The sequence below is a fragment of the Miscanthus floridulus genome, chromosome 16 (genome assembly GCF_019320115.1).
Source record: "Miscanthus floridulus cultivar M001 chromosome 16, ASM1932011v1, whole genome shotgun sequence".
NCBI classification, from domain to species: Eukaryota; Viridiplantae; Streptophyta; class Magnoliopsida; order Poales; family Poaceae; genus Miscanthus; species Miscanthus floridulus.
The window spans coordinates 27,538,909-27,609,430 of NC_089595.1; the positions used below are offsets into that span (position 1 = coordinate 27,538,909).

At 44.0% G+C, this 70,522-nt stretch overlaps 5 protein-coding genes and 1 non-coding gene across 7 annotated transcripts; 4 read left to right on the forward strand and 2 right to left on the reverse strand.

Moving 5' to 3' along the window:
• Positions 1–321: 321 nt before the first annotated feature.
• LOC136510466 (uncharacterized) lies at positions 322–1,687 on the reverse strand. The gene is made up of 2 exons (XM_066504898.1): positions 1,203–1,687; positions 322–823 (listed from the first exon to the last, which is right to left on the reverse strand). The coding sequence occupies exons 1-2, from the start codon at positions 1,685–1,687 to the stop codon at positions 322–324; spliced, it is 987 nt and encodes a 328-aa protein (XP_066360995.1).
• A 10,367-nt stretch (positions 1,688–12,054) lies between these two features.
• On the forward strand, positions 12,055–17,312 carry LOC136512126 (probable serine/threonine-protein phosphatase 2A regulatory subunit B'' subunit TON2). The gene is made up of 12 exons (XM_066506119.1): positions 12,055–12,362; positions 13,029–13,120; positions 13,331–13,393; positions 13,488–13,586; positions 13,807–13,965; positions 14,240–14,311; positions 14,431–14,563; positions 14,664–14,728; positions 14,876–14,951; positions 15,073–15,174; positions 15,306–15,498; positions 16,733–17,312. The coding sequence occupies exons 1-12, from the start codon at positions 12,185–12,187 to the stop codon at positions 16,971–16,973; spliced, it is 1,473 nt and encodes a 490-aa protein (XP_066362216.1). The 5' UTR covers positions 12,055–12,184; the 3' UTR covers positions 16,974–17,312.
• LOC136514662 (small nucleolar RNA snoR104) lies at positions 16,070–16,189 on the forward strand. Its single transcript, XR_010773804.1, has one exon. It is a non-coding gene; the product is annotated as a small nucleolar RNA snoR104 (small nucleolar RNA).
• A 386-nt stretch (positions 17,313–17,698) lies between the features above and the next one.
• On the forward strand, positions 17,699–36,563 carry LOC136512392 (anaphase-promoting complex subunit 7-like). Of its 2 annotated transcripts, XM_066506356.1 has the most exons (19): positions 17,699–17,854; positions 18,069–18,137; positions 18,420–18,470; positions 18,573–18,710; positions 18,818–18,880; positions 18,985–19,100; positions 19,271–19,355; positions 20,029–20,088; positions 20,732–20,777; positions 21,699–21,772; positions 31,803–31,853; positions 31,968–32,168; positions 32,243–32,287; positions 32,520–32,613; positions 32,687–32,832; positions 33,177–33,230; positions 34,887–35,116; positions 35,835–35,895; positions 36,186–36,563. In XM_066506356.1, exons 1-19 carry the CDS (start codon positions 17,786–17,788, stop codon positions 36,261–36,263), a joined length of 1,731 nt encoding a protein of 576 aa, XP_066362453.1. In that variant the 5' UTR covers positions 17,699–17,785; the 3' UTR covers positions 36,264–36,563. The 2 variants fall into 2 exon arrangements, with proteins under 2 accessions (XP_066362453.1, XP_066362454.1); XM_066506357.1 differs by lacking the exon at positions 33,177–33,230.
• Positions 27,105–28,663, forward strand: LOC136513501 (uncharacterized). The gene is made up of 3 exons (XM_066507493.1): positions 27,105–27,131; positions 27,219–28,075; positions 28,339–28,663. Exons 1-3 carry the CDS (start codon positions 27,105–27,107, stop codon positions 28,553–28,555), a joined length of 1,101 nt encoding a protein of 366 aa, XP_066363590.1. The 3' UTR covers positions 28,556–28,663.
• A 150-nt stretch (positions 36,564–36,713) lies between the features above and the next one.
• Positions 36,714–40,315, reverse strand: LOC136512393 (uncharacterized). The gene is made up of 7 exons (XM_066506358.1): positions 39,890–40,315; positions 38,695–38,761; positions 38,133–38,179; positions 37,619–37,706; positions 37,271–37,404; positions 37,079–37,177; positions 36,714–36,984 (listed from the first exon to the last, which is right to left on the reverse strand). Exons 1-7 carry the CDS (start codon positions 40,133–40,135, stop codon positions 36,913–36,915), a joined length of 753 nt encoding a protein of 250 aa, XP_066362455.1. The 5' UTR covers positions 40,136–40,315; the 3' UTR covers positions 36,714–36,912.
• Between the last annotated feature and the right edge of the window lie 30,207 nt (positions 40,316–70,522).

A 70,522-nucleotide genomic window follows, 5' to 3' on the forward strand; every position in this document is an offset into this window, starting at 1 on the left:
AACTCGTTGATGACCTGAACCATGTATGCTCCGGTGGCGCACCCAGGCATTACCCGGGAGTGCATCGCTGACAAGCGCCCTTCGTCGTCTTGCAGATACTGCTTGATAGAGCGCAGGTGCCAACGACTGAATGCTTGTGCCATCAATCCAGTTGTCCGTCCAGAAGAAAGTTGATTCTCCGGACCCAAGGATGGACATCGTTGCTGCCTTGAAAACTGCAGTAACCATCTTCTCTTTGTTCTTATGCAGGTAGGTCCACTTCTGGTTCTGATCAACCCGACATTTCCACTCCCAGCGAGCCCTCAGTGCGACCCCGGCGCGTCACAGATCAATCACGCCCTGCCCACCGAGTTCGCGTGGTTTATAGACTGTTTTCCAGGCCACCTTGCACTTTCCTGCAGTAACTGTCTGCTCACCACACCAAATGAAAGTGCGTCGCCGCTTATCAATTTGCTCGATCGCCCACTGCGAGAGACACAGCGCTATAAACATGTGTATTGGGATTGCCGAGAGCGTGGCCCTGGCCAATGCCGTCCTTCCAGCCATGTTTAGCAATCTTCCCTTCCACTGCGGTATCCTGGAAGCGACTGAGTCCACCAGTCTTTGTTCATCTCCCTTTCTCAGCTTGAAGATTGATAGAGGAATCTCCAGGTAGCGACATGGGAAGGTCTCGACCTTGCACGACAAAGTATCACGCACCAGTTCTAACTCCTGCTCAGAGCAACCGATTGGAGTAGCTACGCTCTTATCCAAGTTGGAGAACAGACCAGATGCTAGGCCAAAGAGCTCCACCGCCCCTTTCAGGACCAGCAGATCATCCAATCTGGGGTGACAACCATGACGACATCGTCAGCGCACAAGCTGACCCTGAACGGCAGCGCTGCGACACCCAAATGTGAAAGAAAACCCTGAGCATCTAACCAGCAGACAAGATGGTTGAGGACCTCCATGACAAGCACGAAAAGCATTGGCGATAACGGATCTCCCTGACGCAGCCCCCTAGCATGACAGATTCTTCTCCCCGACCTACCATTGGACAGTATGCTGGAGATCTAATCCCTCCAACGTTGGCCGAAACCCAAGTGCGCCAACACCTCGAGCAAGAAGCTCCATGCGACGGAGTCAAAAGCCTTGGCAATATCAATCTTGAGAAGGACACAAGGAACGCGCTTGTCATGGATCGCCTTGCAAGACAGGAGCACCGTTTGGAAGTTGTCGTGTATGCACTGTTTGGTTTGGCCGAACCAAGCTGTCCAGCACCATTCCCAGTCTTCTTGCTAGGCATTTTTATGATCAGCTTGCCAAAACTATGAATGAGACTAATGGGGCGATAGTCTCTGATCTCCTCGGGCTGCTCCTTCTTCCTCAGCAGGATCATGTAAGCATCGTTAAGCAAGTTGAGGCTTCTGGTGTCGCGAGCCCAAAATGCGTTGAAGGCATTCACGATGTCATCCTTGATTATGGGCCAGGCCTTCTTGTAGAAGCTGCCTGTGAATCCATTGGGCCCTGGCGCCTTGTCGTTCGACATTTCGGAGATCACCGCCCAAATCTCGGCCTTAGTAAAGCACACCTCCAGGTTGGAAAGGTCCACCGAGGGCAGCCCAATAAGACCAAGGTCGAATCTCCGAGAGCGAACAAAGATGGTGCCCAGGACTTGGTCATAGTATTGGTACAAAGTGCCAGCCATTGCCTCCTCACTAACAATCTCAGTGCCTTGGACGTGGAGAGACCGAATAAAGTTTCTGCGCTTTCTGTGGCAAGCCATGAGGTGGAAGAACTTGGTGTTTGTCCTCGGCTAGAAACAGCAATCTTGAGCGTTGCCTGGCCATCGTGTGCAACAAGGATGCCAAACCGAGCACACGGACTTTCAGCGACTTACGCAGTTGCGACTCAGGCACTTTAAGCGACTTGGATTCCTGAGCCACTTCCGGACGTAAGATTACCTCCCGGGGCAAGGCTAACTGCATCCGCACACTGCCGATCTTCTTATCGCTCCCGCTCTTCAACGCCCTTGCCACATTCCTGAGTTTGTAGTCCAGGACACGGAATTGTTTATGGTTGCAGTTCCTTTATTTGTGATGAGGGGTGATTAAATTAGTTGACTGTCGACATGGCATTAGTTGGTATTGTTAGACTTAATTCTGTATGGTACACAATAATCAATTTGTGCTGCTGAAACTCACCTTTTTAAAGAACTGATTTTCAAGCAATTCACAATGGGTGGACACCTAGGTGATACTAATTTCATATCTGCTAGAGTGATGTGTGTACACATGTTACATTGCTTGTTTCTGAATTACAAAGCATTACAGTAAATTCTTGGCCAAAAAAGGCATTACAGTAACATATATGATCCATTTTCCTACCTCTACATGGAAGAATACTTTTTGATAAACAGAAACTTAAAAAACATACCAACTGGATTTGTTCTCCCCTACCACAGTTGAGACGCATTGCATGATCACCGAACACCCCCATCCACTCTCTCTCTCTCAACATCTGCACATCTCCCTTTCCCATAGTGGCCACAGCTGAGATATGTTCTGCGTGATGGTTGAACCATCTCATGGTGGTCATATCATCTTTGTGCTTTTGTTTATCATCAAGATCTGGCTGAGAGAATTTCAAGAGTTTGAGGACAAGTCAGCTGCCATTAACCGCACCACTGGTGTTGGAAAACAACTGAGAGATATGCTGAAGGTCTGGTGCCGCTGTTTGAACAAGCTATTGGTCGGAAGCCTCGAATATAAAGAAATAATCGAAGCAGATAAGGAGCTGGTAATTAATCTGTGCAGGCTCCAGTAGTTTCAATTGCATTTGTACACATTGATAATATTCATCACCATTTTCACTGTGGTCTTTGGCTCTTTGCAGGGGATAACGTGCTTGTATGATGATCTTGTGATGGAGATGATGTGGGGAATGAAGAATCTCATGCGCAGTTTAGTGCCTCAAGAACAAAAGGTGCTGACCAAGGAGGAGCGCCTCCCAATGAGTAAAGGGCTGGAAATGATCCTGCGCCAGCATAACTTTCATGTCAAGCCAGAGACGGTGAGTTTTATCACAGCCTGTCTTTAGTTACCTTTTACCTGATGTGTCAACTACTGATCTTTTTCTGTTGTAATTAAACAGAAGACTCACAGTTCTTTATTTTTTTTTTAACAAAACGGCACGAGATTATACCCAATTTCATTGAAAAGAGGAGAAGAAACAAGCCCCTAGGGGTGGAAAGAAGACTCACAGTTCTTGTAGATATACATTTAGTTATTCATTTTATTGCCTATTCATTTTAGTTTTTGAGGATAGTTTTTATAAACAAGCAAAGAATTATGTCTTGTTTATGGCACTGGGATAAAATATTTGTCTTGTTATTTACAAACCTGTTATGTTATCTGAAAAAGGTTGGGTCATGCCTTTGATCAAAGCCCCTTTGTATTCATCCAGGTCAACGATGATATAGTGGAAACAGCTTGCTTCTTCTATGACTGTGACTTGGTTGTAAAGAAGCATTCCAGGAGCCTTCACATGTCAGATTCAGACCTTATGGAGATATCTGGGTTCAACAGCCAGGACTATGAAGATTGCAACTGCTATGAAGAAGATAGCTTACCCAGACGAAAAAGTTGAGCACCCTCCTGAGGTGAGCCATAATACTACTTTTGCAAGTGTGTTTTCATTCACCATGCAGTCGCTATGCGTATATATGTCATATATACGAATCTCATATACTTGCCAGGTCTGAGGTTTTGTGTATCTCTGTTTCTATCAGATGTTCTCAAAAGATGAGCTATCGAAGATACGGAAAGATGCAAGTAAATATAACGATAAGATCATCAAGCACAATGTCGCTAAAGTCTTCGAAGAATTGGTGCGTGCCAAAAGATGTAAGGAGATTAAGCTGACACTCATGCGGCACTTGGTTCGTGAAGCTACCTTGATGGTTGGGGAAACTGCAAACAAGAGGCTCAATCAAGCTGATGACTGAGGTCTGAGGGTTCTACAATCTACAAACAAGATGTGATGATGTAAGACTTTGTTTGGATGGAGATAATAATGGAGTAAAAACATGAATTAAGGTTTTAATTAAACGTATTATCTACGGACACAGAGTTATTAATTCTTTGTTATTTTGAGTACCATTGTTGATATTGTGATGGAAGCATGCAGGTCCCACATGAATTGGTGCATTTGAACCCTGCTCTCAGGATGCCTTTGGATTTCATTTTATATCCATGGTAGTCCTAATCATCTGTGCACACAAGACTTGTCGTCAGCTAAGCATCACGCCTCCTTCTCCCACACCCTTAGGGCAGCTCTGTGCGATAAGGAGGTGCGGATTGATTGAGGACACGCCTCACGGTGTATATAGAACAAAAAAAAAGTGCCCTATGCAAGAATATTAAAGACATCAGTTTTGATCCTTTTCCTACTACATCTTCATCTGAGTTAAAACTGATCAACTTGCCCTTAGACCTGACATTACACACGATAAATGTGTTGTGATGATTACCAGCTAGGCAAAGTTTTTTGAAAACCGTATGCATGGCAATCTTAGCAAAATTATGGATATCCTAATAAAAGGGAGAAAAGGAGATATGAAATTCCTATTTTTCCTAAGATGATTATGTTAGCTGATCGGCCCGGTTGCTAGCCAATTTTAATATGGGATGTTTAGGCCAATCATTCGGCTTTTTCAACAGACATATGATACGAGTAATGTATAGCTAACCAACACAAATTGGCCAATTCAGTGATTGAAACCAATATGACCAATTTAGGGAGGTTTGGTACTACTTTACTGATAGCTATCTTTGCGTATTCATTAGGTTCTGCTACACGAACCGATCCCAATTCAGTAGCACTGCATGTCTATTTTGCTCATGGTATTGTCAAATCCTCCTAAGACACATTTCCGAAGCCAACGAGCTAATTTATATTCAAATACTTCGCAAATCGACATGGCCCCGTGGATTAAGTTTTAAGCCAATTTAAGGAAGAACATTATAAATCTTTAGCGGAAAGTTTGGGGTACATTTTAAAGCAACCGAGAGTTATACTAAGACATATTCTTCATATTTTGATTACACGAAGGCTCCCGATAGTAGAAAAGTATGACTTTATAAATTCAATGGTGAAGGTAATAAAACCACAAGGGAGCACATTACCATGTTCCTTGATCAATTGGGTGAAGTTAGTACCATGGAACATATAAGAATTCATAATTTTCTGTTATCTCTTGCTGGTATTGCTTTTCCGTTACAACCTTGATCTTCTACTGGTTCTTTGAACACAATTAGATAAAAGCTTTTATGAGCATTTTCCAATGGAACCAGTGAGTTTAAATTGTCTACTTTGGTATCGGTTAAGCAAGGGTGTGACGGGCCTGTCGTTGATTTCATTAAAGGTTTAGAGATATTAAAAACTGATGTTTTAATTTGATAATTTATAAAATGATTTTGTTGATTTGTTTTTTGTTGGCTTACACACACATATTAAATAAAACGTTAGAGCACATTTGAGTTTCTCACTATTAATTAGTTGTTAAAAAAGCTTCAGCTATTGAAAATCGAAGTAACTTCGGAGAATATCTTAAATCCCACCAATCTAATATGGGCGTGGTTAGCGCCCGGACATCTGGACGCCCGAGCAGCTCGCCCCCATCCACCTTCGCCCCGACCCTGTCCGCCTTTGCCCCACCCCACGCGCGCACTTCGTCCCGTCTCTGCTCCCGCCGGTAGCCCCTGACCCCCTCCTCTCTCTCCGCGCGGGCAACACTCAGGAGGCGGGATGAGCAACTGAGGACGAGCACGCCTCAGCGCGCCCCCGCCGCAGCACCACCATCCGCCGGCCCCCCGACACGCTACGCGCCTAGTCCGCTCGCCCCGGCCGTACAACATAAAACACTTGCAACATGAAAACCATTTGAATGCAACATACATCCGAAAGTAGATGAAACATTTAGAACACGTACTCGAAACATGTGTGTGAAACACAAGAAACATCCAGATTTGCAACTTGCAACATGAAACCACTTGCTGCGATATAAGACTGAAACAACTGGGGAAGACCGGAGGCGCCACGACACGTGTGCCCCAGCGGCCATGGCGTGGCCAACGACACACCCAACGGCGATGGGCGACGGACGAACGGAGAGGGAGCGAGCGACGTAGGTGACTGCCACGCAAGTGAGCGCCGCAGGGAGCGAGGGTGCGTGGTGCGGCCGGAGATGGGGGAAGGGCACGGCGTGGCAGCCCGACGAGCATACACTGGGGAAGGGTGAACGGATGAGCAGCCAAGCCGAGCGATGCAGGTGGCTGCCACGCAGGTGAGCGGCGTAGGGAGTGAGGGCGCACGACGATGGGGAAAGGAAACGACACGGTAGCCTGACGACCACGCGCTGGAGAAGGGGGCGGACAGATGAGCAGCCACACTGCTTTGAGGCCAGATGGATAAGCACGAGGAGTGGGATGTGGGCTCAGGAGGGACAAGCGGATAAACACGACGGGATGTGGATTTGTTTTTCGTTTGGGCCGCTCCTGAGGAGCCGTGACCAGACACAGTCACGGACAGACACCTTGCAGGAAGTATTTCCGTTCTAATATACATGCTCTTGAGTATTGTTTGGATAACTCACACGATGAAACTTCAATTGTTTAACTGCTGAATTTATTTGGCTAGCACAAACTAAATAAGTTTCTTGTTTTTCCTCCAAGTCAATTCCATCTTTTGCCACCACTTGGTAAGTTGAAGCGTCATACATGTTATAAATGGTATCCTATACTTTTATAAAGCAAAACCTCACTGGCAATTTATCTTGACATATAAGGTGTCTACCTCAACAGTCCACTATCACTTGTAATTAAAGTTCACTGACACAAGCAATTATAATATCCACGTCAGCAAGACACATCATCCACTAACATACATTTAGTTGTCCACATCAGCGTGCCACGCTATTCACTAACATTGGTTTATAATAGTTAATATGTTCGTAAGAATTGTATGAATAGTTATATTTCATTCCAAATCAGTAGTTCTTAAATTTCATTCCAAATCGGTAGTTCCTGCAGCAACGCGTGGGATGTTCTTCTAGTATTTTTACTTCCCATGCAACTAATGATTATAATATCGTTCTGCAACAAGTCTAATCAATCTCTATTATAATAAATCAATCAAAACTATACTAGGTAACCCTAGAAAACGTCCTCTAAGAGCCTCCAACCACTGTGCATCCAGAGAAACGCACACGCAAAATCGTCTTCAAATTAAGGGCTAGAAAAATAACCAAACCAATCCGATGGCTGCCGATGAAAGTTTGATGCAAGGCTTCAACCTCAGACCCCGCGTGCCTTCCACCCTCGCAGCATCAAACGCGCCTGTCAATACTTCGAACACGGAATAAAAAAAACCACCGATCAGGAAGCTAGGGAGGACGCAAACAGTGATCCCGCCGCCGGCTATCTCCTCCTGTGGTCGGTCGCCTCTTCCAAGAGCAGGACGCAAACAGTGATCTCGCCGCCGGCCGTCTCCAGGATCAGGTCGAGGTATCCCACCGGCCTCCTCCAGGATCAGGACACGAGCTCTGAACAGGACCAGCGCGAGGTCATCCCGTCGCCGGCCGCCTCCTCCCAGAACAGGACGCGAGCGCCAGTCGCCTCCTCCCGACGGCAACGCTCCACGCTCGATCTCCACGCTCGCAGGATACTAGCGTGAGGAAACCCTACTGCCCGGCCAAGGAAACGTCCTGTCTTTCTGGTTTGGTCGGTGTCTAGTACTCCCTCTGTCCTTAAATGTGTGTCGTCACGATTTTACATGCCGATAATTTTGACTCGATTTATAGAAAATACGTGTAACATTTCTATCTTGAAATAAATTTATTAAAAAACTAGATTTAAATATTTATCCAATGATACTAATTATGTATTAGAAATATTAATATTTTTTAATACTCCCTCCGTTTCTTAATATAAACTATATAGATTTTAAAGAAAATTCCAAAATATAGGTACGGATCAGCTCCCACGCCGATTAGTTTGGAAACATTTCCACCGTACATAGCACATGCCCTAACCAATCTCTTAGATTTAGGAAGCAATATGATTGGGAGAGACAAGATGGCCTGATTTTTTTTTCCTCGGTCTCACATCCTTTCCCAAGCCGTGCGTTAATATTGGTACTAAAAACTCTATATCTAGGAACGGAGAGAATATATATTTAGTCAAAGTTGTTTCTCGGAAAACGAAAACGACATATATTTAGGGACGGGGGAGTAATAACCAACAAATCCATCTGAAAAGGAACGATTCGCCACTGAATCAGTTTACTTTGAGTAGTCATATCAGTGTTTACTTTATCTGATATCCTTGGTTGGTAGAAGACTATTCCGACTTGAACATATCACCTTCCTTTGTTAGGGCTAGCCAAATTATGTCTTAATAGTCAGCTGAAGTCAGAGCTTAAAGTATTTTTTCTACTTACTTCGTTTTGGTCAACCATTGGTGTCTCTGCGTGCTCTAAATTACTTTATGTGTATTTTTGCACAGGTCACGTACTGCTGATGCTCCTCTCGAACGATTGAAAATCTTGCTTCCGCTGAATTGCCTGTTCAGATGAATTTTCCTAGGATCTTTTTAATGTCTCAAATCAGCAGTGTATGGTTGACTGAGCACTGCTATATATAACAAGTTAGCAACCTGTTTTGATCAGCCTGGCCTACAGTTAACACACTACGTTACTGCTAAAAAAACTAGAAAACATGTGCTCTGTCTGAATTCAGTTTCAGTGACTGTTTCTAGCACGTCTTATAGCTTACACAAATAACATATGTTTCGTGCTTAATTTTGATGCAAGATACGCCAGCTTACACAAATAACATAATGTGAAGATCCTTGTTGGTACTTCACAATGTCTACGTCGAGAAATACACGTGATGCGTTAAGCGATATCACTAACATGGCAGGTATGCTTTTAATATGTATGTATACAACACTTTCGAGGTATCTTTCTGATTTCCTATATATGTCCAAACGCCCACTTTAGATGAGGCCTCACGGAGTAGGGAGGAAAGAAACATGCAGCAACGGATTCGTCGAGCTAAGATGTCCAGCGAACAAAGGAAAGAGATGAAGAGGAAACAACATGAGTACCAGCGTGAGTACCGAGCACGGAAGAAGGCTACATCCCAAAATAGTAGCACTTCCTGCGCTTTGATTGAAACAATGCTAATATCATCACCCACGGGTACTAAATCTCTTTGATACTTACATTTACACCAATAACCCTGATGATTTAATCCCATCCCATGCTCAACCATTAACGAAACATAGAAATGGCGCAAATGCAGACCGAGGTGAGGCCACAGACTTGCTACACAGTAATCATAGTCATGTTGGCATTGCTAACGCCACCATAACAGACATTGAACTATAGTAAAGATGAAAAGGTTCAAACATGGGTCAACAATTATTTAGACACTGATACGGTAAGCTTGACCACAAGATCTTATATATGCTATTTTTTTTGTTGATTGAAACATGTAGAAAAAAATTAGATAAAACTCTATTACTGCAGTGTTCCTTCCGATTAATATTGTGAAGTTTCACTGGTACCTAGCGGTTGTGAATGCTTCAGAAGGCGAGATACATGTTTTGGATTCTTTCGGAGAAAATATGTCAAACTAGCAAGATCTCAACTATAAGGTATGGTTTAATGTGTGTGTGTGTGTGTGTATATATATATATATATATATATATATATATATATATATATATATATATATATATATATATATATAGACACACACACTATTTCTAAAAAAATCGTTAATATCCCTTTCTAAATCTTGGTGTTTGGGTCATAGCAGTTAATAGGAATGGATAGACTAATAAAAAGTTCAGCAGAGCATACACATCTGAACCAAAAATATAGGTAAAGGGTATCGAAGTGGCATCTTGACCAAAAATATATAAGATCATAAAAAAAGTGCAAACATATGGGTAAAAGATCATCTAACTTGTCGTGTATATGCCATTGACGTACCAGTAACATCTATATCACTCATATTTTATTTTTTTCAATATTGCACAGTGTAAGTTGTGGTTTATAGATGATTAATTTTATGGAGTATTGGACTGGAACTACTTTTATCTGACCATGTAACTCAGGTAATTTCATAGGAATATTTCTAAATATAGTCATTTTTTGGACTGGTTAATATATCAGGACCTCTTCATATTTTCAAGACCCTATAAGTAACTTTAGGGTCAAGCTACCTGCGATCTTGCATAACTCCCCGTTAAACAGTAGAGAATATCTAATTTACCGTCGGGGTACAATAACATGGACAAACAAGAAAGACCTATTACCTACAATTTGCGCAAACATCCATTTGATGGCCGATGCTGAACCTTTGGAGTAAGTCATTCTAAAGAAAATTATTTTGTTCTAATTTAGATATTTCCATTATCCGTGCTAGAATAAGCAATTTGTTCCTTGTCCATGTTTTTTAGCAAAAAGTGGGTCTGAAGCACACAACCATACCCAATTTCTTTAAGTCTCAGAAAAAATTAGATATTTTAGATGAGAATAGAGAGATGGATCATGATTGCTTTAATATGGCTGTTCGGATGGCTGCGTGGAATGAACCCTTGTTGTTCAAGAAACAAAAATACCACTTCATGGACCTCCAGTTTGCTATAAGTTGATCTAATTCTTAATCGTATAATTCATCAAATAATTATAATATCTATAATTGTATAATTAATCAATTTATAAATTTTGCAAATCGAGATCCGCGATGTTGTGACAAGCTAGACCACAAGAAACTGGCAAAAGTGCTTGAGTGCTGGCATGACAAGGAGTACAAAATTAAAGATCGTAGCAATATAAGATATGTTCTCTGTACTCCTTTATATTTTATACTATATTTTATTTAGCACGTGTGTATGTTTTTAGATTCTACTGCCAGATTATTGAAATGGACTATATACTTTATTCATAATGGACATGCAAAATAAAATTGTGCACATTATGGACCCACTCCTAGATGATGTATGTTACAAGGGTTATGATTAAAGCATGCCATATATAGCTATATTTCACACTATGGCTAAAAGGTTCAGACTCGCCATGAAACTGATAAATTCTAAGTGGAACGACAATATTTATTACTAGAAGCGAGAATTCCCTACATGTGTTCCAAAAGTTCTAAAAAATAAAGACCGGTAATCACTTATAACATGTTTCATCTTTCTTATCACAAAATAGTTATTTGATTTATGTACAACAAATAAACAAATGCTTTTCTCCAGAAAATTTGGAGGGTTCCTGGTATACTATTTCATGAAGTCATGGGATGGTGTAAGATTGCCACAAATCAACACTGTAAGCATATATTTTCTAACTATATTCCGTACACTACATAGAAAATTAATAACTTCACTTATTATCTGCTATGCACAGCTATCAACTTCACTGAGGATGGAATTCTTGTCGGACGTTCTGAAGAGCTGTGCAAACGAATGTTTAGACAGCTTCCGTGAAGATCTCTAGGTCATAATTAAGGACTTAGGCAGAATGTAACTTAGATGGTTAATATGAGAAATAACTTTACTACGCCTTCTTATGCAAAAGTGTTTCTCGGATTGTATACATGCTCAAATGTAATTGTGTAAAAGTTGAACTATGAAAAAAAAACATTAGTTATTTCATGTGCATCTCTAAGATAAAACTATGACGTTAGCACGAGCATTATACTCGTCATTATAAAGGACAATTAAGTCTATCATGATACAAATTGATAAATTGTCTTTTTCTGTTAGTACCTTTTGTGTTCCTTTTCTTTTTCCGTTCTTCTCAAGGAAATGTTGACGCAAAAATTTCGTGCTGATCTTGTATAGTCGCCGATCAACATCTTGTCCCACAGCCAAATGCTGATGCAAAAATCGTCGCGTTTCAAATTTCAAATCTCGATCTTGTATAGTCGCCGATCAACATCTTTTTGTCCTTCTCATTTTCCGTTTTTCTCAGGGGGTCTCTGGCGCCGTCGGCCCACACGCGCCCACGGAGCAACCCGAGTGCTGCCAAACCGGACCGCGTCGGGCCACCCTGTTCCGGCCAGAGGCCCGTTTCACTCACTGCTCCACGCGCCCGCCCCGAGAGCACCCGATCCACCACCGCGGCCGGGATGAGCACCGCCTCCGGCGACGGCGCGGACGCCGGCGGCGACGGGGTCTCCTCTGCGGCGGCCGCTGCGTCGGCGCCCGCCGGGAGGCGGATCCCGCCCGCCTCGTCCATGCCGTGGGTCCGCAACCTCCGCCGCTTCGTCGGCACGGGCGCCGGCCTCGGATCCGAGGCCCTCATGGGTCAGTGCCTCTCGCCTCTGTTCCTCCCTTAGCCAGCCCCCCCCGGCCTCCGCGCTAGGCTAGGCTCGGTGGGAGCTCCGCGCTTTGGATTCGAGGTGGTGGTGGTTAGGTGCTAGGACTAGGGTTTACATCCGCCCCAGTTTGAAATGCGTGTGTGGTAGGAGGATGGGATCTGTGCACCATAGGATTTATGGTGATGTAATGCAGCCACACGGGTACCTGAAAAAGTTGGATGCTGATTTGCAGCTGTTGATTTTGGTGACGATTCATTGGGGGAAGAGAATGGTGCTCTCTGAAGAGGTAGTGACGTTTAGGGAGGCTATAGATTTTGGATGTGTGCTGTTTGAGTTTGCACCTATACTCAGTAATTCGATGATATGGGGATACCTGTAGTCAGGACAGTGGGCTGAGTGCTAGTACTCTGTCACTGCACCTGTATGAAGAACTAGCACCCTTTTTCTTTTGTAGTTTATCACAATTAGTGAATTAAAGTAGTTTGGTAGTTCCTTGCTCACGGGTGCAGGAAAGTGATACAAAAAAACTAGCATGTTCTCTTTGGAAACAAGCTTAAAATAAAATGGTACATTAGACTCTGGTGGTTCTTTTGTTATCAACATATACATTTCGCACTACACTCATGATTTGTTCTATACGCACAATTTGCAGAACTGGAGACTAAAAGGATATTGCTTGAGATTTTCAAGGAGCGCCAGCGGAAGAGTGCTGAAGCTGGATCCATCCCTAGTTTTTACAAGAAGGTGCATGATTCAGTTTGCTGACTGTTCTTGTCCTTTTATATTTGTACTCTTAAGATGAAACTTACAGCTTAACTAAAACACAACAGTTGGAGCTCTAGCTACCTCCGTAGAAATTTCTTTTGGGTTCCCTCAGTAATTACACTTGGTTCTATTTTGTAGAATCTAACACCTTAGTTGTGGATACTAAACTAGTCTCCATCTTGTGTCCAGAAACCTGAAGAAGGATCCATTAGCTCTAGAGTTCAGAGGTTGGCCAAGTACAGGTTTCTAAAGGTAACATCAGCTAGTGACATGCTAAGCTTTATTTCGTTGGTATTTTCCTTTTCATGATTTGTGCCTTATGGGAGCTTTTCAAAACCAATTACAGAAACAATCAGAGCTGCTGCTGAATGCTGATGATCTTGATGCCATGTGGGTTTGTCTCAGAGAAAATTGTGTTATTGATGACGCTACTGGTGCTGAAAAGGTATGATTCTTTTTTGATACAGGTATTTTGCACCGCATCCATTGTAAACCCTTAGCTCTTGTTGAATGTTTGAATATCGGCATACTAGTTTTGTTCTGGCCTCACCAGCTCACCGCTAACAGCTACATGTGTGATCTCCATTTATGTTTGTTTAGCTGTTTATGTAGCACTGTTTTTATTATTATATGTCCCTTTCTTACTTCTTTCTGGAATACTGCAGATGAATTATGAAGATTTCTGCCATATTGCCACAGTCTGCACGGAGCAGATTGGTCAGAAATGCAAACGTTTCTTCAGCCCTTCAAACTTCATGAAGTTTGAGAAGGATGATTCTGGGAGGATTGCTATCCTACCATTTTATCTTTATGTTATGCGAACAGTGAGTTATTTTTATTCAAGAAAGAGTAGTTAAAATTGCTAGCTAGTTTTGTCCCACATGCTTCATTTTTATCTAATAAATTGTGGGTTCGTTAAAACCCACATTGTCAGCGATTCCATTCTATATTCGGATCTGAAGAATTTTGTTCCATTACTTATTCTGTTTCATTATTTATACCAAGTTTGTCTAAATAACTGTCAGGCTAGACCTTAGAATCTAATTGCGCAAATTATGGTGCTATATACTGATCATTTGCTTACTGGTGCTTCTTCAGGTTTCTCTTACTCAAGCAAGAATTGATATGAGTGAGCTTGATGAGGATTCTGATGGTCTCCTTCAGCCTCATGTAAGGACAACCAGGACATGTCGATGATACTTTGCGCCTTAGAAGTGTTTTTTATGCCCTAATTGTTCTTGTAGGAAATGGATGCATGTATAAGAGGACTCACTCATTTATTTTCATAGGAAATGGAAGCATATATTAGAGGACTCATCCCCAATTTGGCACAATTGCGTGACATGCCCACTGCATTTGTTCAGATGTACTGCCGCATAGCTGCACGCAAGTTCTTTTTCTTCTGCGATCCACACAGACGGGGTATAAAAAAAAAACTAGACTTATACAGTGGATTTATATCCAAAACAACATTCTGAGATTAATTGCCTATGCTGCATTATACTGTTTATTATGCTTGCAGGGAAAGCATGCATAAAGAAAGTGTTGCTGAGTAATTGTCTTCAGGAGCTAATGGAACTGCATCAGGTACTTTTTGAATATATTTTTGCACTGTTCAATGTGATGAACTTGAGAATCTTGGTATTTCTATAGTGTAATGTTGCTGCATACTCGAATTGCACAAGGTTTTGGGGATTTGTCCATTTTGATGATTATAATCACTTAAATTTTCAGGAGAGCGAGGAAGAGGTAACCGATACTGAGCAGGCAGAAAATTGGTTTTCCTTAACTTCAGCTCAGCGCATATGTGGTATGTCGGCTGGAATTCTCGTAAATAGTTGTTTTGCCCTGTGGATTTGAAATGTATCATCTACCTACCATTCTAATGTGGTGTATAGTCTGTGTTTGATTTTTACCTCATGCCTGTACAGACATGTTTCTTGCACTGGATAAGGATACGAATGGTACACTGAGCAAACAAGAGCTCAAGGAATATGCAGATGGCACATTGACTGAGATTTTCATTGAAAGAGGTTAAACTCTACCACTGACATTTTTATACTTATGTTGCTGTCTCAAAACTAGTGTCTCTAGGCATAGCTTATGAACTGTCTTTGAGAGTTTGTTCATGAATACATAACAACAATGTGGTTGTGTTTTTCAGTTTTTGATGAGCATGTCCGCCGGAGCAAAGTTGGAGTTGTAAACAGTCGTGAGATGGACTTTGAAAGCTTTCTTGATTTTGTTTTGGCTCTAGAAAACAAAGATACCCCTGAAGGCTTGACATATTTATTTAGATGCCTTGATCTTAATGGAAGGGGATTCCTTACAACTGCAGATATCCATACTCTATTTAGGTATGTAATTATGTATGCACTAATTTACACTGTATTGTTAATTTGTTATTGGATTCTTATGGCTGTTTCTAGTCTGATGATAGATCTACTTGTTCATAGTCATGGACAAGCGGATGCAGGCCCCCCATCTTTTTTTTTTCTTCTGATGGCCTCTTTAAAGTGTTTTAGCATACCATTTCAAACTTAAATTTGAAAATTGATACCCTTGTGATCAATCTATTTGGCTTGAAAGCAGTACCGAATGAACTTTGGTTTGACTTGCTCCATTGCGATGCTCTACTTTGTTATTTGTATTTTTGTGGAAATCTACCTGCCTAATAGTAAAAGAGGGGAAAAAGGACTGACTCTTAAACTACATGAGGTTGGCTTGAAACTTACTTTCGTCGACTCAGTTGCATTACCTATTTCTGTTATTTCAAGCTGCCTAGAGGCAGCCTGTCATCATTATGGATTTACTTGTATAACAATAAAAAAAATATTGAAATTTGTGTTCAATAGTACTGTGAAGTACAAAGCTTTGGGTTCTGTTCAATTCTTATTTTGGGAAGCACCTGTACTCTGGAAGAAAAGAAAGGAGGCTGTTAGAGTTAACATTCCTACCTGATGCCATCTTCCTAGATTGAATCTGTCATTTTTTGTGCTTGCTGAACTTTTAGTCTGTTCTGCTGGCCTTAACAGGCAGTATATCAGTTGCTTCAATAGTTAATCTCTAGCCACCAGATACTGTTCTGTATTTCTGTTTTTCTCCTTTTGCACGCACAGCTACAAGGCATCCTCAATTTTATTTTCTTTTTAATTTAATTTTAGTCACCAGTTGCAAATTGCAATGTTGTTAGGCAACACGTGGGATGTGACTGACAAGTATTATCCCAGAAGGCTTGAACAGGGGCTGTTCGGTTGCTGTTTAGCTTTTATGCAATCTAACTAGCTAAATGTGTATTTACTAAATCCAGTAATATTTTACTGTGATTCGTTGATTAAAAATAGTTTCAACTAATAGCTGATACTAGAAAATGCTCAATACAACAAGTTAGTCAACTAAGATATTTGATCTCATTTTCTGATACTTTCTCATTTCTTAATAGTCTTCAAAATATGTTTTCAAGTAGTGCTCTAAATTCTTACAACACTATGCTAGCGGAGTCTTATGTATTGAACTTATCCTATGATGTGCCCCATGACATCAGTAATTTGACCATTCATGTTTCTCATGCAACCCTTTCCATGTTTACAGAGACGTACACCAGAAATGGATTGAGGGCGGGAACTATGAGCTTTGCATAGAAGATGTGAGGGATGAAATCTGGGACATGGTGAAGCCCGCAGATCCTCTCAGGATCTCGCTGTCAGATCTTCTTTCTTGCAAGCAAGGCGGGACTATTGCCAGCATGCTTATAGATGTGCGTGGCTTCTGGGCCCATGACAACAGGGAGAACCTTCTCCAGGAAGAGGAAGAGCAAGTGGAAGAGGCATGAGTTCTGTTCTCCAGCTGCCAAGTAACCATATCCGATGCCTCAAATTGCAACATTCTTGGAACTGCCTGTACCGCGGTATCAGTCACTGTAGCTTAGCTAGTGTATTAGATCTGTTGCCACCTGTTTTCCTGAAGCTTTTGTTGTAAGTGTGCCACATTGGTCTTTGGAACTTGTTGAGGCTAGCGTGGTTTGGCCATATTGACATCTGAACACTACAGCCTTGGCAGCCTGTATGTACATCTAGATTGCACGAAGCGCGCAATCCTGACTACGGCATTACGCCTGTAAGCCTATATGTAATACATTGTGTTCAGTTCGTACATGGCTTGTGGATTGTTACTTGATTGCCTGGTTTTTTGCCATTTTTGCTGCATCGCAGAAGCTTCTGCTCGATCAGTGGTGAAGCTCTAGCCTGTTAACCGTCTGTGATCTTGAAAGCTCGACTTCCATCCATTGTCCAATTTTTTTGCTTGGTCATTTATTGTTTCGTCGCTGCTTCCAAGTATGTTATTTTAATATTATTATTAAAACTAAAACTAAAATTGCTATGCTTCTCTCTGAGAAGGATTTTATACTCCGTTGTTCTGTGCGAGACGGGGAGAAATAGAAACAAGAAAACTGTTGGGCCTAAATTGGCCCAGAAATAGCACGAGTCCAGTTACTGTTCCGTGTCTTTCAAATCCCCTCTCTCTACTCCCGTCCCTAGTAGTCCAGTCCACTGCGACTGTTGTGGCATCAGTACCCATCAAACACCAAAATCCCCCCGCATCAGCTCCGGTTTCAAATTCCCTCGGTAGAGCTCGCCGCCGGGGATGGAGGCGGCGCGGGAGTCCATGGCGGCGCTCCTCGACGCCGGCCTCTTCGGCCCCGCCCAAACGCTGGTACGTGTGCCGCGATCCCTTCCCTCCTTGCCCCCCATCCTCCCTGCGCTCGAATCTCTAGGGTTTCGGGGTTCGCCGGGCGCGTCTGGGGCAGGCCTAGGCCTCTCGCCTGCGGCGTGTGCGAGCGGGGTTTGGGTTGCTGCATTGGGTGATGGAGCGAGGTTTCCGTCGCAGCAGTGATTACTCATTTATTACTCTTCTCCTTCACTTGCAGGGGTGTTTCCTTGTGTCCTCGGTGGGTGCGGGCAACGATGCTGGTATGTCCATGAAGGTGGAAAGCCTGGTAAGCTCGAGCTTCCCTGAGCAGCAGCTCTGCAAGTGGTGCTAGTTTGGTCTAACTTGTTGCTATGATTCTGTCAACTCCACTTCCTCTCTCACTTCTGATGCCACATTGCGGAAACTAAATGGGTTGATTAGTTTCTTGACTGTCCATGCACGGATTAGTTTGTTGGCAGTTAATGCACGGATTGCCCTGCACAACTACATTTCGCGATGCCAGTTCTGTTGCTTACAGGGCCCAATTTGTTTTTTTGGGAGCTGATGTGCTTGTTGACCTACCGCGCAGGTCCAGCATGGTGATGCTTTGTATGGAGAGAAAGAATTCCACAGGGCACTGGTACGTTTCCAAAAAGCTCATGATTGGCTTACAACAAGTTGCAGAAGTAAACACATCGATTGCTCATTTCTTTGTTTCTAATTTCCCGTTCTTCCATGGCAGAATGCGTACAAGCAAGCTATGCAATATAGTAGAAGTATCCCTAGGCAAGCAACAAGTAACGCCAGAAGTTCAGTATCCGCCACAGGCCGGTCACCTTCTCCAAATTCTTCAAATCTCTTATCATTCAATGAAAATGAGGTGTGAATGGCTGAACATGGCACTCTTGTGTTCTCATGTTGATATCTATTATTCTATTTACGTCACAGCTAGCAAGTATCACATTCAGTTTTGCTGTGCTGTTGCAGGTGAAGTTTAAGATTGCTCTTTGCCATTCTGCTCTATGTGAGCACCGTGAAGCACTTCATGAGGTTACTTGTTTTTCGTTTTCTTATGTCTATTCTTCATTTTCAACCTTATTATCCTGTTTCAACTTTCAAGAATACAGATAATGTGATATATATGCTTTCTGCAGATGGAAGGTATTCCTTCAAAAGTGAGAACACTGAAAATGAATATGATGTTAGGGAAGCTTTATCGAATATCAAGAAATAGCCGTACAGCTGCTGTCTGTTATAAGGAGTGCTTGAGGTATAACATATCAAAGAAATTGCTTCCTTGGAGATTGTGTTCTCCAACTTCATTGGCATAAGTTGCCCATTTTGTTCTTCTATAGCAAGTTCTTTCGAAACTTGGTTACAGAAACCACTCAACTTTTCTATGCTCACAAGACCGTCTACATCTCCATACTTCTTTTTCAGGCAATGCCCTTATGTTTTCGAAGCTATCACAGCTTTGGCGGAAATGGGGCTTTCAGCAAAGGAATTTTCTTTATTATTTCCACAAGTAAGTGTAATGTTTTGTTTTGTTATAAGCTGTAAATAGGAAGTTCTGAGGGCAGATAAGTTTTAACTTTGCATGGTAGAATTCAGGACTTCTCTGTGCTTCATTTTCAGATGTCCTGGTCGTCAATTTTATTGTTTGTTTGAGCTATCAGAATCTATTCATGCTCTACATGCCTGCCAGATTTGCAACAAAACTTGATAGGCTATTGTTTCCTCTAATCTATTGTACAACATTTGAGCTATCAGAGTCTATTCATGCTTTACATGCTTGCCAGATTTGCAACAAAAATTGATAGGCTATTGTTTCCTCTAATCTATACTACCAAAAAACCATCACTTTGCATTTTATACCAAAAGATGTTGATATTGTCAATCCTGTGAGCAAGTTCTTACTTTTTCCATTGCTGAACGCTGAAATTTTCTTCTCATTTTGTACACATACCTTAGCATGATCTGACAATCACAGAACCATATCCTGTCAAACCTTTTATATTTTTTACATTTATTCTGTTTTTGTACATATAATCCATATGGACTGTTGGGTTTCATTTTTGTTTGAACACCACATACGACACATGTAAAGCTTTCTAGAAACAATAATACGCATACATCAGTTTATTCAACAACCTTTTCTCTGTAAATTTTAGTCATTAGTCAGTTAAACTTCCTTGCAGGCACCAAATAGAGGAGGCAAGGTGCTGGGTGACTTTGTAGATGCACAACGTTGGTGGACTGTAAGTGAACAATGTTGAGGCATAAACATGCATAGCACTCTATGCTTAATCTTAAACATCCTTCTCTATCAAGTAACTAGATTCACAACATTGGTGGAGTGTAAGTGAACAATGTTGAGGCATAAACATTCATGCCACTCAATATTTAATCTTAAACAGCCTACTCCATCAAGTAACTAGATTCGTGGTTGCCATCTTATGTTTGATTTGCTATTAATTCTCATAAACCATTGGACTCCGAAACCACATTTTGCATATATAAATGCTAAACTCGGTTAAATTGAAACTGTATGCCAATGAAGTCATCACCTTTTTAGCTCCATGTTTTGATCACGTGTCTGATGCTTATTTTTGTGTGTTGGGGGTGGGAATGCATCTGTCCTCTTTCTGATTATGTAGATTGCATAATTTGCCACCAGTTCTGCAACTTATGTGCATGTTTATGTCTGCCTCGTTGCACCGTCATTGATGAAGTGTGATAAATATGTTTCTTTCAGAACAGTACTTGTTATTGCAATTTTAAATTTAGTTATGGTTTTCACGAAACTCTGTCAACTCATCCAGATATGTCATCATACTGCATTGTTCTTTTTATAGATTGGTTCAGATTGATTATTCACTTCAATTATAATTTTCTTGACAGCGGTATGTTGAGGCGCAGTGTTGCATTGCTTCACATGATTATAAAGGTAACATAAGTGTCCTTATGAAACATTTTATCTGAGGATTCCAACATATAGTTGAATTTTGTTGAACTTTTGAAGTAATAATTCACATTCTCATTGCGAGCTTCCATTATTATTATTGTTAGATGATAAATGATCTAGAATCAGCATTGACTCTTGGCCACTGAATGTAACTTTGTAGTTGACACTTCCTAACTTTTACTTGTATCTGTTAAGCATAAACTCGTAGCTTTGAAAGTTTTTTTACAGGGATATCATTTCTTTATATTTATCAGTAATGGATACTCCATCTGATCCAAAATGTAAAGTCATTTTAGGATTCATTTCGGTCAAACTTGTTGGAGCTTGGCTTGTTGCGTAGAGGATAGGAATGGGAGGTGGAGGGCCTAGGCTTGAACGCCCGGTGACGGACTGGCGGCGCCGTGCTCGGCGCCGGGGTCTAGGGCTAGAACGCGAGAGCGAGAGAGCTGGAACGCCAAAGAGCGAGAGAGATTAAACTCAATCTCTGGCTAACTTTTATTAAACAAAGGTGTTCCATACTTATACTCCAAATCCTAACAACTTTCAGCTAATGCAAAGGGATAACAACCAAATGACTCATACTCCTAAACACTCGGATCTAGCAACTTAAACTTCTGGCGCGCCGTGACGATGGTGACCGTGCTCTGGCCCGCCTTGGCGCCTTGGCACGGTCCACTTCTCAGCCACGGCTCTTCTTCTTCCTCTTGTACATGTTGCCCACCATAACAAAACTTATGTATCTTTGACCGTCAACAGATAAAAAAATCATGTTCACTGAAAATGTATGGTTGATGTTATTAGATTCACCACAAAAAATACTTTCATAATGTGTATTCCTTTTTATTTGATGTAGATTATTGCGTTCACATAATAACTAGGCTTACTGTTGCTTGTTTTTTATAGGTGGCCTTGACATATATCTAGAACTAATGCAACGGTTCCCCAATAATGTGCATATCTTGCTGGAAATTGCTAAGGTTTGTCTTTCTTCACTTCTCTAATCTCTATTATTGTCCTCCCTATGTGGAAGTTTTTATTAGAATATGTATGGTCTAGAATATGATAAGTCTAGATTGAAGAGTCCCATCATGTGAAGAGTCATGTAATCATGTGAAGGGTCATGTAATCTCTATTTAAACTGTTGCTCAATGAATGGATAGTGCTAAGCCAGTTACTATCATGGTATCAGCCTGATTACCGATCCTGACTTTTCTCCTACCTCGTGTCCCTCCTCCCTCCTCCCATCCTTCCTCCTCCATGGCAGATGACGACGCCCAGGCTGCTGCCGCCTTGGCTGCAGCAATCGTTGCTGCTCTCCCTCCTCCCAACCCCGGCCCGAGCTTGGCTTCGGCTCTCGCCACGATCAATGTCAAAACTCATATCCCCTTCGCCCTCGAACTCGATCCACCCAATTATTCCACCTGGCTTGAATTATTCGTCACTCTTGCCGGAAAATTTGGTGTGCTATCTCACATCGATGGCACCCTGACACCCGAAGCTCCCGATGCTACATGGTTGGCGATTGATTGCTCAATCCGCTCTCTCATCTACTCGTCGTCGTCCCCCCGCGTGATGCGCCTCATCATGGAGAGCGGCGCCTCTGCCCACACCATATGGACCAAGGCGGCCAACCTCTTCCTCGACAACAAAGCATCTCGCGCCATGACTCTTGAAGCCAAGTTCCGCTCTCTGTCCCAGGGTGATTTGCCGGTACTTGAATATGCTCAACAGCTCAAAGACCTCGCTGATGGGCTCACTGATTTGGATCAACTGGTCAGCGATCCTACCCTGTTGCTCGCCCTCCTCCGCGGCGTCAACGAGCCCCTCCGCGGCATGGCCTCCATATTGAAGACGAAGACTCCGCTGCCCTCATTCTTGAGGCCCAGTCGCTCCTTGCTCTGGAGGAGTCTGAGCTCACGGCGTCCACCTCGGCTACCGCCTTCACTGCTTCCAGCGGTGTCCCCGTGACTCCTCGTGCTTTTGCGTCAGCACCTACTGCTGCTTTCGCTGCACCACCTGCGCCAACGGCATCTCGTCCCCCGTCTCGCCCTTGGGGGCGCGGCAAGGGGAAGGGCAGGGGCAACAACAGCAGCTGGCGTGCTCCTCGTCCATGGGCCAACCTGTGGAGTGGCTCCTTCCAAATGTGGCATATGCCTGGCCAAGGAATCTTGGGCACTCGCCCGGGCTCTGGGATGTTTCAGCACCAACTCCGTCCTCCGCCGGCCCAGGCACATGTTGCTGTTGCTACCCAGCCGGGCTACCCATATGGCGTCTACAATTACGGCGCCTACAACACTCCTTTGGCTGCTGCTCCTGCTGATCCAACGGCGTCCTGGAACCAGGCTGCCTTGGCCAACGCCTTCAACACTATGACCCTGCAGCAACCAGACGCTACTTGGTTCATGGACTCCGGTGCGTCCTCGCATCTTTCATCATCATCTGGTAATCTCTCTTCCATCAATTCCTTCATTCCTTCCAACTCAAATATCATTGTTGGTAATGGTACCCGTTTACCCATCATGTGTTCTGGTAACACTTCGCTTCCTAACCCCATCCGCCCCCTACATCTTTCCAATGTCCTTGTTTCACCCCACCTCATAGCAAATCTTGTTTCAATTCGTCAATTCACTAAAGATAATTCTTGTTCCGTTGAATTTGACCCCTTTGGTTTATCTGTGAAGGATCTCCACACCAGGACGGTGCTCCACCGATGTGATAGTTCCGGAGACCTTTACCCACTCATTTCGACGTCCACAACTCCTCCCAGTGCCCTCCTTGCAGCAATGGAGACGACTTGGCACCGGCGGTTGGGACATCCCGGCGTCCAAGTCCTTTCACGCTTGCGCTCCAATAAGTCAATTTCTGTTACTCCTAGTACTCATGACACTTCTTTGTGCCATGCGTGTCAGCTGGGTCGTCATACTCGCTTGTCCTCCAATTCCTTGTCAAGGGCTTCCAAACCTTTCGAGTTGATTCACTGTGACTTGTGGACGTCTCCCATCATGAGCATATCCGGGTTTAAATACTATCTTGTGTGTTTGGATGATTTCACTCATTATTTATGGACTTTTCCTCTCAAACTGAAATCTGAAACATTCACAACCTTACGCAATTTTCATAGCTATGTGCTTACTCATTTTAATTGCCATATACAATTTGTTCAAAGCGACAATGGTCGTGAATTCGACAACAATGTTGCTCGCTCATTCTTTCTTGAACAAGGCATTCATCTTCGCCTTTCTTGCCCCCAAACATCCCAACAGAACGGCAAGGCCGAACGCGTTATTCGGTCCACCAACAATATCATGCGCACCTTGCTATTTCAAGCTTCTATGCCTCCTGCTTATTGGGTCGAATCCCTTCGCACCGCTACTCATCTTTTTAATCTACACCCCACCAAAACGCTTCACAATCGAACTCCCCATCAAATTCTATTTGGCACACCCCCCACTTATGATCACCTTCGCGTTTTCGGATGTCGTTGTTATCCTAATTTATCAACCACCATGCCTCATAAACTTGCTCCACGCTCTACCGAATGTGTTCTCCTTGGTTTCCCGGATAACCACAAAGGCTATCGTTGCCTTGACCTTTCTACAAATCGTATCATCATCTCTCGTCATGTAATCTTTGACGAAAACCAATTCCCTTTTGCACGTGACTCACCTGCACCTTTGAGTGTCTATAATTTTTTGGATGACACAGATAATGCTCCAGAGGTGCCAGGCGTTTTCCCCATGGCGGCATCAGGTCCCACTAGTCCTTCAGCAGCCACATTGGCCACTAGTGCTGCCACTCCATCGACAGCAATGCCCACCCCTGGCACTGGAAATTGGCAACAGCCGGGGCTGGGTACGGCGTCCACAGTAGCTGATGTGCATCACGGGCTGGAGTCCAGCGCCAGCGAGGTGCCTGCTCCTGTTGCTGGTTCGAGACGCCAACCAGGACCGAGCGCTGGTGCGCTCCCTGTTGCCGGTCCAGGACAACAGCCGGGACTGAGTGCCACTATTCCCGGTCCAGGCCTACGACTCGGGCACTCTGGCGATCAGGTGCTGCCATCTGTGGCCAGTGCCTCCTATTGGCCGCCGGTCACACAGGTGTACATGCGCCGGCAACCTCTTGTGGCACCAACGGCACCTTCTGGCTCCACAGCTGCAGCGGAGTCGCCCTCTGCAGCAACGGTGCCATCAACAGCAGCGGCGCTGGCAATCATACCGGCTGCTCTCTGCTCCTCACAAGCACCTATTTTTCCCATTCCTCCTATTACTAATCAGCATGCCATGCAAACCAGGGGCAAGTCCGTCATCAGTCAACTGCGACAACATTTCAACTTGTCTGCGGTTTCATCTATGGGCTCTACAGATATTAGCTCACATCCAACTACATATCGAGGTGCCATCTCAGATCCAAATTGGAAGCGTGCTATGGAGGAAGAATATGGTGCTCTCCTTGCAAATCAGACATGTGATCTTGTACCACCACCACCACATGCTAATATTGTCTCAGGCAAATGGCTCTATCGCCACAAGCTCAATGCTTATGGATCTCTGGCTCGGTACAAGGCTCGTTGGGTCGTACGTGGTTTCTCTCAGCAGCACGGTCTTGATTATGATGAAACATTCAGTCCGGTGGTCAAGCCTGCAACCATTCGTACGGTATTATCTCTTGCCATCTCCAGTGATTGGCCTATTCATCAGTTAGACGTTAAAAAATGCATTCTTACATGGCACTCTCAATGAAACTGTCTACTGCCAACAACCTCCTGGGTTTGTTGATCCGGCACGACATAATTATGTGTGCAAGCTTAACAAAGCTCTCTATGTGACAACTCATAGAGAGCTTGGTACAGCCGATTCCAGGCATTCATCACCTCAATTGGTTTCCGGGCTTCTCACTGTGACAACTCATTGTTCATCTACACTAATTGGGCAGATGTGGCCTACCTATTGTTGTATGTGGATGACATCATATTGACAGCTTCCTCTCAACATCTTCTTCAACATATTATTGGCTCTCTACAGCAGGAATTTGCCATGACGGATCTTGGTAAACTTCATTACTTCTTGGGAGTTTCTGCTCAACGATCATCCACAAGTCTGTTTCTATCTCAAGCTAAATATGCTGCTGAAATTTTGGCTAAGGCAAACATGTCTTCATGTAATCCTTGTCAAACCCCGCTTGAGGTTCATTCCAAACTGTCCTTCCAAGATGGACCACCAGTTGCCAATCCAACTCTCTATCGCAGTCTTGCTGGTGCCTTACAATACTTGACTCTTACACGGCCAGATATTGCTCATGCCGTTTGTTAGCGATAGGTGCCCTAATGGGCTGTTATGGGCCGGTGCGGTTAAGCACCTTAGGGATTAAGATAGATTGATAAGGCAAGGATCACCGTTGATTGGGTGTTTCTATAAACCCTTAGGGATCCTTGCCTATATAATGTACCCCTGTACCCATTTAATCAATTAATCAATCCCGAGGCTAATTGCTCTCATGGTATCATGCTTAGGTTTAGACTTCCGCTGCACCTTCCTCGCGTGCGCCGGTTGACTGCCGCGCTGCCCGCTTCCTCCGCGCGCCGGCCCTTCGCCGTGCTGCGCCTCGCACCGGCCCCAGCCGCGCGTCGCTCCACCCCCCGCGCGTCGGCCCCCAGCCGCGCGCCTCCCAGCCCACGCGCGCCGGCCCCCAGCCGCGCGCACCCTTGCGCGCCGGCCCCTGCTGCGCCGTGCCGCCATGGGCTCTTCTCCGCCTACTCCCAGAGACGACGACGACGGCTCCGCCACCTCCCTCCAGGCCGACGAGGTTGCCCGGCGGCTCGCCTAGGAGCAGGCGAATGAGGCCGCCGCCACCGCTCAGCGCCTAGAGCGCGAACGCAAGGCCACGCGCAACGCCGCCCTGGCTCGCGCCCTCGAAGCCGAGCAGCAGGCCGCGGCTGCCGCCAAGGAGCGGGACGAGGCGGCCCAGCGCGCCAGCGACGCCCTTGCGCGCGTCGCCATGGAGCGGGCAGCCGCCGACGCTGCCATCGCGCCCGAGTCTTCGGGAGGAGCCACTGCGCCGCCTCGAGGAGCTCCTGCGCCGACCGACCTCCGCGCGGCCATGCTTCACCACGAGGCCGTGGCCCTGCTCCAACTCCACTCATAGGCCGTCGCCGTCAACAACATCCGGAACCACGTCACCACCATCCTCGACGTCGACTCCGGTAACTTCAACCATTGGTGCGATCAGTTTCTGCTCATCCTCGGCAAGTTTTCACTCCAGGGCCATGTCCGCGAAGACCCTCCAGTCCTTATTTCTCCTTATTGGGCCCGGATGGACTGCGTCGTCAAGTCCTGGATCGTCGCCACGCTCACGGATGATCTGGGCGAGATCATCCGTGCCCAGGGCTCCACAGCCCGGCACGCCTGACTCGCTGTCGAGTCGCAGTTTCTCGGCAATCGGGAGGCTCGCTCCATTCAGTTGGAGACGCGGTTTCGCAACTTCGTCCAAGGCGACCTCTCCGTCACCGAGTACTGCCGCAAGCTGAAGAAGATGGCCGATGATCTCACGGCCCTCGGCGAGGTCATCACCGACCGCACCCTCGTCCTCAACGTCATCCGCGGCCTCAACGAGCGCTTCGCCCACGTCGGCACGCTTCTTCGCCGAGCCAAGCCCTTCCCCACGTTCCTGGAAGCCCGTGAGGACCTCATCCTTGAGGAACTCACCATGGCGAATCGCAAGGAGGCTCCAGCAGCTGCACTCACCGCCTCCACTACTCCCACCGCGGCACCTCCACCTTCTGCAGGCTCTGGAGGCGCTGGAGGGGGCTCCAAGGCTCCCAACAGCCGCCGCAGCAAGCGCGGTGGCGGCGGCAAAGGACAAGGCAGCAGTAGCGCTTCAGGACAGGGCTCCCGGTCCCCTGCCGGCGCCATACAACAGCAGCAAGCTGCTGGACAGCAGCAGCAGCCGGCTGGGGGGGGGGGGGGGGCGCCCTTGGCCCAGCTTCTACAATCCCTGGTCCGGCACCATCCAGATGTGGCCAGGAGCTCCTCGTCCGCCTTTGGCACCCATCCCGGTGCCCCCTCACCTCCAAGCGCAGCACCAGGCACAGCAGCAGGCCCTGCTCGCTCAGCAGCAGCAGCAGGCGCTTTTTGCTCACCAGCAGCCCGCTGGACAGTGGGTCGCTCCGGGGTATTACAACCCTATGACCGGCCTCCCTTCCTGGGACCCGACGGATCTCGCCGCCGCCTTCAGCACGACATCGCTGACCCCTCCTTCGACCAACGAGTGGTACTTCGACTCAGGTGCTACTTCACATATGACATCTCAGCCCTCCTCTCTTTCACATGTTCTTCTCCCGCGGTACCCTAACCCTTCATCTATTATTGTCGGTAATGGCTCCCTTATTCTTGTCACTGCCATTGGCTCCACAGAGTTATCATCCAATTTACGTCTTAATAATGTCCTTGTGTCGCCACAAATTATTAAGAATCTTATCTCTGTTCGCCAATTTACTATTGACAATAATTGCTCTGTTGAGTTTGACCCCGCTGGATGTTCTGTGAAGGTTCTTCCATCTCGGAAAGAGATCGTCCGGTGTAATAGCTCCGGGCCATTGTACCCACTTCGCCTTCCACCAGCACTTTCCTTTGCCGCTCAGGGCTCCTCTCCACTGTGGCATCGGCGTCTTGGGCATCCTGGTCACGAGGCCTTGTCAAAGCTCGCGTCTAGTGTTTCATTCCCTATTCAGGATTGTTCCGATTTATGTCATGCTTGTCAGCTAGGGCGTCATGTTCGTCTGCCCTTTCATGTGTCCACCTCTCGTGCGTCTAGCAAGTTTGATCTTATTCATTGTGATTTATGGACCTCTCCAGTTGTCAGCATTTCTGGTTATAAATACTATTTGGTCATTCTAGATGATTGCACTCACTATTTGTGGACATTTCCTTTACAACTTAAATCTGACACTTTCAGCACGCTTGCTCAATTCATCGCCCACGCCTCCACTCAATTTGGCGCCCGCGTCAAAGCCGTACAGTGTGACAACGGGAAAGAGTTTGACAACTCCAGCACCCGCCACTTCTTCCTCACCCAGGGCATCCACCTTCACATGTCCTGCCCTTACACCTCGTCTCAGAACGGTAAAGCTGAACGCATTATTCGCTCTATAAATAATGTTGTTCGCTCCCTGCTCTTTCAGGCGTCCATGCCTCCCTCCTACTGGGTGGAGGCTCTCTCCACGGCGACTGTTCTCCTCAACATATTGCCCACCAAGACTCTAGAGTTCTCCACACCTCATCTTGCCTTGTTTGGCAAGCCACCCACATATGATCATCTGCGAGTCTTCGGTTGCAAATGTTATCCCAACATGTCCGCCACTGCCATTCACAAGCTTGCCCCTAGGTCTGTCCTGTGCGTCTTCCTAGGCTATTCAGCTCATCATAAAGGGTACCGCTACCTTGACCTATCATCCAATAGAGTCATCATCTCCCGGCACGTCATCTTCGATGAAACGGCCTTCCCTTTTGCTGAGCGTCATGGTCCTAGTACTCCAGCAGACCTCGAGTTTCTTGCCGATGACACTACTGATGCTGTGCCCACTCCTATTGGACCGTCGCACAAGTGTTTGCCTGCAGGAACTCCTCCCAGTACCTCCGATGCCATCCGCGCCCCTGCCGGGACACCCACCGCGCCACGCGTGGCCACCAAGAGTCCCTCTTCCGCGCCACGCGCGGCCCTGGAGCTGCCCGACGTGCTGCGTGCCGGCGCGACATCCCCTGCGTCGTCCGCGAGCTCCCCAGCACCCCTGCAGGCGCCCCGCGGGCCACCACCAGGGTTCCCACCTCTCCGGCCGGCTCGCGACTTCACGTACGTCTACACGCGTCGGCCGCGCGAGCCACCGGCCGCCCCGGCTGCTGCACCAGCCGCCTCAGCTGCTGCACCGGCCGCCCCTGCTGCAACAGCAGCCCCGCTGCCCAAGGGTGCGGTTGCTGTTCCTCCGGTGGCCAACCAGCACTCCATGGGCACCCGTTCGAAGAGCGGCTACAGGATGCCCGCTATCTACCACGCCGTGCCTCTATCTCCGGTGCTGAAGACCTTCCGTAGCGCTCTTGTTGACCCCAATTGGCGAGCAGCTATGGAGGAAGAACACAGTGCTCTCCTGCAGAATCACACCTGGGATCTTGTGCCCTGTCCTCCTCGGGCCAATGTTGTCACTGGGAAGTGGATCTTCAAGCACAAGCTTCAGTCTGATGGCTCCCTCGAGCGGTACAAGGCACGTTGGGTTCTTCGTGGCTTTACCCAGCGGCCTGGTGTGGATTTTGATGAGACCTTCAGCCCTGTGGTGAAGCCTGCTACTGTCCGCACGGTGCTCTCCTTAGCGCTCACTCGCCACTGGCCCATTCACCAGTTGGATGTGAAGAACGCCTTTCTTCATGGCAATTTGACTGAGACAGTGTACTGCCAGCAGCCGTCCGGGTTCGAAGATCCAGCCCATCCGGATTTTGTCTGCCTCTTGAAGAAGTCGCTCTATGGCCTGAAGCAGGCTCCTCGTGCTTGGTATAGTCGGATGGCCTCTTACTTGCTGTCTATTGGGTTTATCGAAGCCAAGTCAGACACCTCACTCTTCATCTATCAGCGCGGATCAGACACAGCCTACCTGTTGCTGTATGTTGATGATATTGTCCTCATAGCCTCGTTGTCAGATTTTCTTCGGCGGATCATCTCAGCACTTCAGCGGGAGTTCGCCATGAAAGATCTTGGTGAACTACATCACTTCCTCGGTATGCATGTTCAGCGACGTGGTGGACTCCTGCTCTCACAGCGACAGTACATGCTGGATATCTTAGATCGCGCCGGGATGACCGAGTGCAAGCCGTGCTCTACACTAGTTGACACCAACTCTAAGGTTGCTGCAGCTGAGGGGGCCCCTGTGTCTGATGCTACAGACTTTCGCAGTCTTGCCGGAGCTCTTCAGTACTTGACGTTCACTCGCTCAGACATTGCATATGCTCTTCAGCAGGTCTGCCTCCACATGCATGATCCTCGAGAGCCTCACCTTGCTGCTCTGAAGCGGATTCTTCGCTATGTTCAGGGCACACTCCACCTCGGTCTCCTGCTGCGACCGACTACTTCGACTGATCTTGTTGTCTACACCGACGCTGATTAGGCTGGTTGTCCCGACACTCGCAGATCCACCTCGGGTTATGCAGTGTTCCTCGGTGACAATATCGTTTCCTGGTCTTCCAAGCGCCAGAATACAGTATCAAGATCAAGTGCTGAAGCCGAGTATCGCGCAGTGGCTAATGGAGTTGCAGAGGCGACATGGCTACGTCAGCTTCTTTTGGAGCTACATGCCCCTCTTCGGCGCGCCACACTGGTGTACTGCGACAACATCAGTGCCGTCTACATGACCTCCAACCCGGTGCAACACCAGCGCACCAAGCACATTGAGATCGATCTTCACTTCGTCCGGGAGCGAGTCGCCATTGGTGATCTACGAGTTCTGCATGTTCCTACCTCCTCGCAGTATGCTGATATCTTCACCAAGGGACTGCCTACCTCAGTGTTCACGGAGTTTAGGTCCAGTCTAAACGTGCAAAGTGGCTGACGTTTCGACTGTGGGGGAGTGTTAGCGATAGGCGCCCTAATGGGCTGTTATGGGCCGGTGCGGTTAAGCACCTTAGGGATTAAGATAGATTGATAAGACAAGGATCACTGTTGATTGGGTGTTTCTATAAACCCTTAGGGATCCTTGCCTATATAATGTACCCCTGTACCCTTTTAATCAATTAATCAATCCCGAGGCTAATTGCTCTCACCGTTCAACAAGTTTTGTTAACCTACAAACTTAGGGCTGTCAAGTTCTCTCAGATTTTTCTTAGATCATATATCCCTTCAACTTTGATGTCAGTGTGCTTGTCAGTGTCTAGAGAACATGTGAAGTTAATTGTTCATTTCCAGCTTTGTTTTGGTGTTTTTTATGACCTTTCTTCATGCGTTGATCCTGATTTTTGAGCTTCTTGTTTGAAGGTTGAAGCCATCATAGGCAGGAATGATGAAGCAATAATGAACTTTGAGAAGGTAAATTGAAAATGTACGGAGCTAAAGCCCCTGATTCGGAAATCGTGTGAACGAGTAACAAGGTTATATAATCATTTGCTATATTCACTGTTTTTTTCTTTCCTTTTTTTGCAGGCCCGGTTGATTGATCCAAACATTATGACATATATGGATGAGTATGCAATTCTTCTAAAGTCAAAATCTGACTACATCAAACTGAATAAGTTGGTACATGATATGCTGCATATTGATCCTGCAAGACCAGAGACATGTGTTGCTCTTGCAGCAATGTGGGAAAGAAAGGATGAAAGAAAAGCTTTGACATATGCAGAAAAGGTAAATACCTTGTGGGTTTGATGGAAACTCACGCACCTTCCATCTAATGCTCCTTACGATGTCTTCCTTTTCAGAGCCTCCGAGTTGATGACAGGCATATAACTGGCTATATTATGAAGGTAATACTGCAAGATATTGTCTATGCAACTGGATTTACATTATTATGGTAATTCCTCTTGCATTACAATTTGCGAAGCACAAGGATGGTTGCTGCTTATTTTCTCTGGGAAGTTCATGTTTAGATTTTGTCTGCTACCATCTTTGCTTTTTAGGATCGCCATCTTCCATTGCTAGGGCATATCATGATTTTGCCTCATTGGTTTGTCATTGTTTGCCTACTGTTCTTTCAAGGGCAATTTGCATCTTTCATTGAATCGACCAGATTTGGCAGTGACAGACTTCAGGGGGGCTCAAGAATTGAGAGCTGATCTTCGTTCTTATCAAGGTTGGTTGGCTTGACACATCTGATATTCAAAATCTATTGTCATATTGTTAGTCTAAATAGAGGTATTCTCCAGGTTTGGTGCGTGCTTATCTAGCACTTTCTAAATGCAAAGAAGCATTATTCACTGCACGTGAGGCAATGAAGGTTATGCATCAGTCTGCAAAAGCTCTCAAGCTAGTTGGCGATGTTCATGCAATTAGTTCCAGTGGGAGGGAGAAGGTAATCTTATTTTGCCATGGGTCACTGATTCAAGGATTATATATTTTTTGGGGTTCTGGAAGCAATCATGCCGCTAGATAGCTAGTATGTTTAACCAGCTGAAGGTGGGCTGCTGTACTGCAGACAAAAAACTGCTGTCCTGCTGCAGGATAAGCCTGCAAAACTTATTAGCTAAGGGACACTACTAGCCTATCAAAAGTCTGTCCCCACTACACTTCTAGTCTAGTGTTCTCACTACAGCTTGACTCCTATTCAGCCTTTGAAAGTTGTCTGCAGTTGCAGACTTCTAGTCTAGTGTTCTCACCAAGCTGCAGCCTTGACTGAAGATTGGTCTGCATTTGCAGACTTCTGTGCAAGACCAGCAGCAGATTATTCAACAAAGGATCGTCTTAAGACAAGTATATGTGCTTTGTAACCTGCTTCTTTTCTCAATTAAGTTACTGTGACTATTGAAATTGACTTATATATATCTTTTCAAATGGACATGGGACCTAGTCGCCATGGGACCGACCAGGAGACTAATCACGATTAGTCATCGACCAGGCCGATTAGTCGAGCCTAGTCGACCCCTGGTCGTCCTATATATCAGGACATATATACCTACCATATATATACCTATATATACTATATAGTATACACAATAAAGCAAGCATCAAGACTACATTAGTGTTTAGCTGGTGACTTACTTTTGGGAGTTGTTTTCTTCTCTTTTCTGCCATGTCCAGAGGTCCATATTCCTGTCCCAAACTCCATTTCTTTGCTGACTTGCTGCTGGAAACCTAAAATACCAAAGAAGACCATAATTAGCAACACTAATGTAGTCTTGATCTTGACACAGCTCAACAGCAGCACTGCTGCATTAGCAAGCACTGCTGCAGTAGCAAATAACTAGCATTTAGCAGTTAGCACATAGCAGACCATAGCAGCCACACAGCCAACATATTACATAACCAAACAAGTTCAGTACACATAAGCTAAAGTGTTCAACACAGAGTCACAAACATTGACATTTAACAGTCCAACAAAAGTAGGCAACTAGCCATCTAATTAAGCAAATCAACATTAAAATTGAAGCCTCCATCTCCATCTCCAGTTGGTCCATCTCTAGTTTCAGTTGGTGCAGATTCTTCATCCTCCTCCATTGCTATTGCTGAATCTACGTGCTGATCTTGGTCTTCATCATCAACTTCATCAATATCTTGAGTCACTGTGTTCCTTGGACGCTTCCTGTTCCTAGCATAAGTACGCCTCACAGGGGCAGCAACAGCAGCCCTAGGCAAGTTACGTCCCTCTAGACCCTGAGTTGCACCAATAGCCTCATCCACAACAGCCCAAGTCATAGCATCGCCACCACCTTCCTGAACTGGTTCTGGTTCACAATTTTCATTGACCCATTCATTTTCCCAATGAAATTCATCAAGCAAGAGTGGATTGCATCTCTTTCCTTTGGAACCCAGCTCTCTAATTTTTTAAAATCTGTTTTCCATCTTGCGGTTGTAACTGACATATACCAACTTATTTAACCTTTGGTGCTCTAATCGGTTTCTCTTTTTTGTATGGACCTACACAAAATATAATGCAGAATCACATATCAATGTTACTACCATACTTAATTACTCAACAGTAGTACACTAGCACTTACAGCAGAAAATTCACTCCAACTACGCTTGCATCCAGATGCAGCGCAACAAAGGCTAACAATCCTTTTTGCTAAACATTCTAACCCTAACAGGCCAAACTGCAAGCTCAGTAGCCCACATGTCCGCCCAGTTAAACAGGCCCAAAAACAGAGTAACCGAACTGGTCGTCTCTGTCCTAGTCGGACGACTAATCGCGATTTCTCGTCGACTAATCGGACGACCAGCTTTCTGGTCGAGCTAATCAAGTCGGACCTCCTAATCGAACACCAGGGACCGATTAGGGCGATTAATCGCGATTAATCGGACGACTTGAAAACATTGGGACATCTTGTGATTCAACTTTGTACACTATTATTGAATGATACTACCTGTTGGTCGATTGTGCTGATATAGATATCATTGCATCACTTACAGGCAAGAAAGTTCTATGAATCAGCCATTCGTCTTGAACCTGGATTTCTTGGAGCTGCACTGGCCCTGGCTGATCTGCATGTTGTGGAAGGACGGAATAAGGAGGCTGTTATTCTACTGGAAAAATATCTAAGACAATGGGCAGATGATTCTCTACACATCAAGTTGGCTCAAGTACATGCGGCAACAAATATGCTTTCTGATGCACTTTCCCATTATCAATCTGCACTAAGGTGCGCATTTTCTTGGGTATTTAGTAGCAATTCTGTAGTAGCATTCATCATATATTAACCTTTTCTTTGCTGTTGGTTTGAATCCTGAAGATGTGGTACATAAATAAAGTTTAGTATATGAATATGTAGGAGTAAATCTGATTATTGAGGTAAGGTTTTAGTGATAGTTCCTGGAGTTGGGTTTATGTACCATCAACAAAATGTAAATAAATAACTAAATTGTGGAAAGTTTTGTACTAATCATGTTTCTCCTTCAATTTTAAGTTGAAACTTGGCTCTTGATGTTAGTGCCATGGTTTTTCTTCCAACCACGGCCTGAGATAGCTATGACAGGATTGGGTGGGTTAGCTCAATAATTTGTATTTTCAACTAATATTTTGATTATTCCGCCGATTTTGGAAGAATTGAACTATTCTGAATCGACAATCAGATAATTCCCTTCCATCCTTATCCTGCAAGGCCCAAACCGCATGCTTACAGCTCAAAAGCTACCCAAGAAGCATCAGAGTTTTGTAATTGATGTATATGAAATAGCTTACTTTCTTTGTTCTGATAAGCTTTGTTCCTGTTTATTTTAATCCAACTTTGTGGTACAAATCAACTGGTCTGATATTGTCCCTGCGGTTACTGACTCCGTGCTTAGTATTCTGCCTTGTGCCTTCCTATTTCTTTGGTATTACCTTCTAGTTCATGAAATGGGAACTCAATTGTGTTTCAGAATAAACCCACAAAATGAAGCTGCAAAGAATGGATTGGAGCGCTTGGAGAAACAAATGAAGGTTCGTGCAGTTCATAACTACTCCCTCCATTCCCTATGTATCTAGTTATACGTTATATCTAGTTACATAGAAAAAACTGTATTTCGAAAAGCCATAACGATTTATAATTTGGAACAGAGGGAGCACATCATACTGACTAGCTCACTAATTTTCAGCTCTTGTTTTGTTTCAGTCTACCTTATATACTCCCTTTGCTTTCCCAATCTTCCTCATTTACTCGTTTCTAAATATCCTACTGGTGCAAGATAACTAGCATTGCCTCATTGCCTGTACTTGATTTTCATGTGCAGGGAGTGGACCCAGATGCTCCGGAAGAGGATGAAGAGAATGAGGAGGATGATATCGACGATCGGGATGAGTTTATTTGAAGCTAGAAGATGCTGGAAGCTGGCGCTGATTGATCATGACCATCTTTGTATAGCGGTGGTAGCACTGGTTGTGTTACTTGTAACTGAATAGCAGGCGTTCTAGCGTTGCTGTGCTCAGAATCCAGGTGTTTGTTGGGGGGAAATATGTCCATGAGCTTGTAAAATACCGACCGAAACGGTATATAACTTGCTAAATTTTGCCTGTGATGTATGCTATTTCCTTTCAGTTTCGTTTAGCTAAAAGTCCAGAATGTACGGATAAGCGATATAGTCTGCAGCAGCTCTCACAGAAGTTCGAATGAACCTGCCTGTACACTTTTTGAATACTACAATAGGGATGACTGAACTGTGAACAAAATCTGCAGACAGTGTACACTGCAAGTACACAAGACTAAATCTGCAAGTAATGAAAGGCTAATCAGGAACCAGTCAAAATACAATCGATGCTCGTGTGGTGTGGATGCTTTTATTAACAAAAGAGCAGGCAGTGGCCAAACAATATCCTTATTGATACTTTTGCAAAAAGGTGTCAATGTTTTCAGCTGAGTAGAATGGGCACACAACTGCACATATATGATGCATCATCAGATTTGGAACTGTTGCAGAATCCTACATGTCTGTGCCATCGCTACAGGAATGCATAAGCACCCTAGTTCTTTGGGTATTCTCTTGCTCCAAATATGGTTGACCCAACTCTTACATTTGTGCTTCCCATTTCAATCTGCAGGCACATAAAAACAACGTATATAGTTACTAATGCAGCTATCAGCCTACCATGTCTCTTCTCCACTCACAGATCACAGTATTCCCCTTACTGCTTGCTCAAAATCAGCTGACATGCCCATAGACAGTTCGCACTGCCCTTCGGGTATTCCAAGCTCCTTGCACACCTCTTCCCGGCAGTTAGCCAGTGTCTATGAATTTAACAGACGTAATACACATTAGCGTGCATATGCATGCCATATTGCCACTCCAACAAAACTTCTGTATCCCAGAATATATGTTACCTTGAAATTCTCAGGAGTCGATGAGTAATCAAGCATCCCAATTGTCATCAAACCAGAGAACACAAGGTTCGAGCAGTTCAATTTGACATGCTTTGCTAGTTCGACACATCCTGAGGGATCTACTCCAAATTTCGCTGCAATAGAAAAATAGTATTCAGAACTACATATATATGTGCTGCATATCAACTGTCAATGCTTAAAACTAAATGGAACACAGTTTCCTCGTTCCGAAAATCCACTATAACCAAGCCCAAAGTGAGAACTTTCATGCTTCCAGTATCGTATTGAAAAAAGGAAACTAAAAACCAAGTTCACACTAGTATTGAGAAAGGAAACAAGAGTACTTACATTCTTCTCCACTAGTGTTGACTTGGACCAAAACCTTAAGGGGTTTTCTCCCCAAGTCAGCTACCACTCGATCAAGACGGCTAGCAATCTGAAAGAATGATTATTACATTTAATCTGGTTACAGATTCAAGATTGAAAAACTGAGATGACATCATGATAAGTAACCCAAAGGCCTGTGACAAAGCTATTGTTAGTTAGGACCTAAGTGCAACAAAATCTTGCTGTACAGAAGAATGATAAATTTGAAGCCTATATAACCCCAAGTTGAATATACATAATGAACGGCTCTATCTTGTATAGCCAGAAAATAACAAGTTATACTCGATGCTGATAAGGATGAGTCTGACGGTATAATGTTTTCCTCCTTTTTGACTCAGCAAAGGAGACCCTTTACTAGAACGCAACCAAGTGAGTGACAGAGTGAGCTACTGATGTATGAGTCCCTCAAATGTAAGTGTTTCCTGAAACTAAGAAAATTAATTTATGGAATCACAAGATTAAACCGATCACATACCTTCTCATCATCGACACTCTCAACCATATCAAGGTTTGGCACTCCAGCTAAAAGTTAAAGGAATGAGAAAAGAAATATTAGCTCAAACCATGAACTAGATAAGGGCATAAGGCACAAGTGCCAAAATCTGTACAGAATCAAAATAAAGTAATAGGATACACCAACCAAGGCACCAGAACATATAGCAGTAGCAGGGTGTGACACAACAAACAAATATCTAGGTAATAGCAAAACCTAAGGAACAGGAAGCTAAGACCGGGAACTCTGCAAAAACAAGAAAAAAAAGGTGCCCCTCTCTTCTTTTTTACTTGTCATTTGATGATGTGACTGCCGTGATATTTTAAAACAATAACCTCATATATATGCAAAGAGTACAGTTTTTTTCACATGACACTAATATTAGTGGATTTTCCATACTTAAATAGTGTCATATTTTTAATGAAGTCAATACCTTTGTATTTTGAACAAGTTCTCACATATAACTAGAAAAATAATGGTAAAAAACATTAATAGGAGAGCATGCCAATGTATATACGGAAAAAATAACAGAAGTAGTACGAACCAAGTAGGGCTCTGGCTTTGTTGCTTTGCAGATTCCCAATGAAGTGCCACTCAATATCCTCAGGAAGCTACACTGAGAAAAACACTTGCTTAGACAGTTAAAAAAAAGGACGTACCCAGTGCAGAGAGCTCCCGCTCTGTGCGGGGTCTGGGGAAGGGTGTTAGTGGCAAGCCTTACCCTCGCCTGTGCAATGCGAGGAGACCGCGACTCGAACCCGGGACCTTCCGGTCACAGGCGGTAAGACTCTACCGCTTAGACAGTTACATGATTGAAAAAGATTAGGTAAATGACAGCAAGGACTAGAAAGCATGCCCTGCAAGGTGAAAGACTGAGCTATGCAAACTTAGACATTAGATCCATTAAAACTTCAGAAAATATCCCCAAAGGTGACAAAAATGGAAAACTTGTCAACTTTCAACGGTTACTGGATAACCATGGTCCAATCTTAGGTCCTAGATTGTCCTAGAATTTAAAAGGTGAAAAATGAAGATGATTGACTAACTGATGTCCTATTAACACCCCCATACCAGAAATTTTATACCTCCTAGCAGCTGGCATGGACCTACTTCTCATGTTAAATGGAGAGAGAAGTTAAAGATGAATTGTTAACATTTTCACAACATTATCAATTACTGAAGATGCATTTAGAATATGAACAAAAGTACTATACACTTTCCAGGATCAAACATAGCAGTTTGAATAGTACAGATAATATGTTCATTTCATAAGTTCAAATGTATTCTGACGTGGTGCCTATAGCAACCAAACTTGTGGCCCTTTCCAGCTTACCAACTATTCCACTTAATCTGCAATTGACTGTAAGGGAAGTCACTGACATCCATGCCATTTACGGCTGTGCAGCACAACTTGAAATGCTCGATCACTCTTTAGTGCTTTGAATTTGCAAAAATAATTCTTTAGTGAATCGAATTTCTTGCCCCCCACCCCCAAATAATAATCAATATTTGGCACCCATTTCTATTTAGATCTTCCCTTAGTCCCCAGGCCAAAAATTTCGAAGCTTGTCACTCTCACGGCATGATCACCTAATCCGTAGACTAACGACGCAGTTACGAGAACTTAACGAGATGCTGTCTCTAATTTCAATGTTCTATCAGGTCATCAATTTCCGTGATATGAGACCAAAAGCAAGATTTTGTTGGAATGAGAAACCGGGTGACCAATTCAACCCAACCTGAGGCGCTTTGTCGATGAGCTCCTGGACATAGTTCTCGCCGAAGCAGCGGTGGCCCGCGTCGTAGACGCCCCGGATGACGGGCACCGGCTTGGTCTTGCTCACCGCCACCACGCGCACGGACCCCGGCGCGCGCCCCGCCTGCGCCGCCGCCTGCTGCGCGCGCGACAGCACCGAGCGGAGCGCCGCCGCCGCGCAATCTGCCGCGGCCACGGACGCCATCTCCGCCGAGGCCACGGACGCCATCTCCGCCGACGAACCGCCCTCCGCCAACGACCACCGCCGCCGTGAGGGGTTGGTGGTGGCCTGGTGTGAGCAGCCTCGAGCTCTGATTCTGTAACGGGCCCAGTTCGACCCTTCGAGGATCGGAGTGGAATGAATTTTCTCCTGATTTTCTGTTTCTTTTTGGCTTCCTTGTGTAGAAAAAAAAAATCGTAGTTCGAAAGGGTTTCTAGACGGTTATTTATAAAAAAAAACTAGCTTCGCTTAGAGTGGCCGAGTGGGTAATAGAGTATCTGCAACAGTTCCCTAAATATCCTCTTAATTCTTGTTTTTAGAAAGATAAAAAAAAACTCTCTTCAGCACCTTTTAATATTTACTCCTAATCGGACTCGACAAATTCCTCCCTCGCTCAAAGACGCTCAGAGCCTGACGAAAGTCGTACGGCGCGTCCAACAGCGTCTCGCCGTCGCGGTACCCCGCCTGCTGCAGCGCCTGAGCCTCCGTCTACCGCTCCGAGGACCCCTCCGTGCCGGCGTCCGAGCTCACCAAGACGTACTGGAAGTACTACGGCGCCGCGGGCGCGTGGGCGTGGCTCGGGGCGGCAGCCTGGAGGAAGGACGGCGGCAAGGTGGTCATGCGGACCGCCGTGCACTGCCTCACGGCCTACCTCGCCGTCGTCAGCCCGTCCTGTGCTTTTGGGGGAAGCACTTCTTCTGGGGCGTCGTCCTGGCCGTCGGCGCCGGCCTGCACTTCCTCTACGTCATGTCTATGCTCGATAGGTACAGCTCACAACAACACTATGTTCTGAATTTGTCTGTAAAAATTGCCTATTCCATCTCATTTCAGACGAATTTGGACTCTAGTGAATGTGGGTCTGATGCCTGACACCGAGTAGGAGAGCGAGTTTCTGCAAATAACATGCAAATTCGAAGAATATCTGCTCGCAATGCCTTAACGTTTCTGCAAATAACATGCAAATTCGAAGAATATCTGCTCGCAATGCCTTAACCACCGGCCGCGGTCGTTGCCGTCCGCGCCGCATTGCGGCGACTCCGAGGGCGGCTCGTACGTGTTCGTGAGGCGCGCCTCGAGCTAGCTGCAGGTGTTTTCCGGCATCAGCATGACAGGGTACACGGTGGCGCTGGGACTAGGAGGCGGCGGCGGCGGCGTGCCACAGCGGAAGAGTAGGAGCGAAGGGAGGAAGAGCAGCATCAGGCGGCGGCGTGGATACGCTTGGCGACGAAGAGGTTCGCGTGAAAAAAAAGAAGACCGTAGAAAAAAAAACATCAAATTGGACCAGCATTTGATTTTTTTGAAGTCAAATATTAGGAACTATTGGAGATGAACTTCTTTTTTCCTCCTACAACCTTTTTAGGAGTTGATAAACATAGACTTTTTGGGAGTAATATTTAGAAAACTCTTGGAGATGCTCTTATTACGAGAAAAAAAAGTTCTAGCTAACCGCCACCTGTTCGGTCCGGACTACTTTACCCCAAAGACTGTAAAACCGGATTTCTAACTTTTCAAAACCGGTCAAACAATCTCCTAAGTGGTTTTAGATGATGATTTTGCTATTGGTTTTGTCTTTTTCTTTTTTATTTATTTTCGTTGAATTTTAAAAAATTATAGTAAATCATAGAAAAATCATAAAATAGAAAGTTTAATTTTGTTGGACTCCACATGAGTAGATCTATACAGTGAACATATAATATAGTATTCTTTAGAACAAAGTCTTTACTGTAGCTTTAGATCTATGCTTTTCTATAATTAAATGAAATAATTCTTATGGTCCAATTATGGTAAATTTTTTATGGTGGGCTAATTATTGTATGCTTAAATTATAGTAAAAATTTCATACTCATTGGATCATGTATAACTTAGTTATAAATAAAACATAGATTTAACAAGCATAAACCTAAATAAATCTATAACTAAGTTATACATGATCCAATGAGTATGAAATTTTTACTACAATTTAAGCATACATTAATTAGCTCACCATAAAAATTTCACCATAATTGGACCATAGAAGCTACAGCTATAAATTATTTCAATTAATTACAGAAAAGCATAGATCTAAAACTACAACAAAAAACTTTGTACTAAAGCATACCATATTATATATTCACTGTGTAGATCTACTCATGTGAAGTAAAAAAAAAATTAAATTTTTCATTTTATAATTTTTCTATGATTTACTATGTTTTTTAAAGATTCAACGGAAATAAATAAAAACACAAAAAGACAAAACCACTATCACTATAGCAAAACAATCGTCCAAAATCGCTTGGGAGGTTATTTGACCGATTTTGAAAAGTTCAGGGTATAGAAAATTCAGTTTTATAGTTTGAGGGGTAAAGTAGTCAACCCTGAATAGTTGAAGGGTTATGTAAACTTTTTCCTATTGTTATGTTTGCTTACATGCAAAATCTTTCTCACATGTAAACTAGATTTCTGAAATTGTTGCTGAATATTTGGTTGAAACTTGATTAGGTGCTTGGTTTTGCTGTATTGTATATAGTACTCCCTCCGTCTCTAAATAACTGTCATAGTTGTTGTGTATGTCGTAAATTTGACTTGATTTATAGAAAATATGTGCAACATTTGTATCTCTAAATAAATTTATTAAAAAACTAGATTCAAAGATCTTTCTAATAATACTGATTATGTACCATAAGTATTAATATTTTTAATATATATTTAGTCAAAGTTGTTTCTCGGAAAGAAAAACTACAGATATTTAGGGAGAGGGAGTAGACGGTTGTGATATTTCAACTATTTAGTCCTTGAGGACACTTATACAATAGCATCTCTAAGAGTTCCCAGTAAATCCTCTCAATCTAGGTGTTGACAACCAAAAATGTTTATTTTGTGAAGTTGTCAAAATGTGAAATGGACTTCACCATTGCGTTCCTCTCATCGAGATGGTGAAGAAACATATATGGAACGTCTAATTCGGAGTCCGGATGAAGAAGTTATGCCCTCAGAAAGATGCCTCGTTGTCGGGAGTTCCGACCCAAGTCGGGACCGACTTGGGTCGGAAGTTTCGACGTGTGTCGAGACTTCCGGAAAGCCTGAAGAAATCAACTCGGGTGTCTGGGGTTATCCCTACGTCGGGAGTTCCGACAAAAGTCGGAAGTTCCGACTGTCGGGAGTTCCGACTCAAGTCGGGACTTTCGACCCAAGTCAGGACTTTCGACTGGACTTCCGACATACCTGACAGAAAATCCTGTTCGGATCTGGCCTTTTGGATTCTGATCCGAACTGTTCCAAACTCGTGGGAAACTTGGAAAATAAGGCCTAGAGAGGTTTTCTACTGGGATAAGACCACCCCCTCTATATATATGAGAGGATCATGGCCGATTGAGTTACCATCTATCCAATCGTCAAACAAATCAATCTACCACTTCTACTCCAACCCTTTTACCCTCTTCTCCAACCCCCATGCTGTTCATCTTTTGATCCAACGACCAAGGATGGCGCCCTAGGCTTACCGGCCGACCTAGGGCAACCCGACGACATCCTTGCCCTAACGGGGTCCCTCCCGGGCGAGAGCCTCGACGGTTTCTTTGCTAGTTTGCCTGAAAACTAGTCAGTTCTTCGTCACGTAAGCATGTTGGTTATCCTTTGGTGGTTTGCTTGTAAACCTCTCTGTTCTTCACCACGAAAGAGTGCATCCTCACTGCGTTCTTCGGTCCATAGCGGCCCGGGCGTCCAAGGCCCTATTGGTGTTTGATTTGGATCACTTCCGACGTCAACACATTTTTTGGTGACTCCGCTGGGGAGGATTGGTTCGACTATCTCTTATAGCCGATCTCTCTGACCTAGCCTTACTCCTTGTTGATCTATCTTCTTGAGCTTGCCATTACCGTTGCATCTGGCCCAAAAGGCCGATCGCATCTGGTTTTAACCCCTTGTGATCTTGTTTGTGATTTTGCAACAAGTTGCGTTGCTTATCGGAAAATTCAGCAAGGCGGTCAAGTTATAAATCATAAAGTACCAAGGTGTTGCATCGCAATATTACTACAATCACCCTGAGGTACAACTTACAAATGCATCTTATGATCCTAATAGTTATTTTGCAAGTTATATAAGCTCTCTTGTTGGTGTTGCTAGCTATAATGATACTAGATATGTTACATCGGCTAATACTTTTGTTAATGCTCCTCATCATACACATCATAATTATGAATATTATGGTCAAGAGCCGATGCATGTTGTAAATTCTTTGAGTTTTGATGCTACTAGCAACATACAACATGTAAATTGTTATTCATCGGCTATAAGTTCACAATATGTGGTTCCACCACAAGACATGCCGATGAATGAGAGAATTGGCTATAACAATGCTAATTATTTAGCCAATTGCTCTGAAAATTTAGCACCACATGCAAATGCTCCTATTCATAATTCGGCTCCATATGTTACTTCCAACTCGAGCCGAATTAATGAAAATTCAGCAAGGTGTTTAAGTGCTAATACTTATGATTCGGCTTCACGTGTTACTAATAACCATAGCTGAATCAACAAAAATTCAGCACCTTATGCAAAGATCAATGCTCATAGTTTGGCTTTATATTTCGCTCATGACCATAGCCGAATTAGTGAAATTTCAGCAAGGCATTCGAGTGCTAAAACTCATGATTTGGCTCCACATATTGCTAATAATTGTAGCTGAATCAATGAAAATTCAGCAATGTGTGCACTTGCAAACAATCATGATTCGGCTTCATTTGTTGCTCTCAAATCAAGCCGAATCGATGAAGATTTAGCCCATGCTAGAAATCTATATGGTTCCTCTAAATGGAAGGTGCCCACTTATCATAGACTGTACCCATTATGCTATGATTACTTGAAAACTCCTAATGGTTGGTGGGTACCTAATTTTTATGAATTTAGTGGTGAAGATGATAAAACCACTATGGAACATATTAGTATATATCTCTTGCAGCTAGGTTTTGCTAGTAAAGAAGACTATATGAGAGTGCAAAATTTTCCTTTATCTCTCACTGGTATTGCCTTTGCATGGTTTACATCTTTGCCACAATGTACTATTGGTTCATGGTCTCAATTAGAGGAGCAATTCTATGAATATTTTGGAAAGACTAAAGAGAAAAGGTCGATCACAGTTGAGTCATCGGCTAAAACAGGATTGCTAGTGGGCATGAAAGAAATAATTGATTCGGATGTAAGCAAAGGTTCGGCTACAAAAGCCGAACAATACAATATCCTTTCTGAATCAATCACATCTCAAAAAACAAGTCTTGCTATAGAAAAGCATGGAAAATGCCAGAAACCAGCTAGACTTATTTTTCAGGAGCTAAAGGGGTTGTACACTTATCTAGTAATTACTGTATCATTGATGGGGATCAAGCCCCTACAAGCAACAAAGAAGGCCTGCCTGCCTACTTAGAATCGGCTGAGCCGACTTCAAAGTCAGTTGAGCCGATTGCCGCCTGCCTTGAGTCAGCTAGGCTGACTACCTCTGTTGCCTTCCCTGAGTCGGCTAGGCCGACTTCCCAGTCGACCAAGCCGACTGCCCCTGCTTGTGCCCAAGTCGGCCTAGCCGGCTTCCAGTCGGCTACGCCGACTTTCTCGGTCTCGGCAGCTATCGATGCATCTTCAGATGATTCGGCACCTATTATTGATCATTCTCTGGATATGAAGAGCAACATCATGCAAATCAGGGACGTGCACTTTTCCAACATGATCAACAAGGTAGAAAACACAAATATTTTGCTTAAATTTCAATCTGGTCATACTATTTTAATTTATGCATCTATTAGAGATATCCTTGCTAATTGTTATAATAGACCGATTGAGAATAGCAATTTATTTGTTGATAATAAAATAAATTTAGATTCTATCGGCCAAGACATTGTTCCATATGGCAAGGCCGATAGTGGTAATTCATCAAAGTTAAAGCTTCTTGTAAGCAATTGCAAAGGTGTGACCGAATGGATTGATAATAAATCTGATCCATTCGTTTGCCTAGCTTTAAAGCCAACTCCACAAAAGAATTGGCTCAAGAAATCAAAGTACACCTTTGACTTTACTTTTTGTGATCATATCTTTGATATCCTACTTAAAAATAATTTTATTAGAATCATTTATCACAATGCTTTGCCATCTATTCAAAACTTAGAAGAGCTTACATATTGCAAATGACATAATTCATCTGATCATAATACTTTTGATTGCAATGTGTTTCGTCGAGTCATCCAATCGGCCATTCATAAATGATGATTGAGATTTTCTGAAGCTCAACACATAGACCAATTGGATTCAATTGGTCTTGATGGCAAACAGGTTTCGAATCGGCTTGCATTAGCCGATTCACTCAAAGCTCAAAGCTTGAACGCCCAAAAGAGAGATGTGGAGCCCTCAAGTGAAGGCAAGGTTGTTGTTGATGAATTGCAAATAGAAGATATTCTAGAGAACAACAAAGTTATCATAGTTCCAGAAGACACTAGGGGGAAGCTAAAATCTCTCCAACCAAAGCAAAAGCCGATTGATCTCGTTGAGCAAGGGGAATCGGCTAAGGATCCTCCTTTGGAGCATGTCTGTCAAGATGGGGAGAAGGAGGTTGCTCGTAAAGCTAATGGAGGTAAAGGCCATGACAAACAAAGAAGTAGAAGGCTGAAGCTTAGCTTCAAGGAACTTCTAGCTAAATATGAGAAGATAGCAAAAACAAATGTCACCAATCGGCCAAAGAAAATCCAATTATCAAAATTGCCTCCAAAGCAGAAGTCTCAAGAGTGGAATTGGCAAGGAGATAGATCTCACACAGCAACAACATATTCTCCTTTTGAGCAGCCAATTACCATGTCATATGGACCACAGCCCGTATATTTTCATCCTTATTCATCTTGGGGCTGGTTTGATCAAGAGGCACATGTTTCACCATATTTTAGGCCACAATATATAGAGTATGCAGCTCCTAGACATTCAGAGAGATCATCATCTTGTAAAGACTATTTTGATCAAAACCGGTTTGGAGCTCAACCAAAGAAGAAAGTGGTAAAGCAAATTTACTGCGTGAAGTATGATGGTCGAAAGAAGAAAAGTTCTGATCTGAATTTAACAATCGAAAAGCCAATTACATTGCTAAAAAATTTGGCTATTGATGGCAAAGAAGTGAGAAAATCATCTGTTAATATTATAGGTGCCAAATCTGAACAAGAGAAGATGAGAGTGCCCAAAATCAAGAAAGATTTGTTGTTGTCCAAAACAGAAATAAAACCGATATGCTCAATCGGTTTACCAAAGTGGCAAGAAAATAAGTTACAAAAGTTTAGTGCAGAGAAGCTAAAAGGAAAAGGCTTGGCATGGGTTCCTAAAGGAAGTATTCAAGCCCAGAAGGATGATGTTCAAGCAAGTGGTGCAACAAAAATGAAGGAGAGGAGATTCAAGAAATAATTGCCAAGTTGGAGGTTTGCACCAAATCATCAAAATTATTGGTCATGGCATCATCCATATTCTTTGCCTATGCCTATGTGGAATTCATTCCCCGGTATGCATGGTTATCCCTTAGCTTCTTATTTTGATCCTTGGTGTGGATCTTTATGTTATGGAGGGTTGCCAAATTATTTTACTTAGCGATGATCAGGAGCCAAAATATTTATTTTGGTTATGCATGCTCTTGTGGATGAATTCATATGGCCGATATTTTGATATCGCCCTTAGTGTAAAAATATAGCTGATGAATGCTTGCGACCATCGTGCTATTAGAAAGCCCCCATGGATTTTACTTTGATGGCCTTAAGGCCCGGGGGGCATGATATATGCATTTTGATTTACTTCATAGATGTGACAATATGATTAGTCAGCTTGCAAATAAGGCCAAGGTGTTGGCATAATCATTATTTCTCACAATGGTGCTATTGGAGACATCAAGCCGATTAAAATTATATCTGCACCAACATTTGAGCCGAATGTGAAGTTTTCTTATTTGGCTTGGCTATATTGCAATCCATGGGGTATAACATGTTGAAGCCTATGGTGATTCCTTGCTGGTGGTACAACAAGTTGCTAGTGAATTTCAATGTTTAGAAGGATCACTAAGAGCTTGTCTTGATGCTTGCCTTGATGTTATTGATTATTTTGCTGAATTTCAAATTCGGCATATTCCGAGACATGAAAATCAAAAGGTGATGTTAGCTCAGCAAGCATCTGGCTATGATGTCAGCGGACATAATTTCCATATTCAAGAATAGCCGATGCATGAAGATTTCAATTTTTCCTGTGTAGGTACAGACCAGTTGGCTAAGCTGACTAACCAAGTTGGCTCAGTCGACTACTCTCCTACTGTGGCCAAGTCGGCTAAGCTGACTGCCCTAGTTGGCCAAGCCGACACCTCTAAATCGGCTAAGCCTACTGGCCCAGTTGGTTCAGTCGACTCTCCTGTGACCAGCCCAGTGAATTCGCCTGAGAAGCTATCAAATCGGCCCGATATAACTTCTAGTGATGTTGGGGCTGATTTAGAAGATTGGAGGACTCCCTTGTTGAGATATCTACGTGATCCAAGTGCCAAAATTGATAAAAGTGTTCGGCGGAGTGCTTTCAAGTATGTATTGCATAATGATGAGCTCTATCGAAGAATCACCGAAGATTTGCTGCTTAAGTGCTTGGGATCAGATCAGGCAAGAGTGGCTATGGGAGAATACCATGAAGGCATCTGTGGTACGCATCAATCGACCCCGAAGATGAAGTAGTTATTGTGTAGAGCCGGTTTCTATTGGCCTACTATGAGGGCCAATTGTTTTCGCTACTATAAAGGTTGCGAAGAGTGCTAGAAGTTTGGAAATATTCAGCTTGTGCCTGCTACTGTGCTTCATCCTATCATCAAACCATAGCCTTTTCATGGTTGGGGGTTAGACTTCATTGGCCAAATATATCCCTCATCTTCGAAGGGACACCGATTTGTGTTAGTTGCTATAGATTACCTTACTAAGTGGACCGAGGGAGTTCCTTTGAAGAATATGACACACAAGGAAGTAATTAAGTTCATTACTGAGCATATTATTCATAGATTCAGCATCCCTCAAGCATTAACTACAGATCAAGGGACATCGTTTGTGTCTAAAGAGGTGAGGGAATTTGCCGAATTATATAAGATCAAGTTACTCAATTCATCTCCATACTATGCTCAAGCCAATGGCCAAGCTGAGTCTAGTAATAAGACTTTGATCAAGCTCATCAAAAAGAAAATTGAGGAGAATCCAAGGAGATGGCATGAAGTTTTGTCTGAGGCTCTATGGGCACATCGCATTTCAAGGCATGAGGTTACTCCTTTTGAGTTAGTATATGGCCAAGAGGCCGTGTTGCCCGTCGAAGTGAATTTGGATGCATACAGGCTTGCTAAACAAAATAATTTATCAGCTGTTGTGTATCATGATTTGATGATGGATAATATCGATGAGGTGACTGATGTGAGATTAAAAGCTCTCAAGGAAATGGAGAAAGATAAAGCTCGAGTTGCCAAAGCATACAACAAGAAAGTCAAGAGCAAATCCTTCCAAGTGGAAGAATTGGTGTGGAAAACCATACTACCAATTGGATCGAAGAGCAATCAGTTTGGCAAGTGGTCACCGAATTGGGAAGGTCCTTACAAAGTGGTCAAAGTTATATTTGGAAATTCATATGTGCTAGAGACATTGCAAGGTGAATGTCTCACGAGAGCAATCAATGGGAGGTACTTGAAAAGGTACTTTCCAAGTGTTTGGCAAGAAGCCTAAGTGCTCACCAAACAATGGCCGATACATGTATCGCCCTTAGAAAAAATGGCCGATGTATACGTCGCCCTTAGCCGCTGAGCAGCCGATGATATGGGAATCGTCGCTGTTTGGTTTTAATTTATTTGATTAAGTGTTTTTAGGTTTAGGCATCATTCACCTGAAAACAAGGGGGCATATGTTGACAACAAAAAATGTTCATTTTGTGAAGTTGCCAAAATGTGAAATGGACTTCACCATTGCGTTCCTCTCGTTGAGACGGTCAAGAAACATATATGGACGTCTAATTCGGAGTTCGGATGAAGAAGTTATGCCCTCGGAAAGATGCCTCGTTATCGGGAGTTCTGACCCAAGTCAGGAATTCCGACTGTCGAAAGTTCCGACGTGTGTCGGGACTTTCGGGAAGCCTGAAGAAATCTACCTAGGTGTCTGGGGTTATCCCTACGTCGGGAGTTCCGACAAAAGTCGGAAGTTCCGACTGTCGGGAGTTCCGACTCAAGTCGGGACTTCTGACCCAAGTCAGGACTTCCGACATACCTGACAGAAAATCCTGTTCGGATCTAGCCTTTTGGATTCTGATCTGAACTATTCCAAACTCATGGGAAACTTGGAAAATAAGGCCTAGAGAGGTTTCCTACTAGGATAAGACCACCCCCTCTATATATATGAAAGGATCATGGCCGATTGAGTTACCATCTATCCAATCATAAACAAATCAATCTACTACTTCTACTCCAACCCTTTTACCCTCTTCTCTAACCCCCATGCTATTCATCCCTTGATCCAATGACCAAGGATGGTGCCCTAGGCTTGCCGGCCAACCTAGGGCAACCTGACGACGTCCTTGCCCTGATGGGGTCCCTCCCAGGCGAGAGCCTCGATGGTTTCTTTGCTAGTTTGCCTAAAAACTAGCCAGTTCTTCGTCACGTAAGCACGTTGGTTATCCTTTGGTGGTTTGCTTGTAAACCTCTCCGTTCTTCACCATGAAAGAGTGACATCCTCGCTGCGTTCTTCGGTCCATAGCGGCCCGAGTGTCCAAGGCCCTATTGGTGTTTGATTCGGATCACTTCCGACGTCAACACTAGGATATTTAACAAGAATAGAAAAAAACTCATCTCCAACAGTTCTCGATCCCACTACCCAATCTTTTCGTGCTTGAAAAAATAGACCGATCGTGTTGATATATCCACGCATTAGAGTATCTCAAGTGTTTCCAAAAATTTCATCCCAAAATCATGGAGTTTTCCAACTCGCCAAAAAGTATTGGGAGAAATAAATAAGACTATCTGCAACTGTTTCCAATAATTCGCTATAAAAATATAGAAGATAATTTTACATCAGAAATCCTATACTATTTCTAAATTATCCTAACCACTTTTATATATTATTTCTCTCTTGTGCATTTGTATTAAGAATCCTTTTCTACTCTTTATTTTTTTCCACGTCCTTTCACCTTAGATTGGGAGACCCATAAACGCGTTCGGTGATTTTTCTCAAGTCTCAAAAGATTGGGAGGTGGGATTGGAAACTCTCAAAGATGAGTTTTTTATATTCTTGCCAAAAATACTAGATTGGGAGGCTTTATTGGGAACTCTTAGAGATGCTCTTATATCCACGCTCTACCACGTGCATATCCACCGGCCAATCTAAAGTTATTATTAGAAGGGCATGGAAAAGAATAAAGAGTAGAAAAGGATTCCTGATGCAAATATACTAGAGAGAAATAGTATATATAAGTGGTTAGGATAATTTAGAAATAGTATAGGATTCCTGATGTAAATTGTCTTTTATATTTTAAGAGTGAATTATTGAAAACTGTTGGAGATGGTTTTATTTATTCCTTCCAATAATTTTTGGCGAGATGGAAAACTCTATGGTTTTGAGAAAAAAATGTTGGAAACTCTTGGAGATGCTCTAATAATGTTGGTGGATGCATTTGAAATATGTTGAGCTTGAATATAAAAAAACCTCATTTAAACAAAACAAGAAAACTCCCTACAAAGCAGCCCCGTAGGACAACTTATGCATATGAGGTTCCTGGTTTGGTTACTATGTAAGTTAGAGCCCTAGGTTATGTAGAATCAAGTTAGAGCCCTAGATTAGAGAACTTTTAGGGACCCATTCACCCCTTCGTCTCTTGGGTCATGTGTGCATATGATGCTCCAATTTTGGTTACTATGGAGAATCCGGTTAAAGCCCTAGGTTAGAAAACTTTTAGCAGCCTGGTCTTGCAAAAAAAAAACTTTTAGCGGCCCAATTCTATCCTCTCTTGGGTCTTGTACTTGGACCTTTTCAAGGCCCTTCCTTCCTTTCACATGTGCTAAACGTTCACCAATCATGTGCATATATGATGCTCGCAATAGCTTAGATCCACTTTACATGCTGAGTAGATCACACATTATCACCAACCCTCTTGCCTTTTTGTCGGTGTTTTGGATCACCGGCTAGTAAATTTCTAGTTTACGCGTCTAGCCTGGATGGTGTGCTCAGAGGACACAAAGATTATACTGGTTTAGGCAGAATGTCCCTATGTCTAGTCTACTGTTGCTCGTGTTACCGACACTATCTGTAGTAGGGGTTATAGATGGGCGAGAGAGGGAGCAGATCCTAGGTCTCTGGTGAAAGGATTGAAAAGTACTAAGAGTTTGTTCAACTACTCAACTGTGTGCTCGTGCCTCTGTCCCTCACCCCCATGTTGTGTGGCGTTGTGTTCCCCCTTTTGTAGAAGAAGGGGAAGATGTAGGTTACATCAGAAAAGGGGAAGAGAGAGATAGAGAGAGAAAGAGGGAGAAAATTGAGGAGAAGAAGCCCTCTAGGACCACTGCGTCCTTCTTCTCCTTCATGTGGGTCCCATCGACGTTGTAGATGGTGACGAGGATTGCTCCACGTTGGGCTCCTATTCACCACTGGTGCTATGCCTCAACATCATCAGCTGGTCATGGTGTTCCATCTCGTCTCGATGGATGGCATGGTGAACCGACATGCTTGTCAGCGGCTGTACAGGAATTAGGCCGCACAACGCCCACGCACCTATCACTATTGGCAATGTGAACCGCCGAGCGTGGCTTGTCTTGGCCATGGGTCACATCAAGGCGTGCTTGCACCCTTCTAGTGTCAGAGGCTTGACCCAGGCCCACATGCTTGGACCCGTAGTGGTTTGGGGTGGTACGGACCTCGCCGGGAGAGGCAGAGCCTGCACCCGAGGGGTCAGGCAAGACGGAGCCTGCACCAGAGGGGTCAGGCGAGACGGGGCCCATGGCCTAGGGGTTTGGTGAGGCAAAAACCATCCCTTTAGGGTCGATCGAGACTGAAATACATCCTTGATTATCTAGGCGAGTTGTCGTCCGTGGTCCTCACATCCCTTCTTCAGATCTTCTGCTACCCACGAGATGCCTTGGTGGGTTACAATCCCTTTTTGTAGCTGTGGGATTTCTTTGGGGATCGGAGAGGATTTTCCTTAACTTTGGCCCCTCTTAGGACCCGATCGATCCACCGTTGTCACGCGACCGTGTATTTGGTCTCTTCACGAGTCCAATTTCCCTTGAAGCCCCGTGCATTGCAGGGGTCCGATCGAGGGTCGCCTTGTCTTGCAATCATTCTCCCTCAAGCATTTTTTTGCCAAAATGGAGGGGTTAAGCCATGCCATGTTTTCCTCGGTGGATGAACCATGCTGCTCGGTTAGCTGTTAACGGTCTGGTTTGAGTAGGGCCCTGGCATCCCATTCATGGGGGTCCAGCATGGGTCAACTGGTGACCCACTCCAGATTCCTGGCGGCCAATCCATATAGTTCTTAGATCTATTCATCCGGTCGTAAGGGCTCGCTGCCTTTCTTTGAGGAAAAACCATGGACAGCACGCTGGCCAGGACTCGAACATGGGCTGGGATGCTCGTAGCGCTCATGCTCTTGGGTATTCACCGCTAACAGGCCCATCCTTTTCCACCTCTCGCTCTAAAGGTGCCCTAGAGCGGTTGTGAACCCGTCGATGGGCCAACCTTTGAACTCATGGGCCATAATGGGCCATGGGAGCATTTTTAGCCCTATATCCCTTCCTTACCTACGTCGGTTCTCGGCTGTCTTCGCTTTCCATGGAGTCATGGAACCGCTCCGACGTCACCTATGCACGCATAGAGGGCCTCATAAAAGCACAGTCTTCTTTGAGGGAGGACTGACATGATGGAGTGGATGGTTCCCGATCACAAGGAGGTGTCAATGTCGCCCGATGATTACATCATCTCCTTCGCACCATTCCACAAGCATGGGCTCATGACCCCCCTCATCTGTTCTTCCAGGGGCTGCTGCATCACTACTAGATCGAGCTGCAGCACCTCAACCCCAGCGGGATCTAGCATGCCGCGGCCTTGATCATGATGTGCGAGGGGTACCTAGGGATCAAGCCACACTTTAAGTTATAGAGGTACTTCTTCGCCATCTCCCTGCACAGGAAGAAGGACAGAGGTAGGGAGATCCTGGTGCCGATGGGATGAATAGGCACCACCTCTAGGGTAGCGGGCGGCCAAATACATGCCCTGCCAGCTGTCCAAATCCAACAAGGGGTGACATGCGCATTGGTTCTACTTGAAGAATGACCTCGCCACCCCCTTGCCAGACTTCACCGAGTGCTTGATCGATGAGGCACCATCAACGTGGCCATGGGGGCCACCCAATAAGGAAAAGAAGAGGATGTGCGACATCCTCGAGGCCGTTGCATCCTTGAGGAGCTGCGGCCTTCGCGGGGCCAGCGCCATTGGAGCATACCATGTGAGGAGGGTGGCACCGTTGATGGCGTGTGCCCTCCCATTGTTCAGGATGATGCTGGTTGTGGAACTTGGAGGGACGGTGCTTGTCTAGGGGCCACTTCACAATAGCGAGATTGTGCAGCGCATCAAGGAGGCGACAGACGAGTTCGACACCGTGTTCCCAATCCCGGGACATCCCACGATGTGGTCAGAGCTGGGCTTTATCGAGCTATCGGTAGATTTGGGCTTTAGGGCCTCTATCGCGCCGCTGCCGAAGCATGCGACCATGAGGGTGGCGAACCATGCCATAGATGAGTGGAGGAAGAAGGATAAGGACAACGAGGAAAAGAAATGGCTTGTGAAGGAGCGGGCGAAGCTACAGCGAGGGAAGCAGTGCCAAGGCTCATTGGAGGAGGAAGAGGGGGAAGAAGAAGAGGAGGAGGACATCTCTAGGTCGCCCATCCGATGGCACGATCTGGCCGGCAGGGTCGAGGACCCGCCACCGCCATAGGTGGGGCCCTTCCTATGGCATCTCTTGGAGCAAGAGGGGGAGGAAAAACCCCTGGAGATAGCAGGAGCGAGCCGCCCCCTCAGTTTGGGCCTTCTACAGCGACCACAGAGCCAAGGGGAGCTAGTGACTCTACCTCATTCGAGCCTCCCGAGCAAAGGGAGGGATTGAAGCAGCAGCGCGATGAGAAGTCGTAGCTAGGGTTGGGTGGGCTGGCCCCAAAATGTCGGCGCCCGGTGGCATCAAGGTAGGCTGAGTATTTTTTATCCTTTTGTTTCTAACAATTTTTTTGTCGTGGGACCCTCCTGAAGCTAGCACCAAAAAAGGCTCTTGCCCTTTGGCGGGTGTGCCAGGAACCACCTGGTGCCACGCTGAAGGCTGGCGGGAGCGTTGCCAAGGCGACCGCAGGGTCGACCAAAGAGGTGCAGTCGATGGCTACATCTACAGGAGGGCAGGCGGTGGAGGGCACGTCTGGTGCTCCCATGGTGGGCGTGATGTGGCCAGACACGGCCGTGACATCATAGGTGGAGCCATCATCCCAGACCCATTTACCCACAGGTAAGAAACCCTATTAGGGTACGGGTTTGGGGGATTTTGCCCCCTGTGGGTACGTTACTAGGTGATTACCTCACCCATCAGGTGAAGTGGGTATGGGTACGTTCTTGTATACCCCAAACCTGTTACCCGATGGGTCCCTCATTTGAGTATGACACGTAGGTCCATCCAGTCATTAAACAGTATATAGAGAAGAAAACCCTAACGTTCCAATTAATCCTCCTCATTCAGCACTTCAACAGCGCCGCAACCCAGGCATCTCCGTGTCTGTTGGCATCCACTTCCTACGCTGCTACGCGTTCCCCACTTCCTACATGGCACCTGCATCGGCCATGCCGCTACCGCTCCCTACGCGGCTACGCCAGCCATGCTCCCTGTGCCGGCCACACCATCGCCGCTCCCTGCGCCTGCACTAGCCACGCCACTGCCGCTCCCTATGAAGTGCGAAGGATGGCTTCACCTCCCGTGGATGCAAGGCGGCCTAGCCCTGAGTGCATGGAAGAAGGTGGGGTCATCGAGGATGGGTCATGCTCAGCGGCGGACGGCAGCTTGTCGCCATCTCCAAGGTCACCACCGCCGGCGCTACAGATCCAGATTGGGGCCGGTGGCTCCTCACCAGAGATGCCCACTTCATCTCATGCACGGTGAGCTCTTCGCCTCTTGGAATCCCCTATGTTTCTGTATCTCTTGCGGATTAGTAGACCTCATCGATTTGTATAAAAGATTGTATGTGCCTTATTGAGTTATTGTGCTAACTGTTGGTTAATTTGTATGCAAGTATGCAACATTGCACTAACTGTTTTGAAATTAGTTATTAGTATACCTCGTCGATTGAAGTTGAACTAACCAGTCCTGACGACCTTGCAAAGGGATGCCACCGCTGCTGCTGTCACAAAAGCTAGTGCTACTACTAAGGCTAAAGCACTGGTCGCCCTTGGCTTGAGCCACAACCGTACTATGCAGGTATCACGTGCCATCAAGAAACAAAGCTGTCTTGCCATTGAAGGAGCACCTACAACTCCTTCCTCCTCTGCGCTTCAGTTGTTGAGATCCAAGGGGTTTGATTCGATGCACGCTAACCCCTATTTTTACTTCCATTTCCTGTTTACTTGAATTATTGAGCTACTATGTATTTTAGCATTTGTATAAAACTTTATGTCTTGAGCTATTTGTTTGTTTGAATTATTGAGCTGCTATGTCATTGTTTTATCAATTTACGAATGATGCACTGATTTGTTTGGCTGATGTGCTATATTGATGTGCATACTATTTTTCCATTCATGATATGTAGAGTAACATCACCAAAATCAAGCTTGGGCAGTGGGAGCAGCAGCTTGCTATAGTCTCCAATTTCTATAGCTACAAGGCCTGAATTTGTCAATAATTCACAACCGATCAAGATAGAAGATGATAACCCAGAGGAAGAAGACATGAATGTTGGTTCAAAAAGGAAGCTAACCTATGCTGTTTGGAAAGAGTTTAAGAGAGTGAGAATGTTGGGCGAGGTGAAGGCAAAATGCATGTACTGTGGCAAGAAGCTTTCAGCAAAATTCAACAGTGGCACTAAGCATCTTCATGATCATTTAAAGGGTTGCCCATATCGTAAGTCCAAGTTTGCTTCCAAGGACAATAATATGACATAGACTTCTCTTCGGTTTGCTTCCAAGGAGTCAGGGCTAGCTGTGCAGAATTACTCATTTGATCCAGATGTAGCTAGAAGAGAGCTTGCTGCCATGATAATACTCCATGAGTATCCTTTATCTATGGTTGACCATACCAGCTTTCGAAGGTTTGTTAGTGCACTTCAGCCCTTATTCAAGTTGGTGACAAGGAACACAGTTAGGCAAGATGTGATATTATGCTTCAAAATCTAACTGTGATGCATTTTGTTTTGATGCAATGTATAATAATTTTGCGATGCATATTCCAATTTCAGGAAAGACATTATGGATGCATACATGGAAGAGAAGAAGAAGGCCTTGTAGTACATGTTAGTCTCCAAGTCCAGAGTGTCTATAACTATAGACATGTGGACTTCTGAGAATAAAAAAAGAGGTTACATGGCTGTTACTGCCCATTTCATTGATGACTCTTGGACACTTAGGAACATTATCATGAGATAATTAGAAACCCATTAATATTGCTAATGCATTGTCATTTGTGTTATTAGTTTCTGATTGCATTTTCTCGTGTATATAGGTTCATATATGTGCCTGCCCCACACACTGCTGAGGTTATTTCTAAGGTGTTATATGAAGCTTTGGTTGAATGGAACCTTGATGAGAAGATCATGACTGTGACTCTGGACAACTGCAGCACAAATGATGCTCTAATTCCTGAACTTGTGAGGAAGATTGTAAAAGGTAAATTATTGTTAGAGGGTAAACTTTTACACATGCGTTGTTGTGCCCATATTCTGAACTTGATTGTGAAGGATGGATTAGATGTGATACAAACCGCAATTGCAAAGATCCGTGACAGTGTAGCCTTTTGGACAGCCACACCTAAAAGAGTAGAAAAAATTGAAGAAATTGCTAAGTATGTAAAAGTTTCGACTGATAACAAGTTAGGCCTGGATTACAAAACTAGATGGAATTCTACATACAAGATGCTTAAAGTTGCTTTACCTTATGAGCTAGCTTTTAATCGAGCAACACATGTAGAGAAGTTATATGTTTGTGCCCCTAGTAAGGAAGAATGGGATTTTGCTAGAGAGGAGGTAGGGAGGCTCAAGATGTTTGATGACATCACTACTCTATTTTCTGGAACTAATTATGTGACCGCCAATGTCCAACTTTTTAAGATTTGTGAGGCTAAGACAAAAATTAAGCAATGGTCTGCATGTGGAATTCCTATTATAGAAGAAATGTCAACTAAAATGATTGAAAAGTTTGACAAATATTGGAAGGATATTCAACGACCAATGGGAATAGCCACTGTTCTTGATCCTTGGTTCAAAACTGAGTATCTCCTTAGGTTCTTTGAGTGCTTGTTTGGTCATAATACATCTGAAGACTGTTGGTAGAAAGTTGAAGATGTTTAAAACTCTCTATGTGATTTGATGGAGTACCAATTGGAGGATGATGAAGATAACATTGAATCTTTAGTTCCTTCACTTGCCAATTCAGGCTTCCTGTCTACTATTAGCGCTCGTGTTGCAAGTAGAAGGCCAATGATAGCCAGATTTAGAAATGAGCTTGACAAGTACTTGGATGATGAGTATGTTCCAATAGAGGCTGATAACTTTAACATTCTAGATTGGTGGAAGGTGGCTGGGACATGGTATCCTACATTGAGTAAGATAGCATGTGACATATTTGCTATTCTAGTCAGCATAGTTGCATCAGAGTCTGCTTTTAGCACCAGTGGCCGGGTTCTTAGTGAGCACCATAGTCGGCTTACTTTGGAGATCTTGGAGGCCCTTATGTGTTCACAAGATTGGATGCATCACAAGTATATAGGTATATATTCTATTCTATACATTTCATTTCTACATTTTCTAATCTTGTTTTCTAATTGTTGAAAATTTACTTTCAGATGCTACCAATGTAGACAAGCCTGAGACCTTTTGGAGCTATCTTCAAGAGATGCAGGAAGGGATGCAGGTGATGTGTAATGTGTTAACCTTTTCATTGTCACATATTCAATTACATTGTATACTAACTATCCCCTCTTATGCAGAAACTTCTACTTTGACATGGCCCTATTATGAGCAAGGAAGTGAAGGATGCATCATGAGCAAGGAAGTGAAGGAAGTGAGAAACCCGGTGGGGGCAGAAAGGATGCATCATGGAAGTTGAAATTTAGTGTCATGAACTCCTAGTTAATTATTGTGTCATGAACTCTTAGTTAATTATTATGTCATGAACTCTTAGTTGATCATTAGCTACGGTCGAGGACATGTTACCTGTAAGTTGTAAGTTGTAACGCTTGCTTGCATACTTGCATGGTCATTCTGAATTTTTGATGATGTTAGCTTTGTGTATTGTGATCTTGTGTTATTGTTAAATGGGGATAGGTCACCCGATGGGTACCTGTTACCCACGCGGGTGATGGGTCTAGGTAAATTTGAGACCTGTCATAGGTGACGGGTATGGGTGACGAGGTGTTTGAACCCTGGTGGGGGCGGGTGTGTTCTTCTGCCCCCCACCAGGTTTCTCACCCATTGCCATCCCTAGTCATCCTATCAGTATCATTTCTGATTCATTCGGCCCATCTACTTTCCCCTTCTTCTCCAAGCGAGCCTTAACAACCAAAACCGCCATCACCAAGGCCTCAACCCTAGCAAATCCTCTGCTTCATCAAACTGTTATGCAAGCAACTCTTCCTAGATTTAGATCTATTTTGGCTACAATGGCGACCAGCGACCATGTCCCTAAGGTATGCTTCCAAGTTCCTATTTTCCAAGTACCAGCCGCTACCCTACATTTCCTTTCTTCTCAAATTTATTTCATTTGGTTTCTAGGAAATGAGGATTGAAATCTTGATTCCATCGGCTGTTGCTCCCAATGTCTATTTTCTTGGACCTATGGGTGACCCTGATTCATCTGACTTTATCCATTAAGAAACCAACCGAATCCCCTTCAAACAATCTATAGTGGATTTGTCCTTCTGGAACACCAAAACCCCCTTCAAAAACTGACCCAAAATTCCTAGGGGATGGAGAGATTGGTTCTGTAGGGTATCCAAGAAAAAGGCTAGAGATTGGGAGATTTATGACTTGAACCAATGCTTGACACTCTCGTTGTCTAAAATGGAGAGGAATAATTCACTCCTGAGTTCTACATCTTATTTCTAGTCTAACACCCTAAATGCTTTTGTTTTCGGTCATGACCCAATGACCATCACTTTGGCCGATGTTTATATGTTGACCGGCCTTAGAATAATAGGATCAATACAACCTTATAACTTCTTAAGTGTTGGATCCAAGAAATTAGCCAAAATATCATACTGCATAGGATGGGCAAGCTACATTCTAAACTATATTGGAGATGGATCAACTATTAGCGAAAGAGAATATATGGCTTTCCTGAATATGTAGCCAGAAAGATTCATCTTCAGTGGGTCATCTTGTGGTCAAACTTACAATCATAAACTCATGGCAGAGCATCTGGTAGTAGGCATTGAGATTCCTCTTGGCAAATATATGTTGGGATCAGCTTACCATTTGATGCATCAGGTGGCCGCTCAGCTGCTGAAAAATGAAGCGGTGCACACCATCAGTGGCCCTTGGTGGCTAATACAAATGTGGTTAAACTTGTACATGCATAAGATTGTAAGGCCAAATCTCTAGAATTTGAGCTTTTCCTTCTCCAACTTTGATGAGGAATACAGAGGCGAAGAAGGAAGAACCCGTCAGTGCATGAATTATGGCAAAGTTGCATCGGCCATAACAATTGATGTCGATATTGGTCATCTTTACAAGAAGTTTTATAGAGGGTTTGATGTAGATATTTTGACTTGGCTACCCTATGATGAGGATGAGAACAATGAGTTGGTCTTCCCATTCAAATTCTAATTTGAATCAGGCTATTCAAATGAAACAACAGCTGTAATCTTCAATGCCTTCATCAAATCTTGCGTCCTCCCAGCCAAATTTTGTCATGGTCGTGGCAAAATGTCTACATGTTCCATCCTTTCAGGCAACCTCCCAACCTATGAGTTTTACAACCCTTCTTTTGTAGCTCATCAGTTCAGCCTTGGTCAATTGCCTTCTCAACTGTTCTTCAAAAATACACTGAAGCCAAGAGAAGGTATCGGTGAAGTAATGGAAGCCTCCAGAGTCTTTCAACTAGGATCAGATATTCCTTCCTTTTGCTTGCATGACTAGACAAGAGTCAACTTCTCTTCCAACCTTTTTAACTCCTGAAGCAAGAATGGCACTCCCATCTCTTCTGTGGGTCAGTCTATCCTAGATGCATAGCTCTAGATGGAGATTTTGCTTTTGATAGTGAGGTAACTTACCATTCCTTTTTTTAGAAAAATTATTTGATAAATTCCCCTACCAACTATTCTAATAGACCTTTTCAGGACACCGAATTTGATCCCCTAAGCTTAGATAGGAAGGGGCATCCTATAGATTATCAGCCACCATGCCCAGCTTCAAGAATAGGATCAGCTGCACCTCCACTGAAGAAGCTGATGAAAACTCATGCTGCCTCCATAATTGTAACGTATTAATCTTCAAAGCGCAAGGTGGCCCAAGGGACAACCCAGAAAACTGTTACTGGGAAAAGACTTCGCAGAACGAGACCATCGACTGCCTAGGTAAAACAATTACTCCTCTTCTCAAAATGATATTCAACTTCTAATCCCATTCCTTTCTTAACAGTTATCAACCATTGCGTCCCAATCTGTCCTTGCCCCTTGGTACTGAACTATTGTCCCTGGTATTTAAATTAGCACCAATCAAACCATCATTGGCCGATCCTCAAAAGGAGATGATTTCGGTTGAAACAACTGATGCTTCCAAGACAACAAAATATGTGAGTCCTTCTATTTCACCCCCTGATGCTACCAAGGTATTTTTTCTCAAAATTCTTGATTCTTATTCAGTTTTCACCCTTCTCTGACCATTTACCATGCCAAACACTCCCTGAAGAAACATTCATGCAAGGGATGGAGTCTGGCAGTCTACCCATTGAAGGTGATCCTATTGATGTTGACACCCAGACTATCGAATCTCTAGTCCAGCAAACAATTGATAGTAAGAAAGTCATATGCTTAGTTTATCTCTCTACAACAAATAGGAACTAAAAATCTTTCTCGATGTTTGTAGATACCAATGTTGAGAGTTTAGAGGTGATTCAACCAGATATCATTGGTGCATCATTAGCTTTTCCTTCTCCTCAGATAGAGACTACCACAGAAAAGGTATTGTTTTCACTTTATCGTTTATCTTATTATAAACTAATTCGATCCACCTAACAAGATTTTCTTGTATATAGATACTTAATGCTCTAGCTCCGAGCTACTCTTTTAATCTTGAAGAGTATATAGATGAAGATGAAATCAGCTCATCAACCACCTCTTCTAAAGATTTTTTATCAGAAGAGACCAGAAATCAGCTAAGGGACATATTGCCAATGCTTGAGAATAATATAGCCGATTTGGTCCAAGATGAAAATTCAATGTAAAGTGTCTTCTTAGCCATCAAGGATAATTTATCCCTAGTCTTATCAAAATCTTATCATCTTTATCCATCATTAAAGATCAACCCCAAAAGGTGAAAAAGGCTCAAAGGAATCTGTCTAATCGTGAAGCTTTATTGGCCAAGAAGAATTCCAACAGACGAGAGGCCAAAGAGCTAGCACAACTGATCAACAATTTGAAGAACTCCCCCATTAGGATTGAGCCAGAGCTAAACCAATTAGAAATCAAGCATGCAGAACTTGAGAAGGAGCTAGAGAACATGAAGGCAGCGATCGATCGCCACAAGTCCAATATGGCTCAAATACACAATGCCATTAAGCAGAAGAAAAAGGAACTACTGACCAAGGTCAGAGAAGACAGGGCCATCTACAGCTGTCTTGAGGATATTCTTAGATCAACCGAAGAAGACAAGCAACAAATCACAGAAGTCGATGCTATCTGGCTAGAAGCATTGAATGCAACCCATGATGTTCTAAACTTGTAATCCGTATATCAACATGTATTTTGTGTTGAACCAGTGATAACCATATTTTCTATCGCCTTATTGTATTTCATGTCTCAGCTAAAGAGCCGATTTGAAAATAGCCGATTCTAGACTTCTAACCTCAATCCGATTAAGTCTGAAAACATGGCCTCTATCAAGAAAACCCCACAACCTTCTATCCTTAGTTATCAACGCCGCATTCTCTTCGGCATTATTGCGGTGGCGCTTCACCTCCTATTAATTGCGGTTGCCTTTTGCATGTCCCCAGACGTCCACCACCTCGCTTTGTGGCTACAAATACCAACCGAGTGCTGTAGCCTCGAACACATCTATACTCACAACTGCTCCTGTTTCTTTGCACTTCTCCGTGTTTACAAACCCTATAGCGGTTTTCTTCCCCCTTCTCATAGATCCAATCAACCTTATGGCCAATGAGGACAACTGGGGCAAGCGCACAGTGGAGGAGGTTCCATATAAGAATCTACCGATGAGCCAGTGCCTCCGCTGTATGAGGTGAGATTAATGTCTTCTACTCATGGCAATAAACTTCTTCTAACTCATTTATAGGTTTGTCTTGAATGACAGCCTTCGTCCTCTTCCTCCTAGGGCCAGCGAACCCTCTAATGCTGGCTCCGTGCTGAACTCGTTGTCTGACTCCTCCGATTCCTACAACGGCGATGACGCCTGGCATTTCCTCTAGAGTGGAGGGTAGCCTAGGACCGTTATTCCGAGGCAACTCAAAAAAAATGGTCAGCTTGAGATCTGCCTCAGGGTTTCTCAAGCCGCCCTTCATGCCACTAAGGAAGAGGCCAGCGCTGCTCGGGCATGGTTGGCTAAGTCTGACGCCATGGTGGCGGGTAAGATGGATTTCAAGAACACCTTTATTTTGATTTCCACTGTATTTATCTCGATAACTCTTTTGTTTTTGTGATCGCTAGCCTCGACAGTGTAGTTGGAGTCCCTCCAACTGGTGGTGAATGTGTCTACGGCGATCGTCAATGCCCGGGGCCCCCTCATCAACGCCCGCCTCCATAATGTCCTAGCCCACGTCCAAGAGATCGCCCTTCACGGTGTCCATCATGGTGCATCAGTGGCGCTGGCCGCGACATAGGCCTAGACTAGGTATGAGCTCCATACCATGGAGACTGGTTTCTTGATGGGTGACGGCCCCGAGGAGCATGAGGAGTTGATCGAGGAATTCATCGATGAAGCAGAGGCCATTATGGACATCACATCCGCTCAGGACGTGACAAACAACGTCTTTGATTAGTTTGTATTTAGGGCAAACTAATCAATGAATAAAGTCTTCTATTTTTCCATGATTGTATCTTAGCGTACTTCTACAATGTCTTTGTATACATCGTGATTGTTTCTATGTTTGTTTTTGGTCTATAGGCAATACATCTCATATCGGATTTTCCCCTTTTGGGGTTAATTTTGAGCTAAAGGCGATACCCTTCTGGTACCAGCTATTAGAGCTAATGACCAAACAAATCAGCTGTCAAGTATTGATCCAAATGCTAGGACACTATTCCTTCAATCATTTTCCATCGATCGCTTCTTAATAGGTTGCACCAGAACTATTCAGACCAAAGATTAAACAATTGACCGATCTGGGCCAGGCATCTCATTAAGCAAAACAATCTTTAAATTTCCTTTAATAAATCTATCAACTCTAGCTTATACTCAGGATTTGACTTAGCGCTCACATATGTCGGCCTAGGCCTATCTCTAGGACCAATGCCTATTTCCTTTAATTCACCGGCCGACATGAAGCCATGCCCTAGCTTACCACATGTACCATTTATTGGATTATCCATTAAAACAAACTCTCAGAGCCGATTGCTTGGATCGGCTGTTGGCTTTCATCATTGATCTTAATGAAGCCTCCTTCCCATAGCTAGCCAGAAAACACTTGAAGTCTTCTAGTTCCAAATACACTGGATCGGCTCTTGCGATACTCACAGATTCATCAGCATGAACTAGCTCAACATCATCTCCATGCCACTAAATCAAACATTTATGCATGGTTGATGGTACACAACAATTTGCATGAATCCAGTCATGACCAAGGAGTAGACTGTATGAACCTTTTCCATCAGTGACGACAAATGTGGTGAGCAAAGTCTTACTTCCAATTGTCAATTCGACGTTTATTGCCCCCTAGTCTTAGATGCATTACCCCCAAAATCCTTAAGCATCATGTCAATCTTGAAAGCATCTAGGCCCCTAGTTGGGTTTCGGTGATTAATGACAATACGTGAAACTGTGACTAACGTGTGTTTTGCAGAGGTAATTAAGTTAGGTCACGGTAATGGAGATCAATTGGGCTATCATGGTGGTCATGCCCCTACAATGGAAATCATTTCTATTTTCAAAGGATGGACGCCAAGGTTAATGATGGACTAGTTCTAAGTGTTGTTTGGTGTTGAGGAGACACTTAGAGTAGTTTAGGACTTTGTTTATCCTTTGGCCGTACTACTAAGGGGGGTATGGACTGGTAGCTTGACCTAGGTGAGTCTAGTGAGTTAGGTGTGGTGCACACTTACTAAATCTAGCACTAGGTAGCTCTTAAAAAGCCCTTAGATCCATTGGAGCAAACTTCATTTATGTATGATCGAGAGTTGGAAGTGAATGGAGGGTCAAATGCTGACTGGACACTGGTTCCGGAGTGACCGGATGATGGCGCAGAGTCTGGTCAGTTCATTTGATCAAGATGAGATCGTCTGGTGCGACTAGACGCTGAGAGGTGAAGTGATCGGACACTGGGTCCCAGCTTCGGTCGACTCCAGTAAGGTTCCAGAGAGAAAATCGTGATCGGACACGTCCGGTCACAACTTAAAAACTAGAAATCAGGGAGAACTGACCGGAGCGTCCGGTCAACATGACCAGAGCGTTCGGTCACCCCGTAGAGGCACATAACGGCTTGTTTTTCAACCAAGGTTATAAATACTTCCTCCATTCGTGTGAGGGGGTACTTTTTGCTCATTCCAACAGCTGAGAAACACCTTTGAGAGTGTCAAGAAGAGCAAGGTCCTAGTGAGGTGATTGAGATTTAAGAATCCTAAAGAGAGCCCTCATTAGTGAAAGCAAGAGTAGCAAAGTGTGCATCCACCCTTCTCATTAAGCTTGTCATGGTCAAGTGAGAGTTCATGCTTATTACTCTTGGTGATCGCCATCACCTAGACGGCTTGGTGGTGATTGGGAGCTTGGTGATCATCCAGCGGAGCTTGTGGATGACCCAACTCAAGTTGTGAGCAGTTGTGGGTGATTCACCATGATGGAGTGTCCAAGAATCAACTCATAGAGAGCACTTGATCCTTGCATGGATCAAGGGGGAGCTACACCCTTGCGTGGGTGCTCCAACGAGGACTAGTGGAGAGTGGCGACTCTCCGATACCTCGGCAAAACATCACCGCGTTCCTCCTTCTCTCTTTACTTTGAGCATTTACTTTGAGCAATTCAATTCTTGTCATTTTCATTCATAGAATTACCATGCTAGAGTAGGGTTGGAACATAGGTTGCTAAACTTTTGTATGGTAGATCAATAGAAACACTTTCTAGGCACAAGGGGTTAATTGGGCTAACCGTAGGACTTAATTATTTTAAAGAAATTTAGAATTAGCCCAATTCACCCCCCCTCTTGGGCATCTTGATCTTTTCAATTGGTATCAGAGCCTCGTGCTCACATATTTAGGCTTAACCGCCTAGAGAAAGATGTCTCATGGGGATGGACCTCCTCCTATCTTTGAGGGGGATGATTTTCCATATTGGAAAATCCACATGGAGGCATATTTAGAAGCTATAGATGTTGGAATACTTAGAGCCGCCTCACAAGGCTTCCCAAAACCTCGGGATGCTACACACCTACAAGGCCATGAGGTGAATTACGAGAAATGGAATGCAAAGGCTCGAAACACCATCTTTAGAGGCCTTTGCAAAGATGTGTTTAACCAGGTGAGGAACCACAAGGACGCCCATGCACTATGGTCGGACGTTTGTGTGCTCCATGAGGGAACAAAGAGTGAGCGTGAGGAACGCTATCATCTTGTCATGAAAAAGCTTAACTCTTTTGAGATGCTTCCTAAAGAATGTGCTAATAAGATGTACTCATGTTTGAATGTTCTTGTAGAGGAAGTCAATGGGCTTGGACTCACTCAAATGCAACCATCCGATGTTGTAAGAAAAATCTTGAGTGTCCTCCCCATTGATAAATATGGGCATATTGTGACCATGCTTCATCAAGGTGATCTTTCCACCGCTACACCAACACAAATCTTGGGAAAGATCAATGGTCATGAGATGTACATGCACATCACACCACAAGATGGCTCATCCTCTACTAAGAAAAAAGAAAAAGACTTAGCTTTGAAAGCTAGCCAAGAGAAGGGCAAAGCAATGCTTGAGTATGAGAGCTCAAGTGATGATGAAATTGATGATGCAAGTCTTGCTCTCATGGTGAGAAGAACTGCCAAGATGCTAAAGAAGCTCAACAAGAGTGACATCAAGTTTGATGGCAAGAAGAAGAATTTCTTCACTAACTCTAGAAGGAAGCCAATCTTTGAGATGGATTGCTATAATTGTGGAGAACTTGGTCATCTAGCACACCAATGCACCAAGCCCAAGAAAGACAAGTTCAATAACAAGTACAAGGGCAAAAAAGATGACTCAAGCAATGAAAAAGAAGATGAGAAGAAGAAAAACAAGCCATACAAGAAGAGAGATGGCAAGAACAAGGACTTCCACAAGAAGAAGAAAAGTGGAAAGGCATACATCATCAGTGATTGGATCATAGACATTGATTCATCTAGTGGCTCATCCAATGATTATAGTGACAACGAGAAGGTGGCCGCCATTGTTATTGACTCTTCATCATCTTTACCGCCACCACCACCATCATCCTCTACACACCTATGCCTTATGGCCAAGGGTGATCGCAAGGTATCAAATGATGATAGTAGTGGTGATGAACATGCTAGCAATGATGATAGCGATAGTGATGATGATGAATATGAATCACCTTCTTATGATGATCTTGTTAAATTGCTAAATCAGTATACTAAGATCATTAGAAAGAGTAGAGCTAAGAATGAAAAACTAGAAGCTAAGAATGATTCTCTTTTAGCTAAATGTGATGTAGCTGAAAAGGCTAGTGTTGAGCTTAGAGAGGCAAATGATGTTATATCATCCAAACTCAAGGAGCTCAAATCTCCAAAGAAAGAGCTTAAAGAAAAATATGATAAACTTAAGAGGATACACAATGAGCTCATCACTAGCCACAATATGCTAAAAGAAGAATATACTACTCTTAAGATTAATCATGATAATCTTGTCATTGCTCAAGAATATTTATCCAATGAGCCACATGATGCTACTAACAATGTTGTTAAGATTGATATAGCCACATCATGTGATGATTTGATCATCGAGAGCATTGACCAACGTTCTAGTAGCAAGGGCAAGCAAGTGGTTGAGACCGAAGATTATGATGAGTTTGTCAAGCTCAAGAATGATAATAAAAAGCTAAAGAAAGATCTTGAAGAGCTCAAATCCACCAACACCATAGTGCTAGAAACTCTTGATCATGATGGTGATTTGATTCTTGAGAATGAGAAGTTAAAAGAAGAGAACAAGAAGCTCAAGGAAGAGAAAAATAATGATGCACTCAAGGAAGAGAACAAGAAGCTCAAATTGGAGAAAGAGCATCTCAAGATTGGATTGAGCAAGTTCACAAAAGGCAAGCATCTTCAAAGTGAGCTACTAATAAACACCATCATGAAGATGGATAGAAGTGGCATTGGGTACTTGGCAAACCAAGAGAAGAAGGCTCAAGCTCAACAACAACACAAGTCAAAGCCAAAGCTAAAGAGATGTTTTGAGTGTGGATAAGAATGCCACTTTGCTTATGAGTGCCAAACTCCACCACCACAACCCTTGCCCAAGCATGCTAGTCCTTTTGTCTTCAATGCTCATTACATGCTTAGAAAGGATTCTAGCGGGAAGATGAAAGTCATGTTCTTAGGACCTCCCAATAAGAATAGACCTAAGAAAATTTGGGTAGCAAAGTCACTTGTTGAGAAGGTGAAGGGCCCTCAATAAGTTTGGGTTCCTAAAGCTTGATCTCTTGTGTGTAGGTGAACTATAAGACCGGTGGAAGTCATTGGGTTATTGATAGTGGTTGCACACAACATATGACCGGTGATCCTCGTATATTCACCTCACTAGATGAAGAAGTAGATGGACAAGAAAGAATCACATTTGGAGATAATTTAAAGGGCAAGGTTAAAGGACTGGGCAAAGTGATAATATCAAGTGATCATTCTATCTCAAATATGCTATATGTTGCTTCATTGAGCTTCAACTTGCTATCCGTTGGACAATTATGTGATCTTGGCTTCCAATGCTTGTTTACTGAGAAGGAAGTTGTTGTATCTAAGAAGAATGATGATCAAGTGATACTCAAAGGATTTAGATACAATAACCTATATCTTGTGGACTTCACCTCCAAAGATGCTAATTTAAAGACTTGCCTATTCACCAAAACAATACTTGGGTGGCTATGTCATAGAAGACTTGCTCATGTTGGGATGAGCTTACTCAAGAAGCTAATGAAGAATGATTTTGTGAGAGGGTTGAAGGATGTGAAGTTTGAGAAGGACAAGCTTTGTAGTGCATGTCAAGCCGGCAAGCAAGTTGCAAATACTCATCTAACAAAAGCTTTCATGTCAACCACAAGAGTGCTAGAACTCCTTCATATGGACTTATTTGGACCAACAACATACAAGAGTTTGGGAGGAAATCTTTATTGTCTTGTGATTGTTGATGACTATTCAAGATACACATGGGTATTCTTCCTTCATGACAAATCCAAAGTTGCATCATGCTTCAAGAAGTTTGCCAAGAGAGCACAAAATGAATTTGAACTGAAGCTCAAAATAATTAGAAGTGACAACAGCAAAGAATTTGACAACACAAACATAGAAGCCTATTGTGATGAAGTTGGGATCAAGCATGAGGTATCCGCAACATATACTCCTCAACAAAATGGTGTAGTTGAGAGGAAGAACCGAACATTGATCACTCTTGTAAGAACAATGCTTGATGAGTACAACACTCCCGAAGCTCTATGGGCAAAAGCTATCAACACCGCATGCTATGCATCCAACCGCCTATTCCTTCAAAAGTTTCTTGGCAAGACACCTTATAAGTTGCTCAATGGGAAGAAGCCGGATGTCTCCTTC

Coding starts and splice junctions, on each gene's coding strand:
- LOC136510466 (XM_066504898.1), bottom strand. CDS start 1,687: ATGGCTGGCACTTTGTACCAATACTATGACCAAGTCCTGGGCACCATC. Junction 824..1,202: donor TACACGACAACTTCCAAACG/GTGCTCCTGTCT, acceptor TTGTCACCCCAG/ATTGGATGATCTGCTGGTCC.
- LOC136512126 (XM_066506119.1), top strand. CDS start 12,185: ATGAGCACCGCCTCCGGCGACGGCGCGGACGCCGGCGGCGACGGGGTC. Junction 13,121..13,330: donor TCCCTAGTTTTTACAAGAAG/GTGCATGATTCA, acceptor TCTTGTGTCCAG/AAACCTGAAGAAGGATCCAT. Junction 15,499..16,732: donor GATATCCATACTCTATTTAG/GTATGTAATTAT, acceptor CCATGTTTACAG/AGACGTACACCAGAAATGGA.
- LOC136512392 (XM_066506356.1), top strand. CDS start 17,786: ATGGAGGCGGCGCGGGAGTCCATGGCGGCGCTCCTCGACGCCGGCCTC. Junction 18,471..18,572: donor AAGAATTCCACAGGGCACTG/GTACGTTTCCAA, acceptor CTTCCATGGCAG/AATGCGTACAAGCAAGCTAT. Junction 35,896..36,185: donor GCTTGGAGAAACAAATGAAG/GTTCGTGCAGTT, acceptor TTTCATGTGCAG/GGAGTGGACCCAGATGCTCC.
- LOC136513501 (XM_066507493.1), top strand. CDS start 27,105: ATGGACTGCGTCGTCAAGTCCTGGATC. Junction 27,132..27,218: donor GCGTCGTCAAGTCCTGGATC/GTCGCCACGCTC, acceptor GTCGAGTCGCAG/TTTCTCGGCAATCGGGAGGC. Junction 28,076..28,338: donor CGAGTGGTACTTCGACTCAG/GTGCTACTTCAC, acceptor TGTTCTGTGAAG/GTTCTTCCATCTCGGAAAGA.
- LOC136512393 (XM_066506358.1), bottom strand. CDS start 40,135: ATGGCGTCCGTGGCCTCGGCGGAGATGGCGTCCGTGGCCGCGGCAGAT. Junction 37,707..38,132: donor AGAGTGTCGATGATGAGAAG/GTATGTGATCGG, acceptor TCATTCTTTCAG/ATTGCTAGCCGTCTTGATCG. Junction 36,985..37,078: donor CAGCTGATTTTGAGCAAGCA/GTAAGGGGAATA, acceptor ATGTGCCTGCAG/ATTGAAATGGGAAGCACAAA.